The sequence below is a fragment of the Triticum aestivum genome, chromosome 6D (assembly GCF_018294505.1).
Source record: "Triticum aestivum cultivar Chinese Spring chromosome 6D, IWGSC CS RefSeq v2.1, whole genome shotgun sequence".
Classification (NCBI taxonomy): Eukaryota; Viridiplantae; Streptophyta; class Magnoliopsida; order Poales; family Poaceae; genus Triticum; species Triticum aestivum.
In genome coordinates, this window is record NC_057811.1 from 100,221,233 (window position 1) to 100,275,623 (window position 54,391).

At 45.6% G+C, this 54,391-nt stretch overlaps 2 protein-coding genes and 1 non-coding gene across 4 annotated transcripts; all 3 read left to right on the forward strand.

The window, feature by feature from the left end:
* The first annotated feature begins 26,612 nt into the window (after window positions 1-26,612).
* Window positions 26,613-31,815, forward strand: LOC123143834 (endoglucanase 5). Its single transcript, XM_044562842.1, has 4 exons — window positions 26,613-27,543; window positions 27,664-27,867; window positions 28,208-28,462; window positions 30,876-31,815. The coding sequence occupies exons 1-4, from the start codon at window positions 27,124-27,126 to the stop codon at window positions 31,584-31,586; spliced, it is 1,590 nt and encodes a 529-aa protein (XP_044418777.1). The 5' UTR covers window positions 26,613-27,123; the 3' UTR covers window positions 31,587-31,815.
* Window positions 31,816-31,892: 77 nt separating this feature from the next.
* Window positions 31,893-39,550, forward strand: LOC123143833 (probable LRR receptor-like serine/threonine-protein kinase At1g05700). Of its 2 annotated transcripts, XM_044562840.1 has the most exons (13): window positions 31,894-33,253; window positions 33,432-33,987; window positions 34,236-34,720; window positions 35,306-35,444; window positions 35,579-35,650; window positions 36,304-36,375; window positions 36,464-36,544; window positions 37,168-37,328; window positions 37,445-37,665; window positions 37,896-38,022; window positions 38,254-38,319; window positions 38,412-38,598; window positions 38,709-39,550. In XM_044562840.1, exons 1-13 carry the CDS (start codon window positions 33,184-33,186, stop codon window positions 39,187-39,189), a joined length of 2,718 nt encoding a protein of 905 aa, XP_044418775.1. In that variant the 5' UTR covers window positions 31,894-33,183; the 3' UTR covers window positions 39,190-39,550. The 2 variants fall into 2 exon arrangements, with proteins under 2 accessions (XP_044418776.1, XP_044418775.1); XM_044562841.1 differs by lacking the exon at window positions 35,579-35,650 and having other exon boundaries at window positions 31,893-33,253.
* Window positions 39,551-51,039: 11,489 nt separating this feature from the next.
* LOC123146474 (U2 spliceosomal RNA) lies at window positions 51,040-51,233 on the forward strand. The gene has a single exon (XR_006472739.1). It is a non-coding gene; the product is annotated as a U2 spliceosomal RNA (small nuclear RNA).
* The last annotated feature ends 3,158 nt before the right edge of the window (window positions 51,234-54,391 follow it).

A 54,391-nucleotide genomic window follows, 5' to 3' on the forward strand; every position in this document is an offset into this window, starting at 1 on the left:
GAGGGGAACATCGGGGCGGCTCCTTGGAGGTGGAGGACGGGGTGGCTGAACCGGCGGGACGATGAGATCGACGACGGATCCTCATTCGGTACGGTGGATGAGGGACGTCGAGGTGTTGCTGTGGACGACGTCGTCGGGGAAGAGGCTCTGGCTGGGTGGCAGACGGGGCAGGGTGTGGGGTTTCGTCGCTGGTTTTTGCGGCCTCGGTGTACGAATGGGTGGGCGGATGGGATGGCAGTGGGGAACCATGGCTTAGAGACGCGCTTGTCCGAAATGTGGGGTAAGTTACGAAAGTACCCCCACCGATTTGAGGCGGTTCTTTCGGTTCAGGGGTACCACGGGCATTTCACGTGTCGGGATTTCATAGGAGGTGGGAGTTTTCGCGCGCGTTGTAATTTCAGAATAGCAAGGCGCGGATTGAGATGGAGGGAGTGGTCGGAGCACAACGAGACAAAGATATATCTTAAATATTTCGGGCTAACAAGGCGCAGGTTGAAATTTCCGAACAAGCCTAACATGTACTGTACCAAATCAATGCGCACTACAAATGTCATTCAAAACTTTGAATTCATGTTATGTTCAATTAAAATATTTCGCTATGTGTATAATGCATGCAACCTACTACTCAAATGAACGTTTTAGTGCATTCCAAATGTATATACCGCTTCAATATGAACTAAATTTGAATTCATTTCTCTATTTGAATAAGATCTACAGTAATGATTGTTGTGAAGTCAAAGCAATTGAATTCGTTTCTCTGTTTTTAATAAGATCTACAATCATCATTATTGTCAAGTTAAACCATCGTTTGTGTATTATCTTCACAGCACACCACATGATTAGTCTCCAGTTACATATGAACTATGTGTACTATATGAACTCGAACTAGATTTTTTGAATCCACTTTATTTTGATTTCAAATCACATTACATTTCTAGCTCTAGCTAGATCTTCATAATCTAAACCATGTCTCATATGTATAATGTGTTTATCACATTATGTATGGTGCCCCGCCCCCTACGCCTACAAGTATTTAGATGTGAGTTGCAAACACCACACATTACCACAAATTCAAATAAAATGTGAGAATGTTCGATATATAGTATTGTTTAGATTATTCGATATTTAGTTGTAAGCTGCAACGCCACACATTATCACAAATTCAAATAAAATGTGAGATTGTTTGATGTATAGTATGGTTTAGATTGTTCGGCATTTAGCTGTGAGTTGCAAACGCCATGCATTATCACATTATGGTATAACATGTGCACAGCACGTGTATCACCGCTATATTCATGCATGCAATGTTTAAAACACTATGATCTCCTATTCAAATATATGAATCCGCTTTCATAGCAAATTATGATCTTTGTTAGTCTCTTACACCCACACAATCCTCTTACCTTTGTAGCTACCACTAACTTTCTCTCGTGCATGCACACGCCCTCCTCGCCCTCCCCCTCCCTCGGCATTCTATCCACCGGGCATTCATTTTTTTCTTTAGGTCGTTCTCCCAGAGTCTCCACAACTCCTTTCCGACACACACCGATTGATAAACCTCTCCAGCGATGCCTGCCTACAAAATACACACACACCTTCAATCTCCTCCTTTATGTGTCCTTGCCTCGTGTCTCTCATACGGTCAGACACACGTGTAAACTCTCTCCCCTCTTTTCATCGATCTCACAACCGCACACTCCTCCCCCTATCTAGCTAGTAGTTGGGCCTCTCGCACCACCTCCTAGCTCCATTCTCTCTGTCTATCCGTCTCGCTCGGCCTTATTTGCCTCTAACAAATGGACGTACACCGACCGATCTCTCGCTATACATATAGCTAGCTAGGTCCTTATAACTCGTTTTTACCCACACGTCAATCGATCTACCTCATTAGTTGTGTCTCTCCCTTCCTCCGACAAACAACAATTGATCTACCGATCTAGTTAGGTTTACTTACCAAACACATGGTTCCCCTTCATCATCCATGGATGCGTCCCGACAGATCTATCACGCACAGGCACACACAGAAACACATCCCCACTCTTATTGATAACATTGCAGTTCCACCCTCAGTTTGTCTAGTAGGCCTCTCCCACCATCTTCGAGAAGCAACTCCATCACCCATCCAGCACTCTACCCCTCTCCCTCCCTCTCTCTCTCCTCTCTCTCTCTGTCCCATCCTATTTCCCGTCCTTCAGTTATGTATGGATGTCGACCGATCTCCCTCAAGACATAGCTGGGTCTCTCCTTCTCAACACATATACGAGTCGTTCTACCTCTATAGTTAGGCCTCTGCCTACCCCTCCCCCCCACACACACCGATACATCGAGCGCTCTAGTCATGTCTCCCTGCCACACACAAACTTGTCATGTGCCCTCTAACGTTCCGGTAGGCCAGTCGCCCTATATCTTTGACTTGCACACACACACACACAATTTCGATGGTCTCTTCATCGATCTCGCACCCACCCACTTGATCCTCTCTTCGACTCTATCGATAGCTATGACCGCTCCCTCTCTTCTCGTGGATTGCCCGACCCTCTATGTATGGTATGGATAGGACTCCATTTCACGCACATTGCATGCAAAATTTTGTTTGAGATGTCATCGACACATATTCCCACAAATTGTTCACGAAATCAACCCCCCACCCCACCCCCACCCCAAAACAAAAAACACTCACGAACGCGGTTTGTATCTCTCACACACACCCACGTAGGTGGGGGACGTGCACGAAGAGAAGAGGTGCATGCACGGCGCACGTACTCCCGTATCTTTCCCAACCACACCTGCGCGGGTACACGGTGGAGCTCATTTCTGTAAGAAAAATGTAGCCCACGTGGTAATTTGGCACGTGTACTGGTTGTCCACTTGGTGGAGGGAGGATCGTCTACCACGGGTGAACAAACAAATTGCGACTTGACGTGTTATGTTTAAAAAAGAGGCAAACCATGTGGGGCCTACCTTAGAGGCAAGGCTCTATACACTGGAGTACTTTCAATGTGTCCCGTCAACTCGCAGAACGAGGAGAAGCTTGCTTAGTACGCTGTCTCCCCCGCCCACGGGTGCGGTGGCTCGCAGGATGAGGTGAAGCTTGCTCCGCCTTACGCCCGCTCCCTCGCCCATGCGCGCGGTGGCTCGCAGGACGAGGAGAAAAATTTACTACTCCCTCCGTTTACTCCTCGTCCCTACTACCTTGGTTATAGAGATTATATCATATTGTTTGGAATATATATGTCCTTTAGTAGATTTCAATATGAACTACTAGTACATACTCCAAACAGTGATGTATATAGACGTATTTTAGAGTGTAGATTCACTCATTTTGCTCCGTATGTAGCACTCTCCCTCGCCCACGTGGTGGACGTGCAGCAATTCATTCGGTCTCATATAGCCAGAACGATATATACTGCACTACCATTATTGCTTGACTTCCCGAAGAGGCGAAGAGCCAATCGCAAGGTTAATATTTTGAAGATGCCAAGCGCAAGGTTATAGGAGAACGAGTAGTAGGTGCCGCGTCATTTATAAATAAAGTTTTTTTTTCTTCAGTGGCACGTACGCAATATGATATGTTCATATGGAGAGAAAAGGAAACCGCTCCACTATATACATAGTCAGGACGGGCCAGCCTACACGGTTGCTTGCTGGGGTTGCTCTCTTCACACTCTCTCGCACAAAATGACTGTGGCCACATCTCTAACATCCCGGCGGATCACGTCCGCTTGGGGAAGGGGTGGATGCTTAGTGTAGATGCGGTGGCCGTCGCCGACGGCGAAAACCCACTGTCGGCACGTCCCGATCAGGGGTCCCCGCCATTCTCTCTCACAAAGCCGGTGAGGTTGCCTTCGTCCCTTGCTCACTGCCGCGACGTGGGCAGTTGCCGCCTCCCGCCGCCCTCCTCAAGGTTGAGCTACGTCCCTCAGGTACAACTCCCTTTACAGCCGGCTTGCACCACTGCTCCAGCTGCCCACATCACTCCCTGTGGATATTTCTCTACTTCTTTGCCCCGCACATACCTCTACTGGCTTCTACATACTGTATTTGTGATGAGTTTATGTCTCATCAACTAGTCCCAGTAATCTTATTCTAATCACGCTTCTTCAATTTCTTTGCCACAGGGATGCTCATCCCGATTTTGGTGAAACTGCACAAAATGATCCGATGGTCAAAAGGTTGCAAACTTCATTTATTAGGAAGCTCGAACATTGCCAGCAAATTGAAGCCTGGTCAGGGTTCACGGTTCAAGGGCTAGGGATTGCATGGATCTTTTTTTCTTTAGCTGCCTCTGTTCCAAAATAAGTGTCAACTTTAGTAGTAGTACAACTTTGTACTAAAGTTTGCACAAAGTTGAGACACTTATTTTGGAACGGAGGGAGTACATATTTGCTATGATCTGTCAATCATTGAGATGCAATAGCATGCATGTTAGTCTCCTTTGTATTTGATGAAATGTTGCAATGGGCAACCTTGGACGCAAGATACATGTAACAGAAGCTGGAAGCTTCATAGCATTGTACAAATTTATCTCGCTGATAAATTACAGTACGTACTATACTAGTACTTCCTCCGTTCCTAAATATAAGTCTTTGTAGAGATTTCACCATGAACCACATGCAGATGTATATAGATGCATTTTAAGTGTAGATTCATTCATTTTGTTCCGTATGTAGTGGAATCTCTACAAAGACTTATCTACTAGTAATAGCTAGCCCCCACTACTAGGAATTCTCTATCCTCTCCTTGAGCCACATCATCAAAATTGATGTAGCCGCTAGATGAAGTAAATCAGTCCATAATAGCCGTCTGATCTAGACGTTCAGAGGCTCCGCACTAAGCCACATGCAAGCATGCAGAAATACCGTGGCACATGCATGTGAGTGGGTTTTAAATCACATCAACATGTCTGCATGCAAGCATGCACCGGTAGCATGCATGTAAGTGAGCTTTTAAGTCTCATTAACATGTCAAAAAGAAAAATATAATCCCATTATGCAGTAGGAGTTGGCTGATCTTTTTTCCTTACGTGGGATGATCTAAATGATGATGGGAGTTTATTTAGTTTGGCTACCACATTTGTCATGTGGTTATAGAGTTTTTTTAGTTCTATGAAATCGATAATTTTGCGCAGAGAGATATACCGCTGTGCCGCGGCAACGCGCGGGGACTCATCTAGTAATATTTAGGAACGGAGGGAGTACTATGTAAAGAGTTAGGTGTCGCACGGTGATAGTGTGAGGTGGGCCATGTAATCACTGAGCCTGCGTGTTTTCACTGCTCTTGCACGCCTCCGCTGTAAGAATGGAGAAAATTGTAATCTAGTAGTAGTACCTCCTTTCGCCGAAAGTGTGGGACATCCAGCAGTCCTACCACCTCAGTAATAAAGACCAATGAGCCGTCAAATCACATAGACCCGGCAGTAAGTTGGACGGACGAAGCAACCATCACTCTTGCGCCAGTGAGAGGTCGCGTCCGCTCTGCCCGGGCATGAATGCGGCACCGATTCTTTGGAGCGGCGCTGACCGTTTCGGGCGGGAAGCGCGCACGGGCGATGGAGGGGCTTTGGGTGGGCTAGGCTGGTCAGGAGCGGGCGTGGCAGCTGTCCGCATGTCCCTACCGGACACGCCCGGAAACGAGAGGATGCACCGACTCTCGCGGCTAAAATCGTACACTACACAACATCTCTCTGTAGGAGTAGGTCGATCTGTCGCTCTCTCTAACACACACATGCTGTTAAACACACACACGCACACGCACGCACCTTGGTCCCGTTGCACCTTCTAACGTGACTTATTACACCTAGACGAAGGGAGTAGTAAGTATACGAGATACGGTGGCACACTAACTTAAGTCAAATGCAAGTGCCCAAAATTTGTGTGCATGTTATAATAAGGATTCACTTAAAATAGTACGTGAGCGAACAGAGGGATCAATTGGACAGTGTTCCCGAGCAGTAGCGAGATGTGTGAGGTAAGATACACCGCTGGCGCTTTTAATTTTTCTTATTAATTTGTTTGTTTCACCTCTGACTGGTGGGACCCAACGTACTACGTGGAGAGAGGTAAGGTGACTAAGGCTGCATTATTTCTGCACCACTGTGGATAGTCTTACCACCAAAGCCACATGACACGATTATGATTGAAATCCCAATGACTCCCACACACACAAAAAAACACGGCATGCTTGTCACACGAATGCAGGAATGTATAAAAGGTTATTTCCCTCTCGTTGAACATAACGGGAGGGTTGTGTAGCTGGTTAGCCTGTTCGCTCATCAAACTTGAGGTCTCGGGTTCGATAACTACACTTGAGCATAATTTGTGCCAGGAGGATTCTTTGACTGGTCAAAATGTTTTCTAGGGTTTGCACGCTTCACACTCTCTCTCCAGTATATATATACACGCTGGAGCCTCAGCGCTTGTAGTTGCTCTCTTCACACTCTCTCGCCCTCTCCCGCTGGAGCCTCAGCGCTTGTAGTTGCTCTCTTCACACTCTCTCGCCCTCTCCAGATCTAAACAAGACTTCGTTGGCCTCTCTCTCCCCTCACTGCTGCTCAAAGAGCCGGCAGGATCCGTCCGCCGGGAAGGGAAGGAGGCTTAACGCTGTCGCCGTCGGCGAGGGACTACCGGCGCAGCTGTTCACTTTCCACCCAGCGGCGGCGCGGGAGGGCCTCCGACCCCTTCTTCTTCGCCGCCGTCCCGTCGCCCACCGAACCACGCCCCAAGAACCTTAAGGTATAATTTACTTACTCCACATGCATTGCTCTAGCTGCATGTATACCATGAATCTAGGACGTGGTTCAAAGAGGAAAGGAGTGGGGGAAAGTAGTGGGAAAAGTTGTATATAGCATGAATCTAGGACGTGGTTCAAAGAGGAAATGAAGGGGGAAAGTTGTATAGCATGAATCTAGGACGTGGTTCAAAGAGGAAAGGAATGGGGGAAAGTAGTGGGGAAAGTTGTATCGCATAAATCTAGGACGTGGTTCAAAGAGGAAAGGAAGGGGCGAAAGTACTAGTTCAAAAAGGAAAGGAAGGGACAAGGCTGTAGAGTTTGAGCAGGACTAGATTTGCTGCGCTCACATAGGGAAAGGTGTCTAAAGATAACAAAACTGGGACCAACACAAATATGCTCCTTGGTTGTTTGTTCTTTGTTGCAACAGACTGTGCATGACCACAGTACATCGGTAGATGCACATGGTGCTGGTGCGTCCACTGTCCCGTGCAACTCATTAGCTGTTGTTAATCTAAGGCCCTGTTTGGTTAAAAACTCCCTAGTCCCTACCTGCTTGGTTCCAGGGACTAAACATGGACTAGAGGTTATTAAATGACATGCTAAAAGACCATGTTACCCCTAGTAATGAACTAATAGAGACAAGGTGCGATGCGTGGCAGGGGCAACTGTTGGAAAAAGTCCCAAAAAGACTCCCTCGGGGTCTTCTTTCTTTAGTCCCAAATGCCCACTTTTAGTCCCTAAAAGTCCCTCCTGTTTGGTTTAGATGGGACTGACACGGAGTTTTTTTAGTCCCTACACCAAAATGTCCCTGTAAACAAACACCCTCTAATAATGCCGCTGGAAAATTGATGCAATGCCACAGTTAAAAGCAAATTACATGTTTAACGAATTTTATTGTTAATATAATCTCTATGTTAATATTAATCAATGCCACCGTTTGAGAAATGCTACTGTCTTGCTTTCTTTCCCATTTAGATAAGGTAGATGCTTCTTTTTGTTGGCTTCTGTGTCATCCACCGTTATTGACCACTAATTGTTTCCTTTGCACCTCTGTGTAAACAGGGTTATCTACTTCACCTCGTTGCCATTGTGACCTTTTGTTGCACTGCACAAAACACTTTTGTTTTAAGAGTGTTTTGTGCAGTTCAACCAAAATGTCACACCGACAACGTTGCTTGATTGCTTGATCTTAGTGGAACTGCACAAGAGGAGATCTTACTTCCTATCCGTTAAGGCGAATTTGGTTCAGATCTTCTTCTTGTGAGTTGTTTGAATTCCGCATCATGAGAGGTCAGTACTAGCCTTCTTTCACATGATTCTGCAGTGTGCTTTCATATGTTGTGCTACTTGTACGATAATGTTGCTTGATTTTAGTGAACTGCACAAATGGAGACAAGACTTCCAATCTGTATGTGCACCGTAATATCCCATTGAGGTAAGATAAGGATATTTCACAACTGCTGGCCTGTATTTTGCCACTTTCATCAGAAAATTAAGTTTAGTACTATACTTGTGCTCCCTAATTGACATGCCAAATCTTACATTGAAGGCGAAGCTTGTCTGTTATTGAACCAAGTGATGAAGGGGAAGAACAAGCGGAAGAAAAACAAAAATCAACTCCCGGTGCTGTAATGAAGCACTGGAACTGTGATGACACAAGTAATGATATAGTTTTGCATCTTAATTTATTGCTATGGCTGGAACGAGCAATTGTTTTGCCACTGATTTGATGCCACTCTTAATGTAATATGTAATTATCTCTACTTGTGCAAACAGGGATCTTCTTTGAAGATACCATATATTTTAGTGGAACTGCACAAGAAGATGTTGGAAACATTAAACTAATCGAGGAGTATATAGTAAGCATGGCCACCACCGTAGATAGCAACAGATGGTTCCGGAGAAGTGCTTCATCTGTATGCTCTACACAATAAGCCTCCTGACAAAGGTTGGTACTCGCCCACTGATTTCATCCATATGATTGAGCTTTGTCATCTCTATTGGTGTTGTGCTACTGTTTAGATACTGTCATGAAAAAGTGGTATTGTCCTTGAGAAGTGCTTCATCTGTGCTGTTTTAAATATTTCCTTTCCTTTTTTTCGAGCAAACAGGGATGCTAGCATTTAGTAGTCCTCTTGTCTTTGCACAACAGGATCATCTTCCTCTGAAGAAGAATATGGAGTACGTGAAGTGACTAGTTCCGATTATGCCAGGATGAAGAAGCCCTGTCTATCTTCTCATCAGAAGGAGCAGTTGAAGGATGGTTACATTACTCCCCACAAGACCAAACTAACTTCAGCTCAGAAGGACTGACAAATCTCCATTTTTTTGCTGTGATGCGCGAGTACAATGTTGTTCTAGGATTCTTTCTGGTGAGTTCCATTTTTCTAAAAGTGTGCTCTACATGGACCATGTATGTGCCTGTTGAAACTGTCAATTCATAGTACAGTTTGCTTTATACTAATCACTTTTTTGTATTTGTGCAAACAGGGGTGCTCAGCTTGATTTCAATGGGAACTGCACAAAATGTTCATGAATACATCGAATCATTCATTTCCACCACAAGAAAGGAGGTGCCGATAAGTTCAAGGCGTTGCAACATATAAGGGCGAAATCATACAAGCTACGCGCGAATTTGGTTGATTTTGGTGGAACTGCACAAAAAGAACAGCTGGTTTATTTAGCACGAGGTGCCATGTCAATGTCCGAACTGATGGCAAACCCTGCCCATTCCACAATCGTAGGCATTTGATATTTTGGAATGGGACAACCTTGTCAAATTTTGCTCATTGATTTTAGCAAGACATGCGTTTGATATTTTCGAATGGGACGCCCTTTGCTGTCAGCAGCGTCGATCAATTTTTTCTTTATTCTTTAGTTGTGAAGTAAATATTGCCTCTGACATGTGAGTCGCTGAGATGCATAATCATCGATTGTTTTGAATGTTCTCTATGAATTGCCAGGCCTGTGTGTTTGATTGCAATGTACAGAAACGCTAAAAAGCTGCTCAAACTCTTTGTACTCCTTCTGTTCCTTTTTACTTCGCACATTGTGAAAGTGCATACTTTTTTGTATAAGATTGGTCAAAGTAGAGATACTTTGACTGCAGACAAAACTTGTATGCACGACTAGAAAGGACCGGAGGGAGTACATGTGAAACTGCTGCAAACGAGGTGATCACCCTGGGAATAATGCTAGTACGTATTGTTTTGCATGTTCATCCAATGCCAGTGATACAGGAATTCGAACTAATCGAAATAAATTCATTCATACACGGTCGGATTTCATATAAACATGCCGGATTTCATTACATTTCATACATTCTTCAACTAAAAAGGGGTGCGCTGGAGGTATAATTAATTAACCGAAGCTACCCACCTGTGTCCCGCTGAGCCGAACAGAAGCTTCAGTGACTTAACTGCAGGTGCAGTTGCGTAACTGACATGTGGCCTGTTGGGCCCACGTGTCAGTCAGCCAACTGCACCAGCAGTTAAGTAGAAGCAGCGTTCTTCTCCAGCGCAGCTCTCCGACTCCACGTCGCCGCCAAGAAGCTAACCGGCCGTCAATGGTCAACCCGCCTAGCTTGGCTTCAACCGGAGGGTAGCAGCGGTGGCCTTACTTGGACCCGAGCGGCGGCGACCTACCGTGTTCTACTCTTCCTCGTTTTCTGTGTGGCGCGGCCTCGTTGGCAGCGGGGCGGGGCCTCGGCGGAGCCGGCGATGTCCTCTGTCTCGTTGCCGGCGGGCGGCGCCTCAGCGGAGCGGTGGAAATCCTCCCCCACGTTGCCAGCAGGGTGGGGCCTCGGCTGAGCCGGCGATGTCCTCTGCCTCGTTGTTGGCGGGGCGGGGCCTCGGCGGAGCCGGCGGTGTCCTCTGCCTCGTTGTTGGCGCCGCGGGGCCTCGGCGGAGCAGGGCCTCGTCGACGCCAGCGGAGCGGGGACTCGTCGGAGCCGGCATTGTCCTCTGCCTCGTCCTCGGTCTCGCCAAACAGCGCCTCGCCCGCTTCATCGCCCTCTTTGCTAGCCTCTTTGTAGGCGGCCGCAGCCTCCGCCACCCGCATGCGGTACCGCCAGCGCTCGAGGCGGCCCTTGCGGGCGGAGCGGTACGAGTCGAGCAGCGCCTCCTGCTCCGCCCGCTCCGCGGTGATCTGCTCCTCCGCCTGCAGGTGCTCCTGGAGGAGATGGTGGTTGTAGGCGGCGTCGGCCTGCGCCTCCCGGAACTGCTCCTCACGCATCTGCCTCACCCTGTCCATATATTGGGCACGGGCCTCGCCGATGGTCATGGTGCAATGCACCGGCGAGGATGGCGCGGAGGAGGGGGTTGGCGCCGGATCGTCGACTACCATGTTCTCCATTGGGACGTCGTCGTCCTCCGGCTGCCTGCCGGCCAGCCGGTCGGCAGCAATGGCTGCCATCTCCTTGTGGTCCGTCGTCCGCCCGTCCCGAAGAGCGCTGGAGCGCGAGGAAGCCATGGTGGGCAGTAGTGGTGTGGACAGGAGAAAGGGAACGGATGCGGATGACTGCGGCTATGGCCGGCGCAGCAGTTTATATAGCAATGGTGGGCGGGCGGAGGGACGGACGTGTGGCGCCGGAGTAGCCGCCTCGGCAACCGCGTATCATTAATGTGGGCGGCAGATGGACGGACGGACGGCACTTGTGTCGTTTGAAGGCGGAGCAATCGCCTGCACCGGGAAGCGGGGCGGGCGGCGCTGACTGTTTCGGGCGGAAAGCGCGCGCGGGCGAGGAGATGACTTTACTTGGAGAGGATGACAATGGGGACCCACCAGGTCCATAGCCTCACGTACGCAAGTGCCTCCTTATTATATATATATATATATAACTATAATTTATTTTGCTTCCTCCTGGTTTCCTGACATCACGGTCCCACACCATTGTCAACCTATGTAGTAGTCAATAAACGAGAGAATTGCACAAGAAGCGGCCGACAGCTGGGACCAAGCAGCTCGAGCAGTATTTGTGTTTTTGAGGTGTGAGCACTGCAGAGTTTTTCGATGTTTAGCCCAGATATTAATTTTTCTCCTCTGAACAACAACGAAAACATCGCTGCAGGTATTAACTGGGCGGGCTGTGGCCCGTCTAGCCCAGGCCAGATATCCAGCCCAGATATTAATTTTTTTCAAGCTGAAAATGGCTAGCCCAGCTATACTTTTTTTAGGAATACCCAGGCAAGGTCAAGTTGTTATTCTCCGCCCCGCTGGGCTGCAAATCTTTCCTAGGAGGGATGCATTAGGCTTAACAAGAAAATGGGCTTTAAGAAATAATAAATGGGATGTAATTATAAAAACTGGGCAGTAACTATAAAAAAATGCACCAAACACGTGATTACTTTATAAAATATTATTTTTGGATATTGAAAATTTTAATTTCATTAATTGTTGCGAGCGCAATGTTTCGTTGGATTTTTACGTAATATAAATTTATATTGAAATTGTATTTAATCTGACTAGAAATTTCGGGATAAAAATATTTCGGATCCCATCAAAATGTGGGAAATTTTATTGAATTCTGTTTTGAACGGTTGGTTGAAATGGGCTGTACTTTTAACAAACTGTAAATGGGCTGTAGTAAATTCCATTAGAATTCAAAAATGGGCTACACATTCTTACAAATCTCAAATGGGCTATAAGTTCTCTGCCACACACTTCTGGCCTTACTAAGTTGACGCGTCCCCTAAAAAAACAGAGTTGACGCGTATGCAAGGCTTTGTCAACTTATAGTCAACACACGGTTCTAGCAGCAGTGGCCGTTGGATGTCCATCCAACGGATGCCGTGCTTCTTCTTCAATCTCGGATATTCTAGCTTCACCCGCCCAAAAAATGATTCCTCCCCCTGACATCTGGGGCGCACCGTTTCGGAAGCTGACCTGTGGGCCTACTAAGTTGACGTACCAAGGGCTTTGTCAACTTAGTCAATATAAACGATTCTAGCTGCAGTGACCGTACGATGTCCATCCAACGGCCGTCGTGCTTCTTCAACCTCTGGTCTTCTTGCTCCAGCCGCCCAAAGCAGCGCCGGTCGTGCCGCCTGCTCCTGCCTCCCGTGGCCGGCTGTGCTGCCGCGGAGGCCTCACCGCCCCCTACTACTCCCACCGCTGGCCAGGCCATCCCTCCACTCACCCACACCCCCTGTTATTCTGCGGCGACGGCAGCGCAGCCGAACCAGTGAACCCTCGTACTCCTCTCCGCGTGTGCATCCACTGCCGCGTCTTCCCCGGCTCCGCGTCGTCCCCTTCCTAGGCCTCGCCGTCGTCCACCGCCCTGGTGCTCTCAGCGCGGCGTGGTCAACGTGGTCAAGGAACGACTTCCATCGGACGTGGACTGTACGTGGAGAGGCTGACAGTTGGTCCATGGTAGCCGCAAGGAAGTGCCTCCTTATTACGCGCAAAATAGTTATTCCTCCACCTGACAGCGGGGACCCACCGGACGGGCCACCGTATTTCGCAAAAAAATGATTCGCCCCCTGACTGCTTGGACCCACGAGCTACATCTTCGCACGCAAGGAAGTGCGTTCGAAAAAAAACGATTCGCCCCCTGACTGCTGGGACCCACCAGCTACATCTTCGCACGCAAGGAAGTGCGTCCGAAAAAAAACGATTCGCCCCCCGACTGCTGGGACCCACCAGCTACACCTTCGCACGCAAGGAAGTGCGTCCGGGCAAAAAAAACGATTCGCCCCCCTGACTGCTGGGACCCAGCAGCTACACCTTCGCACGCAAGGAAGTGCGTCCGGGCAAAAAAACAAACGATTCGCCCCCCTGACTGCTGGGACCCACCAGCTACATCTTCGCAGGCAAGGAAGTGCCTGACAGTCGGGACCCACCTGGTCGAAGCGTACGTAGCGTTGTCATTCTGGTCGCGAACGTGTACGTACATATTGGTCGATGTAGAGGCGCGCACGTGTCGTAGTAGAGGCGCGCACATGTCGTAGTAGAGGCGCGCACGTAGCATGTACACGTACGTACAGCGGCCAGGGTGCAAGAAAGAAAATACGGCCACATATGTGTACATACGGGCAAGGTCTCGAACGCCTACTCGCGCATACATACGGCCAGGGCTCGTGTACATGGCTGGGTCGGAACGGAGAAACAGCGTCGTCGTCGTGTTCATGGGGAGGCAACGGAATGCGTCGTGTTCATGGGGAGGCAACGGAATGCGTCGTGTTCATGGGGAGGCAACGGAATGCGTCGTGTTCATCGGGAGGCAACGAAACGCGTGGGAGCCAACCGGCTGGGTCGGAACGGAATGCGTGGTCGTGTTCATCGGGAGGGCTTGGACGGAACAGGCAATGGAAACGAGGCCTGGCGTACCGCAAAACGGAGGAAACGGACCTCCTACGTTCGGAACGGGGTCCTGTTGATCAGGAGGGGTGTGGCGTACCGCAAAACGGAGGAAATGGACCTCCTACAGTCGAAACGGGGGTCCTGTTGATCGGGAGGGGTGTGGCGTACCGCAAAATGGACGAAACGGACCTCCTACGGTCGAAACGGGGGTCCTGTTGATCGGGAGGGGTGTGGTGTACCGCAAAACGGACGAAACGGACCTCCTACGGTCGAAACGGAGGTCCTGTTGATCGGGAGGGGTGTAGCGTACTGCAAAACGGACGAAACGGACCTCCTACGGTCGAAACGGGGGTCCTGTTCATCGGGAGGGGTTTGGCGTACCGCAAAACGGGACTCCACGGGATATTGTTCATCTCCACCGTCGACCTCCTCCAGCCTCCACGGGCTACCGTCGACCTCCTCCAGCCTCCACGGGCTCCTGTTCGTCCAGCCTCCACCGTGCGCTACTCCACCGGCTACTGTTCAACCACCCCTCCACCGTCTACTGTTCATCCAGCCCTCCACACCACGGGGTCCTGTTCAACCACCCCTCCATGGGCACCCCTCCACCGTCTAGTGTTCATCCAGCCCTCCACCACACCACGGGGTCCTATTCATCCAGAGGCAACGCCACCGCTCACTGTTCATCCAACCCCCCCCCCCCCCGCAACGCTCACTGTTCATCCAATCGATCGGCTTCAGTTAGCAGCAGTAGCGAAGGAATCGCTCGATCGGGTTCAGTTAACAGCCATCGATCGATCGCTCGGGTTCAGTAACGCGTAGCCTACAGTGCAATCGCTCGGGTTCAGTTAGAGCCCAACGCCTTGCTCGGGTTCAGTTAGAGCCAACGCCTCGCACACACGCGCGTACGTGTATGAGAGAAATGCGCATCGCTCGGCCCCCAACCTCCCACCGTAACCGGGAACTCCCCGAAATTTTCCTCCCCCTCGCTTCTACCACGGTTTTTTTCCGTCATGGACGGCCCAAAGAATGTCATGCAACTGCGTCTCCGGCCCGCCCAGGATGAAAAGCCCATTTTCTGTCATGATTTTTTGTCATAGAAGTAGGAGCCCACCACATCTATGATGATACCGGGTTTTGTCACAATTATCGTCATAGAAGTGTCATATGTATGACAGAAAAAAAAATTTGTTCGGCCCAAAATGTCACGGATGTGTCTTTTTTTGTAGTGTATCAAGGCGGGGCAAACCTCACGGGGCTCTCGTGACGTGAGCCATGACGAACGGCACCAGGCGGGCGCCAGGTAGGCGCCAGCGCGTGCAGCGTCCTTATTTCCTCTTTGGTGCTAAGGAGGCCAGCGCAGGCGAAGAGTACCGAGGCATCAGGCAAAGGTTGCTATATTGGTGCAACGAGACCAAGACCAGGAGGACGGCGAGACGGAGGTCATCGTGGAGCCCAGGACGGTGTCACCACCAAAGCTTTCCGTAGGCGAAGACCTCTTTTGTCAGGATAGCTTGTACTAGTTGTCCCCCTTCAAATTTGCCAGCCGTTTTTGGCTCCCTTCCCACTCGATATTTGGGAAGAGGACCAGGGCCTCTATATATAGGTCTAGCCACCACAGTGGATGAGATGATCTGAGCTTGGCCCAACCCGATCGAGAGCCTAGCCACAAGAACACCTCAACCTCAGGAGGCTGTTCTTCCCTTGTATTGTTCATCATCAGCCCAAGAGGCAACCCACCACCACCACACTGGAGTAGGGTATTACACCACAACGGTGGCCCGAACTAGTATAAATCTCGTGTCTTTCTGTGCTGCGAGTTCGTCGAGTTCGTCCGCGAGATCTTAGCGAGCTAAGGCGTAGATCGATTGGAGGGAAAGACTTCACGCGCACCCCAGTGTTTGAACCTTAAGGGTTTGCCGGAACCCCACATCCGACAAGTGCACCATGCTTTACGGCTTAGAACTGGGACTTAAAAAACGTTTTGAACGCCACGGAGCATATAAGATGTTCCAAGAGCTGAAATTGGTATTTCAGACTCATGCCCGAGTCGAGAGGTATGAGACCTCTGACAAGTACTTTGCCTACAAGATGGAGGAGAATAGCTCAACCAGTGAGCATGTGCTCAGAATGTCTGAGTACTACAATCGCTTGAATCAAGTGGGAGTTAATCTTCCAGATAAGATAGTGATTGACAGAGTTCTCTAGTCACTACCACCAAGTTACTGGAACTTCGTGATGAACTATAATATGCAAAGGATGACGAAAACGATTCCCCGAGCTCTTCGTGATGCTGAAATCGGTGAAGGTAGAAATCAAGAAAAGCATCAAGTGTTGATGGTTGACAAGACCACTGGTTTCAAGTAAAAGGGCAAGGGAAAGAAAGGGAACTTCAAGAAAAATGGCAAGCAAGTTGCCACTCCCATGAAGAAGCCCAAAGCTATACCTAAGCCTGAGACTGAGTGCTTCTACTGCAAAGGGACTGGTCATTGGAAGTGGTACAACCCCAAGTATTTGGCGGATAAGAAGGATGGCAAAGTGAACAAAAGTATATATGATATACATGTTATTTATGTGTATTTTACTAGTGTTCATAGTAACCCCTGGGTATTTGATACTGGTTCAGTTTCTATGATTAGTAACTTGAAACAAGAGTTACAAAATGAACAAAGACTAGTTGAGGGCGAGGTGACGATGTGTGTTGGAAATGATTCCATGGTTGATAAGATCACCATCGCACACTCCCTCTACCTTCGAGATTAGTGTTGGACCAAAATAAATGTTATTTGGTGTTTGCGTGGAGCATGAATATGATTGGATCATGTTTATTGCAATACGGTTATTAATTTAAGTCAAAGAATAATTGTTGTTCTATTTACATGAATAAAATCTTCTATGGTCATACACTTAATATAAATGGTTTATTGAATCTCGATCGTAATGATACACATATTCATAATATTGATGCCAAAAGATGCAAAGTTGATAATGATAGTGCAACATATTTGTGGCACTGCCGTTTAGGTCATATTGGTGTAAAGCGCATGAAGAAACTCCATGCTGATGGGCTTTTGGAATCACTTGATTATGAATCACTTGATGCTTGCGAACCATGCCTCATGGGCAAGATGACTAAGACTCTGTTCTCCGGAACAATTAAGCGAGCAACAGACTTGTTGGAAATAATACATACTGATGTATGCGGTCCGATGAGTGTTGAGGCTCGCGGCGGGTATCGTTATTTTCTAACCTTCATAGATGATTTGAGCAGATATGAGTATATCTACTTGATGAAACATAAGTTTGAAACATTTGAAAAGTTCAAAGAATATCATAGTGAAGTGGAAAATCATCGTAACAAGAAAATAAAGTTTCTACGATCTGATCGTGGAGGCAAATATTTGAGTTACGAGTTTGGTCTTCATTTGAAACAATGTGAAATAGTTTCGCAACTCACGCCACCTGGAACACCACAGCGTAATGGTGTGTTCGAACATCGTAACCGTACTTTATTAGATATGGTGCGATCTATGATGTCTCTTACCGATTTACCATTATTGTTTTGGCGTTATGCATTGCGACAGCTGCATTCATGTTAAATAGGGCACCATCTAACTCCGTTTAGACGACACTGTATGAACTGTGGTTTGGCATGAAACCTAAGTTGTCGTTTCTTAAAATTTGGGGTTGTGATGCTTATGTGAAAAAGCTTCAGCCTGATAAACTCGAACCCAAATCGGAGAAGTGCGTCTTCATAGGATACCCAAAAGAAACTGTTGGGTACACCTTCTATCACATATCTGAAGGCAAGATCTTTGTTGCTAAGAATGGATCCTTTCTAGAGAAGGAGTTTCTCTCGAAAAAAGTGAGTGGGAGGAAAGTAGAACTTGATGAGGTAATTGTACCTTCTCCCGAATTGGAAAGTAGTTCATCACAGAAATTAGTTCCAGTGATGCCTACACCAATTAGTGAGGAAGTCAATGATGATGATCATGAAACTTTAGATCAAGTTACGGCCGAACCTTGTAGGTCAACCAGAGTACGTTCCGCACCAGAATGGTACGGAAATCATGTTCTGGAAGTCATGTTACTAGACCATGATGAACTTACAAACTATGAGGAAGCGATGATGAACCCAGATTCCGCAAAATGGCTTGAGGCCATGAAATCTGAGATAGGATCCATGTATGAGAACTAAGTATGAACTTTGGTTGACTTGCCCGATGATCGGCAAGCCATAGAGAATAAAATGGATCTTCAAGAGGAAGACGGACGCTGATAGTAGTGTTACTATCTACAAAGCTCGAATTGTCGCAAAAATATTTTCGACAAGTTCAAGGTGTTGACTACAATGAGATTTTCTCACTTGTATCGATGCTTAAAAGTCTGTCCGAATCATGTTAGCAATTGCCGCATTTTATGAAATTTGGCAAATGGATGTCAAACCTGCATTCCATAATGGATTTCTTAAAGAAGAGTTGTATATGATGCAACCAAAAGGTTTTGTCGATCCTAAAGGTGCTAACAAAGTGTGCAAGCTCCAGCGATCCATCTATGGACTGGTGCAAGCATCTCGGAGTTGGAATATACGCTTTGATGAGTTGATCAAAGCATATAGTTTTATACAGACTTGCGGTGAAGCATGTATTTACAAGAAAGTGAGTGGGAGCACTATAGCCTTTCTGATAAGTATATGTGAATGAGATATTGTTGATCGGAAATGATGTAGAATTTTTTGGAAAGCATAAAGGAGTGTTTGAAAGGAGTTTTTCAAAGAAAGACCTCGGTGAAGCTGCTTACATATTGGGCATCAAGATCTATAGAGATAGATCAAGATGTTTGATAAGATTTTTCTATGAATACATACCTTGACAAGATTTTTGAAGTAGTTCAAAATGGAACAGTCAAAGAAGGAGTTCTTGCCTATGTTGCAAGGTGTGAAGTTGAGTAAGACTCAAAGCCCGACCAAGGCAGAAGATAGAAAGAGAATGAAAGTCATTCCCTATGCCTCAGCCATAGGTTCTATAAAGTATGCCATGATATGTGCCAGACATATTGTATACCTTGCTATGAGTTTGGCAAGAGAGTACAATAGTGATCTACGACTAGATAACTGGACATTGGTCAAAATTATCCTTAAAGGACTAAGGAAATATTTCTCGGTTATGGAGGTGACAAAAAGTTTGTCGTAAAGAGTTACGTCGATGCAAGCTTTTACACCGATCCAGATGACTCTGCGTCTCAATCTGGATACATATTGAAAGTGGGAGCAATTAGTTAGATTAGCTCCATGCAGAGCATTGTAGACATAGAAAATTTGCAAAATACATACGGCTCTGAATATGACAGACCCATTGACTAAGCTTCTCTCACAAGAAAAACATGATCACACCTTAGTACTCTTTGGGTGTTAATCACATAGCGATGTGAAGTAGATTATTGACTCTAGTAAAACCCTTTGGGTATTAGTCACATGGCGATGTGAACTAATCACATGGTGATGTGAACCATTGATGTTAAATCACATGGCGATGTGAACTAGATTATTGACTCTAGTGCAAGTGGGAGACTGAAGGAAATATGCCCTAGTGGCAATAATAAAGTTATTATTTATTTCCTTATTTCATGATAAATGTTTATTATTCATGCTACAATTGTATTAACCGGAAACTTAGTACATGTGTGAATACATAGACAAAACAAAGTGTCCCTAGTATGCCTCTACTAGACTAGCTCATTAATCAAAGATGGTTAAGTTTCCTGACCATAGACATGTGTTGTCATTTGATGAATAGGGTCACATCATTAGGAGAATGATGTGATGGACAAGACCCATTCGTTAGCTTAGCATTATGATCGTTACAGTTTCATTGCTACTGCTTTCTTCATGACTTATACATGTTCCTCAGACTATGAGATTATGCAACTCCCGAATACCAGAGGAACACCTTGTGTGCTACCAAACGTCACAATGTAACTGGGTGATTATAAAGATGCTCTACAGGTGTCTCCGAAGGTGTTTGTTGGGTTGGCATAGATCAAGATTAGGATTTGTCACTCCGTGTATCAGAGAGGTATCTCTGGGCCCTCTCGGTAATGCACATCACTATAAGCCTTGCAAGCAATGTGACTAATGAGTTAGTTGCGGGGTGATGCATTACGGAACGAGTAAAGAGACTTGCCGGTAACGAGATTGAAGTAGGTATGGTGATACCGATGATCGAATCTCGGGCAAGTAACATCCCGATGACAAAGGGAACAACGTATGTTGTTATGCGGTTTGAGACCGATAAAGATCTTTGTGGAATATGTAGGAGCCAATATGAGCATCCAGGTTTCGCTATTGGTTATTGACCGGAGATGTGTCTTGGTCATGTCTACATAGTTCTTGAACCCGTAGGGTCCGCACGCTTAACGTTGATGACGATTTGTATTATGGGTTATGTGATTTGATGTACCGAAGGTTGTTCGGAGTCCCGGATGAGATCACGGACATGACGAGGAGTCTCGAAATGGTCGAGACGTAAAGATCGATATATTGAAAGGCTATATTCGGACATCGGAAAGATTCCGAGTGATTCGGGTATTTTTCGGAGTACCAGAGAGTTACGGGAATTCGCTGCCATACGGGAAAGGAGAGAAGGGCCTCAAAGGGTGCCCGCGCGCCCCCCCTCTCTTTCCTTCTCCCTCTCCTACTCCTTCTCTCTCTCCCCTCTTGGAAAAGGAAGGGGACTCCAACTAGGATTGGGAATCCTAGTTGGACTCCCCCTATATGCGCGCCCCTCCTAGGCCGGCCTCCTCTTCCTCCCTCCTTTATATACGTGGCCAGGGGGCACCCCAATAGCACAACAGACAATCTCTTAGCCAAGTGCAGTGCCCCCCTCCACAGTTACACACCTCGGTCATATCGTCGTAGCACCTTCAAGATAATGATCCGACATAATATCTTAAGATTGACGAAGCCATCAAATGCATTTTTGTAGTCTATAGGAACGTCTCCTACATCAAATGAACATCGGCGGAAAGAGTCTGAAATAAATCCAAGAAAATGCAAACACCCGTGCTAAGTGTAGAACTATAACCTTGGTGGACTGCTTCAACCACAAGGAACCTAAGAAAGTCTCGTCACCACGTACAAAATAAAACTAAAAAAAGGTCACCTGTGGTACTAGGAATACACGAATATTCTTGAATAAATCAAAAGGTTTTCTTTTCCTCAAATCATGATTTTTTAAGTTTCAAATTTTGGTTTTCGTAACTTCCTTGAATATTCCACTTTCTTCTAAATTTCCATGTTTTCGGTAGTTCTACATATTTTTCTAATGTTTTATTTTTTATTTCCTATCATTTCTTTTAAATATATTTAAAACAATTTTTATATAAAAATAAATTACTCGTTTATTTTTTTTAAAATGAACATTTAATGTGGTCTTTTCCTCAATATTTCTTCAATGTATAACAAGAGTTTTCCAATATACCATCAATTTTCTTAATTTTTTATTTGTTGTTTTTTCTTGATTTTTTTTCATTTGATAACAACATTGATGAGCGTGATGCCCACACGTGTGAAATTGTTGACACATTGCCAAATTTCTCGTGATCATGGTGTGTGGAAGTGCCTCTCTAGGCAATATTGTCTTCTTCGACAAGTGGTGGTGGCACACATGGTGCCTTATTAGTACCGGGTCTCAAGCTCTAGGGTCAAAATCCTTGATCCAGCCTTCAATATAATGGCCGCACCTGGCAATGGCAGTGTTTTTGCATCATTGCTGAAGGCATTGCTTTGGAGATTCTTCAGGTGTACCATTTCGGGTGAAAACCCAAGATCCAACCTTCAGTTGTTGGATTTGGCTGCGGAGGCGCTTGTGCATCGTTCCCTTTCTAATGGTGTTGCTTACGGAGAATCTTTCTTGTAGCCCATGTGTTCTAAAATGACAGTGGTTGATGTTGCTACTTGTTTGCTTGTCACGTGTCATTGTCATGCCAGCTCTCTTTTTTCCTTCTTTTTTATCATTTTGCTTGTGTGCAACCTCAGTGTCTAGATTGGTTCTTGATATTGTATCGTTGCAAAGGCCGGATATAATTGCCATCTTCTTGACATCAATATATTATCCTTTGTCGAAAAAGTCTAGAACAATCTCAACTCTAAAGAGTAGTTTTGACGATCAAGCAACGATGGTCTTGTGCACGTGGAAACCCATTCACCATCTACAAAATTAAAACTAAAAAAGGTCACCCGAGGTACTAGACATTTTACAAATGCAAACGATTTTCTGTTCCTCAACTTATGATTTTCTTAGTTTCAATTTTTAGTTTTTCGGCAACTTCCTTGAATATTGGAAGCAACTATTACACAGGTGGCTGATTTTTTTGGCCATTCAGTCAAATTGCTTTCCACCACCATGCACCACCTGATAAAAATTCAAAGGCTGGCCTTCTTCTTCTTCCTCTAGCCTTCTTCTCCTCCCTACACTCATGCTAAAATAAAATAAAATAAAAAATTTCTTAAGAAGAATAAATTAGTGTATTGGTATTTAACTTTAAAGAAGAAGAAATTAAAACAAATAATGGAAAAATTGCACATAATTTGCAAATAAATTTATAAGTTCAAAAAATAAGCATATATAGTGAAATGTCCACACAAATGATTTATTTCTAAGAAAGAATTAATTAATGGCAGCATTGGTATTACCATTAAAGAAGAAAGAAAATAAATAAACTAGTAATAAAAGATGACAAAAAACGCGCACAATTTATACTGAAATTGCATATATTTTTGTACATAAAAATAAACATATAATTATGCAAATTCCGCACTCTAGTATGATTTATAGACTTATTACGTAATACTTATGTGAATACTTGCACACACACACACACACACACACATGAGTGCACGCGCGCGCGCGCACACACACACACACAACATTCACACATACCCATATAGGAAAAGAAAAAAAATGACTAAAAATGAAATAGAGCAAACACGGTTAGAAAAATGACCACCCCTTTGACGCCTGCTCAACAGCAAACCCGTTGAATATTTCATTTTTCTTCTAAGTTTCCATGTTTCCTCTAATACTTCATATTTTAAATGTTTTATTTGTTATTTCCTATCCTTTTTATTTTAAATATATCAAAAATGGCACTGTACTTGAAATCCGATTTCTTCATCTATACATTTATTTAAAATTGTGGATATTTTAATGTGGATTTTTTCTCAATATTTCTTCAATGTATAACAAAAAATTTCTGATAAACCATCAATTTTTGGATATTTCTTTTGATTCTTTTTCTTGATTTTCTTGTTCATAACAGCATTTGGCAAGTGGGCTGCCCACATGTGTGAAATTGCCAACACGTTGCCGTCAATATGGCTTTGACACTTTAAAGATCAAGAATCGTTGATTTTCAGACTTAAGGGAAAGAACTTTAGCTATAGTGGAGGGACAAAAATGGATTTTTTTTCTCAAGCATCCAGGGTGCTGTCGTAGCCCAAGTGTGTAGCACAGCACTCACCAAACGTGATAGCAAAGTAGGGCATTACACGCAGTTTTTGCAAGATACAACCACTGCATCAGGAGAAATGATTCCTCAATTATTTATCTATAAGCATTCTAGCAAGAAAAAACATATTCATGTAAGCACCTACTAGCAGCACTAACAAATAAATAACGTCCTAGAGCACCCGTAGTACTAGTTTTTCTTATTTGTAGTGAGAACACAATTGTAATTTTCACTTTCGTCATGCTAAAAGAAACTGATCGGTCAAATAAAATTCGAATCACTAGATTTATCATTAAAAATATTTTCAAAGTTAATTTTTTAACTTAAAACAATGGAAAGCAGTTGACAGGGTCTTGCACTGAAAAGTGAGTCAAAATCTCAAAAGGACAAACATATACCCGATTAGTGCATTATTATATCAGTCTTGCTAAGTCTCAATCGAATGAGACTTAATGAAGTCTCAGACGATGCTATATCCGTGAAATCTTACATTAAGATTCACGCAAAATTTTCTTTTTAATTTTTCTTTTTCTTTATTCTATGTTTTTTTTAAAACAAGGCAAAAGATTTGCCATTTCATTGATTAAGGAAGAAGGTTTAGACAACTGAGACCTTTATTTTCTTGCCGCTTTGTGGTCTTTATTCTATGTTATGTTACTTGATTGAGACTTGGTTAAATCTTAGTCGACTGAGACCTAGCCACACCCTTCTTATATACGTATACCATTACATGCGTGTGTACATATATTATATGCTTGTAATGTAATGTAACGCCGGGAACAGGTCATCGGTCGAACGAGGCGCGACGTCGATCGTTGACGTTCAGCTACGCAACACCTGGTGTTTCCGGTGAGCACTCTTTTTCTCCCCACACCCACACGTACCGATTACCGGTACTGTTGCATCGTGGCAGCTTCCAGTGCCTCTCCTCGTCAAAGGTCCAGATTAGCTTCTCCCCCGCGCCTAACAGTTTGCATATTCCAGTATTACTCTTCTTCTAAACGTGGGTCGCCCGAATACTAAACGTGGGCCGCCTGCCCACCAGAACACGGTGGAGCAAGTGTCAATGAAGCTAGTCGCATAATAGTACTGGTACTTTTGAAAGCAAGTCCGTGTCAATGGAGCGGGTTAGCCACAATAGTATTTTCGTTTCTTGATTCCAGCCGAAGCATCGTCCGGCGATGGGCACCGGCCGGCCGCACGCCGACGCGCGCGCTCGCTTGCCGCGGACGGGACCCATCACACGATTTGGTTAACGATGTACCACACCACCTGACGGCGACGCCGCAACGGCCCGGCTCACCTACAACAGAAAGAGCTAGCCACACAAAGTACACACTAGCTTTGCCAGAAATCAAAGAACCTAGTAGGAGTAGTATGTGGCCTCCCTCCATGTACCTTCCTTCCTTCTCATGGGAACAAAAAGCAGCTGGTTTGTCTATTCGTAGGTTGCGTGAAACTCAGTTTGAGGCCAAGAATTCTAGTTGCATTTTGCTAAATTTGCGCACTTGTGTTCCACAAATTTTGTGCTGATTAAGGGGTGTGCAACGATGAGATCACAAGAGTTCTAGACCAACCGCCGAGAAATGAAGAAAAATATTCATTTGCATATCTTTTCCTTACACCGGTCCGGTGGTCGATCAGTTTGGACTTTGGAATGCATTTCCTTGAACATAGTTGCACTGTCCTTGTGATGCGTGCCAATCCCTGTAGAAACCAGAGACAACGAAAAATCGACAACTTATCGACCCAACAACAAATAACGAAAATGATTTTTAGTAATACATAATATGAAGCTTAATGTATCGAAATAGCCATGTTTACCAATTACTCCCTTTTTAAAGAAATATAAGAGTGTTTAGATCACTAAAGTAGTTATCTAAACGCTCTTATATTTTTTTACAGAGGGAGTATTCCAGAAAAAAAACATGTTTGTTAGTTGTGCGGAACATTTTTTAGGGAAGGCTATCATGGTGACACAAATTATGGAACTTAATTAATGCTAATAATTACAGTTACATTTTGCTAAATTTGCTCACTTGCAGTTCCACATTTTTTGTGCTGGGAGGTGTGCGATGATGAGATCGCAACAATTCCAGGCCAACCATCGAGAAATGCCGAAAAAGATTAATTGGTCTATCCTTCCTTACACCGGCCCGGTTAGCACAGTTTGAACTTTGGGACGCATTTCCTTGAATATATTTGCATTGTCCTTGTGACGTGTTTATTAGTTGTGTAAAACTTTTTTAGGGAAAAGCCATCACGGTGGCACAAATTGTGGAACTTAATAAATGCTAATAATTGCAGTTACATTTTGCTAAATTTGGAGACTTGCACCATACTCAGTTTTAGGCTGGTTATAAATGATGTACTACAATTTTAAGTGGCTGGGATTAAATGATTAAGTTTGTCTATCTTTTATTACCGATCCTGTTGTGGACCTGGAGGACGCTCAAAATTTCTCGATCATGTCATGCAGCATTCCAACTAGTAGAAAAAGTACTCCCTCTATTCGAAAATACTTGTGTTGGTTTTAGTTCATTTTGAACTAAAAACACAACAAGTATTTTGGAAAGGAGAGGGAGTATTACTCATTGTGTTAGAAAAGATCATATTCTGACGATGACATTAGGGCATCTCCAATAGGTGGAATATATAGTTTGTACTGTAATTACGCTACTTCTTTCTTCTCTACGCACGGGGCACGGCAGAACCATACTCGATCTGGACCGTAGACCGGGGCGATCGTACGTCGGATGGAACGCGGGAAGCGTTCCCCGTTCCGCCGCGAGGACCGGTGGGCTGGCTGGACCGACCAACCACAGCAGCCGGAGGCGTGGGCCCGCGTGGACCAAGCAGAGCAACCCCAAAAAAACGCAGGAAACGAAAGGAACTCACGCGCGCGCCTGCATGAGTTGAGCAAGAAGAAGAAGAAGAAGAAAAATCCTGAACTGGAGTAGTAGCTCGTACTGACTTCTCTCGGGACGTCGCTGTCCTCCCCCTCCCAAGCCACCGCCATCCATCGCCATGCATGCCAAGCCCCAAAGCCTTCTTCCTCCCTCCCTCCCTCCCTCCCTTTCTTTCAACACAGCCCACCAACCCAACATCGCAATCCATTCCTACTACTTTGTATATCTGCGCGCCCATATATAAACGCAGCATCGGCCATGTACAGCGAAGATATTGTCGAGAAGGGCGAGGGCGAGGAGCAGGAGGTCCGCTGCTAAATCTGGAAGTCGATCATTAGCCATTTATTTACTACTTACTCGGGAGCTAGGCAGGCCGGGGGTCAATTACTCCGTCGGTTATCTCATCTATCAGTTTCCGTCTCGAGCTTAAGTTACCAGGGAGGAGGAGGAGGAGGTTCACTTTTCGGAGGAGGCGCTGACCCATTTCCATTCTTGGAAACCCGTTACTCCGGCGAGCGAGGCCGGCCGCCGGTGGCCATTCTTCGAGCGGGCATCGGTCGAAGGGATCGAGCAAGGTCGATCGCACCGTCGGCGCTTGGCTTGGAGTTTCGTACGGGAGGCCGATCGACCGACCGCGGGTTTCTTTCTTGGCGCGCGCGCGGGGCGGGCGGTCGCTGAGATGAGCGATGTCACCGGCAGGTTCGTGCTGGCCGCGGCCGTCGCGGTGGCGTCGCTGGTGATGGCGGCGGCGGCGCGGCACGACTACGGGGACGCGCTGTCCAAGAGCCTGCTCTACTTCGAGTCGCAGCGGTCGGGCCGGCTGCCGTACAACCAGCGGGTGCGGTGGCGCGGCCACTCGGGGCTCACCGACGGGCTGGAGCAAGGGGTGGACCTCGTGGGAGGCTACTACGACGCCGGCGACCATGTCAAGTTCGGCCTCCCCATGGCCTTCACCGTCACCATGCTCTCCTGGGCCGTCCTCGAGTACGGCGACCAGATCGCCGCCGCCGGCGAGGGCGCCCACGCGCTGCAGTCCATCAAGTGGGGCACCGACTACTTCATCAAGGCGCACACCGCGCCCAACGAGCTCTGGACCCAGGTCAGTCAGTCATCGATCGACGCCGCCATCGCCATGACCGGCCGGCCGCGCAGAATGTGAAGTGTAAACACGTACGTACACACGCTGCATCTTTTCTGACCCGATCGCGCATACGTACAGGTCGGCGACGGCGACTCGGACCACTACTGCTGGCAGCGGCCGGAGGACATGACGACGTCGCGGCGGGCCTACAAGGTGGACGCCGAGCACCCCGGCTCGGAGGTGGCCGCCGAAACCGCCGCCGCCATGGCCGCCGCGTCCATCGTGTTCCGGCGAGCCGGCGACGCGCACTACGCGCACCTCCTCCTCCACCACGCGCAGCAGGTACGCTGTCACGTACTACATACTTGTCACACAAAATTAATTAATCAACGTAAAGCAGAAAATTCAGACTAGATTAGCACCAGCTTAATTTCCCTTTAAGCTTTTGTCAGCGCCCTTTACACAGAATTCACGATTAAAAAATACGACACTCGATCCACTAGCCGCAGCTGGGTCTGGTACGTGACAACGAGCAGCTCAACGTCCATCGTACACACACACGCACACGCTTGACGCTTCGGCTATACCGTAGTATTTTTTACGTATATGTGTCGTCGTATTTACTTATACGTACGCGTATTGCTAACTAATTTGTACGTACGTATGTATATTATACGTGCAGCTGTTCGAGTTCGCGGACAAGTACCGGGGGCGGTACGACGCGAGCGTGCGGGTGGTGAAGAGCTACTACCCGTCGGCGAGCGGGTACAACGACGAGCTGCTGTGGGCGGCGCTGTGGCTGCACCGCGCCACCGGCGGCCGCGAGTACCTCGACTACGCCGTCGCCAACGCCGACGACTTCGGCGGCACCGGCTGGGGCGTCTCCGAGTTCAGCTGGGACATCAAGTACCCCGGCCTCCAGATCCTCGCCTCCAAGGTCAGTACCACTCATCACCATCTCTCTCTGTGTCTCTCCATTGCTGACGCATGCACGCAGCCCATGCATGCATGCACTGCGCCAACCTAGCGACCTTTCCTTCAGCTGGTCAAACTTGTTTACCTTTCCATCGCTGCATGCATCATCAGAATGATTTCCACGCAAAAAATAGGATCATTCCACCGCCGATCGCGGCAGCTGTAAATTAGTCAAAGGTACACGTCAATTACTACTCACTAGTTAGTCCAAATTTTAAAAATTACTATCAGTAGTTAGTTCGCAGAAAATTTAAAAAATTACTAGTAGTAACTAAATAGTAGGGGAAAAAATAGTAGGGTGTTACTATATGGGATCAATATGGTTAATCGACAGGCGTAGCATAACTTTGTTGATTTGGTTGTGCCACCGGTTTTGTATATATTGTTAGCATGAGGAGCAAGCCGCGTGTTTGGTGCACCCTAGCTTTTGCTTAGCTACCCTCTCTCTCTAGCTTGCAAGCATGGCTACCCCTACCTTACCTAGCATGCTTTCCTGGGGTGCTTCCGTTGGAGTTGATGGATGATGCGCCATGCCCAACAACTCCGCCCGCCCGGCTATCTATTCTACTTCTTCTTCTAGGAGAATGCATATACATATCCCTAACGCCTTTCGAATTTCGATAATACAAACACGGTGCGGTACGTTGCAACGTTGGTTTTTGCGTAGAGGTTGATTTTCGTCGAGGGGCGCCCATGTGCAAACCCTAGTTAAGCAAGCATATGAGATGATTGATGATTCTTCTTATCAAAAAAGCTAATCATGCATGGGGAGCAGACGATGCTCAGCCCACCAAGAGGGTCAAGAAAGTTGAGAGATGCCCAAATTTGTTTCATACTATACAAACATGGGGCCGGCCATGAGACTAGGAGAGATCTTTTGATCTACCCCACCTCAACCTGTGCCTTTGTCCTGTGGGTAACCATTTCTAATGCCTTCCTTTCACATGTGCTCCTCCTGGCAGCTGCCATTTATTTATATAAAAACCTTCCAGAAACAGACCGGTTTCCTAATCCTGGATCGTCTGTGAGGCGACGGCTGCACTGTCACTGAGGTCTTGTAGGAATGGACTGCCTTCCTAATCATAGCTCCTTTGACCGCACCTTCTGCTTGGCATATGCTTAGAACGCAAGGCAGCATGCGGCCGGCTCCTCTTGCCATGAGGGTGAAGGCTCATCGATCACATGCCTGCTTCTTTGGTCATCCACAAGCTGTTTTTGTCTTTGGCATGGTCACTTGGGATGTGATGTTTGAAGCAAGCGATTCAACTAATGATGGATACCTACTCTGGCTGGGCAGCTTACTTGCCCAAGTGGAATGGAGGGGCCGAGTGGTCATTTCCTCACTTGTTTAATGAAAAACACATGAGCAGTTGTTACTGATGTGTATAGTCTTTTCAATTGGTGATGGGAGAAAGGAAAGAGTGGAAGCACATGAGACAAAAAATATATTCAACCGACAGTAGTTGCATATATTTTTTGGATTAAGTAGAGTACATGTCTGGGAGAAGCAAAGCGGTTGGATCACAACCAGAGCACTGGTAACTGAGCCCACAAGGATCATGTGGCCCATGCGGCCCATTTTCTTTGATGTTCGGCCGGGTTGGTTTATGACCTGATAAATTCTGCACGGTACTGAAATTAAGTTTCATAAGACTACCCATAATGAGAGTAACATAGGTAGTAACATCACACATATCTAGATAAAATAGATGATGTGGCAAGCAATAAATGAAGAAAGAGAGGCATGTGGTAACATAGCTAGTTACTACTAGGATGAGTAACATCACACATATCAAGGCAAGATGAGTCTATAGTCTAATAAATAAAGTGTTGCATTTTACTCTCCACTATAGAGATGGTAACATAGAATTGTGGTTACTACTCATTGTGGTTAGTCTAACGATGGGTACCATTCGGCCATGGCGTCTGTCAGTTGATGTCTCAAGATTCTGCATTCACATATACCAGACAAACGAGGACAGGTTGACAGCGATCACTGCTCAAGTCAAACCTGCTATTAAGTTTGGCACATAGTTTGACTACCAGCGATCGCTGCTCAAGTCAACCCTGCTAGTATTAAGTTTGGCACATGGTTTGACTACTAGAAGGTGCTCACAGTCTTCCTGATCGACATGCCGCCTCTAGAGCATAGAGGTCCACATTTTTTTAGAAAGGGTCAACGGTTTTCTTTACAAAAGGTCAAAGGTTATTTGCAAATTAGCGGTCAATTAAAAACGAAATTAGCCATGCATGCATCAGCTGTTTAACTGGTATTAACATTTCTCTCTTTGGGCCATCGATCAGCTGCTGCTCACAGTACTTTTTTTTTTTGATCCGTGTGATTAACATTTCTCTCTCTGTGGCCCATCGTTCAGCTGCTGCTGGAGGAGAAGGACCTGAGCTCGGAGTACCGCGCGGTGCTGGAGAAGTACCGTGCCAAGGCCGAGTTCTACGTGTGCTCCAACATGAACAAGAACCCCGGCGGCGCCGCCCGCAACGCGCCCCGCACCCCGGCGGGGCTCATCTTCATCCGGCCCTGGAACAACCTCCAGTACGTGACCAACGCCGTCTTCCTCCTCACCGTCCACTCCGACCTGCTGGCCGCGCTCGGGGAGCCCCTCCGCTGCACCGTCGACGAGGACGCCGACACCTCGGACACGGGCGGCGAGACGGCGGCGGACGTCGTTGTGCGCGCCGAGGAGGTGCTGGCGTTCGCCAAGACCCAGGCGGACTACATCCTGGGCACGAACCCGATGGAGACGAGCTACCTGGTCGGGTACAGCGACAAGTACCCGCGGCGGGTGCACCACCGGGCGGCGTCGACGGCGTCGTTCGCGGACGAGAAGGGGTTCATCGGGTGCGCGCAGGGGTTCGACTCGTGGTACAGCGCGGGGGAGGAGAACCCGCACGACCTCGTCGGCGCCGTCGTCGGCGGGCCCGACGGCGAGGACCGGTTCAACGACCAGCGCGGCGCGTACATGCAGACCGAGGCCTGCACGTACAACACCGCGCCCATGGTCGGCGTCTTCTCCAGGCTCATGGAGCTCGACGCGGAGGAGCGGCTGCGGGAGCAACGAGACCTGTGAAGAAGCGGCTCGTCGCCGGCCGGTGAATATGTTCAGCTGTAGGAATGTTAATTGAATAACTGAGAAAAAAATGTGGAAAAAGAAAGAGTGGGAAAAGGCGATTTGTACATTCTTTTTGTTGATTAATTCGTATAGGTTTTACTTTGTTTCATTCGTGTAGGAATGAAATTTCGATAAAAAAGAGAATAAAACATGACCAGATTGATGGTTGACCTTGAGTTGACCAAGATGGAAGAGAAAGGCGGGAAAGGTTTTTCCATCACTGACACCGGGCCCCGCAGTCCAGTTTCCCTCCGTGGCACCGCGAAATTTCCATGTTGACTCCCCGCCGCCCACCGAGAGGGTGGTGGTGGTGGTAATGCTCGAGAAGCAATGCCCGATGTATGTTCGGCGAAATGTCATCGCCAGAGCTAGCGCTGCCATGGTCGCGCCCCCGTGCGCGTCACTCTGGGGGAACCGACGTCCTTGACGCCGTGCTTCTCCTGCCGGCGCGTGCGTGCCGGGGTCGATTCCGGTCGCCGCGCGCGCAGGGTGCTCGGCGTAATGGCTCCCTCGGCTGCCTGCACTGCATCTCCTTCGGGGCAGTGCAGTGCGTGCCGACATGCCCACTGAGACCGAGGTCAAGGAGTGAAGGAGAGGAGACCGAGAGGGACGACTCCACTATCTGTTCGCTCGCTGCCATCCACTGGCCGAGTAGTTGGCGCGGTGGTGTCTTGACGCGGCCGCACCCGTGGGCTCGTACACGCGACGTCGCCGTCGGGGCCCCGGGGGACGTACGGATTGCGCGTGCCGACCGCGCCTCAGGGTCTCCGAATGCGGCGCGCGCCCTTGTCGTGGCCAGGTACGGTACGTGGTCGCTGTGCAGCTGCGGGGCTCCATCTGAAGCTGTTGGCAGAGCATGAAATCCGGGTGAAAAATCAGGACTTCTCTGCAGTAATGCCAATTGTTAAAAATATTAACTAGTTATAAGCTAATACTAATAAGTAAGCAATGAGGCACCTTATTCTTCCCTAACTTTATCCTTGTGTGCCACTTGTAAGATTCGTTAGGATCATCTTGTTAGTTTAGAGCACAAGCTTTAGCAGTTAAGTTATGCACAAGTCCACGGCCACAAGATCACGACAACAATATCGGTTGGAATGCAATTAGTTCCACACTGTTTCAGGCTGGTTCCATTCCGGAGATTAATACTGAAATGCTTGAGCCATGGGGTTTACTTGACCTTCTGATTTATTATTCTACTGAGATGACCAAGCCACATGGGAGGACAGTCTTTTTCTAATGCAAACAAAGGGATGATAGAGTCAAGTCTAAAAGGCGCAATTATTTCGCAGCTGTATGCTTTCTATTGGTGGAAGTTACCTCATTATCATGACGAAACTGTTTCGAAACAGCCGCACTAGCTCCTGATCTATCATTATGAATAGGACAACCGTAATACCATGTGAAAGCATTTGCTACTCCCATGGATATGCATATATATGCCAGTCTCTCCCCCCTCATCTCTCTCTCCTCTCTCTCTCTCTCTCTCACACACACACACACACACACACACATATAGAAGGCTCTAGTTTGCTCACAAGAGTGAAGAATAAGCATGAAACTATGTGTAGCAGTTCTCCTTTTCTACATGTTCCAGGTGATCCATGGACAGCCTGATTATCAAGGTGTGTTGCCCCTCAATTCTTATTTCTTACTGCTCTTTCAGTTCAGAAAATGCACACTGAGAAGCACCTCTGTTGCTCATAGCCAAAAGTTTATTCAAGGTCGATGATAGAAATCCGTGATGCATAAGTGCATAACCAATGGTGATATAAATCTGTTTGACTTGTATTTTGTTTCCAGGTTTCATAAGCATCGATTGTGGTATCCCACTGAATTCTACCTACCAAGATTCCATTACAAATATAGTATATGTATCAGACTATGGTTTCATCACCACGGGAGAAAACCGCATCATCTCCTCAGATTACATGGAGCCATCACTAGCGAAACGCTATTCCAATCTCCGGTTCTTTCCACACGGTCCAAGGAATTGCTACACCCTGAGATCCTTGGTGATGGGAAACAAGTACCTTGTTCGTGCCTCCTTCTACTATGGAAACTATGATGGCCTGGGCAAACCTCCTGTCTTTGATCTTTACCTGGGGACAAACTACTGGCATGAAGTTAACTACAGTGATGCAGGAGCATTCAACTGGATGGACATCATACTTGTGGTTCCTACTGATTACTTGCAAGTTTGTTTGGTGAACAAAGGTATGGGTAATCCGTTTATTTCTGGGCTGGATTTGAGGCCACTGAACACCACCCTCTACCCAGAGGTAAATGCAAGTCAATCGCTCGTGCTGGTTAATTCTAATCGGTTCCACATGGGGCCCACAGACAATTCAATAATCAGGTTAGTTTCGACTTAGAATTGTTGTTATCAAATTTTAACATAAATCCGCATTAGCACCATCTTGATCAACAGAAGTAAAATTTTGGTCGCTGAATATCCTGCGGAAAAATATATTTATAAATGACTGTAGACTATAACCGCTGCTTTTAGCCTTATACTGCATCAGTTTTATCTGCAAGGTGTATTTTTTGACAGAGAGATGGTTGTTTTGACTCTAGTTAATTCATATACTTCATTGGTCTAAACAGGTACCCCTCGGATCCCCTAGATCGCATCTGGACGACATATAATGCAATTCCGAACTGTACTAAGATATCTGCAACATCTCCAATGCATAATAACCTCAGGGATGTCTACGATGTGCCACCATCTGTTATGCAAAATGCAGCAACTGTTAATAGCTCAAGAATTGATTTCTCATGGAATCCATCTGATCCATCGGCGAACATAAACTCCAAATACTTCTTTATTTTCTACTTTGCTGAGCTGCAGCATGTACCGAGCAAAGCGGTGCGGCAGTTTGATATCATTGTCAATAACAAGACATGGAACAGTCGACCTTACACCCCAACGTTCCTATTCGCCAATTATTTTTCCGGTGTTGTGCAAGGGATGGAAAATTATAGTGTCTCACTTGTTGCTACAAAAAATGCAACACTTCCACCTATCCTCAATGCCATGGAGATGTACTTGGTGAAACCGATAACTGCGGTTGCAACTGATCCTGAAGACGGTATGGATTTAGTGATGCAGTATTAGTACGGACTAGAGAGGGTCCCCCTTTTCGAAAGAAAAAAACGGACTAGAGAGGGTATAACCAGCTACAGTTACTATGTTAAGGGTCCTGTCTAATTTGCAATAGACCAAAGTCCACTTTCCAACTCTGAACCTTGACAATTCACTTTTCAACCCTGAATTCTAAAACCGTTCGATTGACAACCTCGGGTAGTCTCACTAGTGATTTAGTGTGACGTGCATGCCACATGTCCACCACATTACTGCCATGCCGTTGCCATGCCACTAAGTTCCGTCTATTGATCTGTTTCTACCATTTTTTTCTTCTGTTTTTAGCATATTTTTTTGTGGAGGTTTTTTTATCCAAATGGTGGAGCTTGTTTTAGATTGTTTGTTGTTATTGTGGTGTCTGTTTGTTCATGGCTGTGGTGTAAGTTCAAGACTGTGACGTAGACTTTTTTCTTAGCAGTAGAGAGGGTTGGATTAGACTGTCCTTTATCACATTTGAGGTGTATTAGCATCTTAAAGCTTGCCTGCTTGTCTGTTCGTTTAATTAACCATCTTCCTTGTTCTTGCAAAGCAGCTAGAGCTATGATGGCGATCCAAGACAATTTTGGTGTGGTAAAAAACTGGATGGGTGATCCATGTACTCCGAAAACTTTCATATGGAGAGGATTAAACTGCTCATATCCACCAGCAAATCCGTCTGAAATAATGGGACTGTAAGTTTCATAACTATGTTTGGATGAAATAAAGAAAAACCCATTCTCATACGCTGAATAATTTGACATTTATAAGAAACGTTTAGGACAAATGAACAAGAGAAGCTAACTGTTCTGGGTTTACTTTTTGGCAGAAACTTGTCTTCCTTTGGGTTAGTTGGTGCCATCTCTACTAATTTTAGAGATCTCAAAGCACTCCAGTATCTGTAGGTTCTTACTTCTCATAATCATTTCTTACTGTGGAATTTTAACATGCTACTGCCTTTTTTTATACTACTCAAAGTAAACCCACATGGATATTCTCCCCACCTGCTTTGTCTGGTATGTGTAGGAACTAGTAGTGTACTTTTTAGTAAAACACGAAGGTTTGTATAAGCTAAATTATATGCACATAATTCGCAGACATTTGAAAATTACCAAAAAGGGAATGCTTGTACTGATATTCTTAAGATGATTAGCTTGTTTACACATGGAGAGCATTACCTGAAACAATTTACACAGTAGTACAGAGAAACTCTCTTGAACTTCCGGGTGGATAACAGTACATTTCTTAAATTGTCTGTGTCTCCATGTTTTCAGGAAAAAGAAAGAACTGTCTGTATCTCCATATAGGAACTCTGGTTACATGATATGTGCTTCCTCGTTTTTCTACACCGTTCACCAAAAATATACTGTCAGAAAACTAATGATATAGTTTGGGAGACAAACGTAACTTTCTTCATCACATGCAGTGACTAGATGCATACTTTTGCCTTTTGTATTCAGTCATGCAGTGAAGCTGAAAATAACACTTCCGAAAACGTTGTATTTCCCGCTTTCCTTATTAGCTGTAATTCACAAGTTCTGTTACTCCTTCCAGGGATTTGTCACACAACAAATTATCTGGTCCTATTCCAAATTTTATCGGGGAACTTTCATCACTAATGTTTCTGTAAGTTTTATTACTTATCTGTTCGTTATTGAATCTGGGCACAACTTTTTCCTGGCAATGGTTCATATACCATGTTTTTCCTTTATAGGGATTTGTCCAGCAATGATCTGAGTGGACCAATTCCCTACAGCCTTTTACAAAGGTCCCAAAATGGATCCCTATCACTAAGGTATGTTCAACTGCCAAAATTTAACTAACTTTGAATATATTTTTCAAAGAAAAAAATACACACTAATATGTAAATCAGTAAATGCTCATCTTTTTGGGATGATGTGAGTAATATTTTTAAAAAATGATGATTTAATATCATACTAACTGCTTTAACTTGTATGCTTTGCTATTTGGGCCATTTGTTTTTCAATTTCTTTGACTGCTCATTCAGTAAGGTGTATTACTTCTGGTTAGCTGGAAAGATAAGTTACATCATCATCACTTATCAACTGTAATAGATAATTCAATAAGGACCGGTAACTCTAGTGAATAGAATAATATGCTAACGGTTGGAAAGAATCTTATATATCAGTTTACTTTGTCCCAGTGCATTTCATGGGTAGTTTCATTTCTTCAAGAGCATTCATTACGAAAGCACCTTTAAAAATAGTGTCAGTATTACATTTTACTAGCTAACTATTAGGTCTGATTGATCAGTGTATTTATAGAGAAGTAGTGGTTCCTTCCAGCATTTATAGTTGGTCATCTCTCTTTATTTGGAACACCATGGAAGCACATTATAATTTAACTATCGTGTATATTTATAATTCTTTTTCTAAAAAGTATATTTATAATTGCCAGGGTCGGTGGCAATCCAAATCTTTGTGGCAATGGTACTTCCTGCAGAACAGTTCGAAAGAAGATCAATGGGACACTTCTCGCTGCAATAGTTGTACCAATAGTTATTGCCATCACACTATTTGTTATATTATTTTTGCTGCGCCAAGCACTCAAAGGAAAAGGTAACACAGTCAGATGGAAATAATGGCTTCTGTTTTGTGCATTACACAATTTTGTATTTCATTTATTTTGCCTTTTGTTATAAAAATAAAATAAAATGCTTGCCATTACGTTGAAGCTAAGCGAAAGGCTACTGGTCATGAAGATGGATCAGCATTACTTGGGAGCCGAGAGTTCTCTTACAAAGAACTGAAGCATATTACAAATAACTTTAGCCAAGAGATTGGAAAGGGTGGGTTTGGACCTGTCTTCCTTGGTTATTTGGAGAACGGAAACCCAGTTGCTGTGAAAGTGCGTTCTGAGTCATCTTCCCAAGGGGGTAAAGAGTTTCTGGCTGAGGTAAAAACTGTGAATGTTCTATGTGTCACAATTAAACTATTCATGTGTAATCCTTTCATCTGCCTGTCCCCCAGATTTCTTCGTGTAGTCATCTGTGTACGAATTTTGATGAATGAATTCTTTAAGATTTTTTTTGTGTGGGTAGTTTTACAAAACTACACTTATTAATCATTCTCATCATGAGTTCTACTTAAATTATCTGAATGACAGTGCTGCATGCTATATTGCAGGCTCAACACTTGACCAGGATTCATCACAAGAACTTAGTTTCTTTGGTTGGCTACTGCAAGGACAGAAATCATCTGGCTCTTGTTTACGAGTACATGCCCGAAGGGAGCCTGCAGGATCATCTGAGAGGTTCATCTTGGCCATTCAAATGTGGATTCTTATATTGGCTAATCAAAGTTTTAGGCGCACTAAACCAGCTATATATGTGCTGTTTCCTGAAAATCGGATTACAGAAACATTACATTTCATTCAAACGAGAACTGCATATACCTTCAATTATCCGTGATTACTAACCGAGTCCATGAAGTTTTCCAGAATCTTCTTTAAGCTAACTATGTTAATCTCTGTTGACATGCGAAGCCACTTCTACTAGTAAACCACTCACTTGGAAGCAGCGTCTTCAGATCGCCCTTGATGCTGCACAAGGTTCGGACATAGCTGCCATCTACTAGGTCCTGTGATTTCATTTGCACATGACTATTAACAAAAAAGTAGGGATAATTATTATTTTATGGCAGGTCTTGAGTATCTGCACATCGCCTGTAAGCCAGCATTGATTCACAGAGATGTGAAGAGCAGGAACATCCTCCTGACCACAGATCTTGGGGCTAAGATTGCTGATTTTGGCCTGACCAAGGCTTTCAGCGACTCCAAAACACATATAACTACTGAGCCAGCTGGTACCATTGGGTACTTAGATCCTGAGTACGTCATGCACAGCATCAATATCTTCTCCTGTATACTCTACTTCAACATTGCCTGAAGTGTTGTTACTTTGTCATAATTAAGGACCCCTTCGTCTACCAATTGTTCAGGTACTTCCGCAGTTATCACATCAGCGAGAAAAGCGACATGTACAGCTTCGGCGTCGTCCTCCTGGAGCTCATCACGGGCCATGCTCCGGTCATACCGATTAGCGACAGCATGAGCATCCACATCGGCGAGTGGGTGCACGAGAGCCTCGACCATGGAAACATCGAGAGCATTGTGGATGCAAAGATGGGAGGGGACTATGACATCAACTCTGTATGGAAAGCTGCTGACTTGGCGCTGCATTGCAAGCAAGAGGTCTCCCGGGAGCGGCCGACTATGGCGGAGGTGGTGGCACAACTTAAGGAGTGCTTGGAGCTCGAGAATCGCTGCAGCGAGAGGAGAGGAAGCTTGTCTTCGAATGATGATAATTTGACCTGTCCTGGAGAGGGAAGTGCACTTGAGGTAGAAGAAGAAGAAGAAGAAATACAACAACAACAACACGGTGGGGGGATACAAGCGGCTGCTGGCCCTGCAATGAGATGATAGTTTTGATGAACTCATACATAAATGCTGGAGGTTGGAGCCATCTTCTTTACCTTTCGGATAAACCTTCCTCTTGCATTTCTTTGTGAAGTTCCCAAATTTCTGGCAATGCCTAGATGGAGTCTACCTGTTCTAGTCCAGATAAAAAATTTGTGATGAAAGAAGCTCGAGTGGATCACCGGAGAATTAACGTTCGGGTTTGGACAGCATGCGAGTGATACGTTTCTCAGTGTTTAGTGTTTAGATTGGACTTTTTTGTTGGCATCTTCGTCTTAGTTTGTGCGTGTTTTTGTTGTTTCTCTCCTCTTGGCAACATTAAACTTTGATCTCTTTATAATAAACAATATATTTATGCTGGCTATATGCATCTTACCGAAAAAGGCTTTCGCCCCGCTTTATAAATAAAGCAAACCGCCAAGAGCACATACAAGGACTAGTTCAGAACACACACACCCAAGTCTCACAATAATAAATCCAGAGGTACTGCTGAGGGCACAACTCAACAAGCCCAAAACACACACGAAATAAGAGACAAGGCTCAGCCGGGGCCAAGGCCGGAGAGCAACAGACGACTAATCAGGCTCTGGTGGAGGCGGCGGTGGGGGCGGCGACAGGCGGACGACCATCAAGCGGAGGTCGGCGATGAAGGCGGAGATGGCGTCCCGGTCCCGAGGACGGCTAAGCGGCCGCCAGAGCTGCAAGTAACCAGACAGTTTGAAGAGGGCGTTAGTAGATCGTCGAAGAAGGGAGGGCTGAATCACAAGCTTATCGCGAATCGTCCAGAGCGTCCACGCGAGGACCCCAATCTCAAGCCACCTAATGTGGCGAGAGGACAGCGGGGAGGCCTGTAGTTCGGCGAAGAGGTCGGGGAAGTTGGAGTGGCACCAATCCCCACCAACCGCCTCTCTAAAGCAGCTCCACACGAACTGAGCAGACACGCAGGAGAAGAATATGTGGTTCGACTCTTCGGGGGTATCACAAAGTGGGCAAAGGCCAGAGCCCGGGCCATTGCGCCTGCGGACCTCAACTCCAGACGGGAGCCGACCGCGGATGCTATATGCATCTTAGGATCCAGAGGCTGGGGGCAAATAAAGCTTCCATCGTCTAAAAAAAATCAATCATGTATTGGATGGTTGGTTCCCCAAAGGTGACACTTCTTTCTGATATTATTTTGACAAACATTTCTGATAATGTGATGATCGATGATGCCACGGCAGGAATTTCTTGATGCTCTTTCTTTTAACCTGGAATTTCTTGATTCTTAGGATGCTGATGCAAGATGGCAACGTGTGAAAACCTTGAAAAGAAAATTGATGGCTGGCATTCCACACATGTGGCAGCCCGTCCATTAAATATTGTTCTGAAACAATAAAATCTAGGAAAATAAAAAAAAATAAAAAAAAGGAACTGATGATTTATTGGAAAAATCTTGCTATACATTGTAGAAATATCTAGGACAAGAACGCATTGAAATGTTCACTAAAACAATAAAATATAGATGAAGAAGAGAATTTAGGATAAAATCTCACATTTTTAATATACTTAAATAAAACATAGGTAATATAACAAATAAGACATAAAAATGTGGTAAAAATGGGAATTTAAAAAATCTAATATCCAAGGGAGTTATTACTAATCTAAAAGTTTAAACTGAAAAAACCACAAATTGAGGAAAAGAAAGCTTTTGAGTTTTTATGGAGAGTACTCTCGCATAGTTTGCATTTCCAAAATGTCTAGTACCTCGAGTGGCCTTTTCGGAATGTTTATGCTTTTCTCCGTTTAATTTAATTTCCCCTTATTTTTCATATGTATTGTTTTTGTATGTGGTGACTGGGCTGCCACGTGCACGAGACCATGGCTACTTGATTGGCAAAACCACTCTCTAGAGTTAAGAATATTCTAGACTTGAGAGCATAATCTGTGGCATCTCTATCACCCTATGTGGTACTGGAATCAAGAGACCAGATTGAAGACTTGTTCATAATCGAGGGACTAATTAAGAATATAAGTTCCCCCAGCTTTTATAAAGAATAGTGACATGAGAATAATTCCTTTTTCAAGAATCTGTAGTGCGTGATTGGTTGTCTTGTTTGAACTTGATGACCCAAATGGAGGGGGTATAGCGCATTGCTTTACGCCACTTGAGCTAGCAAAGTCCGTTCAAACTCTAGTGCTCCCTTCCCTTGTATGTCTGGCTGCGTTGGAGAGAAGAATATGTAATGATTCGAACTTCTTCAGGATGCTCCCTCGCTAAGTATGTGATTGTGGTTCGGTAACTAGCGTGCATAAAGCATTCCAGCATTTTTTTTATCAAAGCATTTTAGCATTGATCAAGTGCAATACATGGGGGGACAAAACATATTTCCCCACAGAGGGACCGATCGACATGGAGCTCCATGCCATGGATCACATCACATCGATCCACGGACACGGAGAGTGAGACGCCGGAGCCACATTCCATTTTGGCAAACAAGCCAAGCAGCTGATTGGTATATCATCGTCATAATCAACGACCCCTCGATCGACTGATCGTGCGCGTGCACAATATCTGTCTAGCGTGAGCAGCATAGGCTGATTTAGCTAGCTGCACAGCCCACCGTTAGGGGACACGCACCCTCATCAAGATTCCATATATCGTACGAACTAGCCACCTATAATAAGGTTCAATAAGGTAGTACGTACCTAGTTTCCTCGGAGTAGCTAGCTGGTCAGTGTTTCGCAAAAAAAAAAAGAAAAAAAAAACTAGCTGGTCAGTGCATTGCACACACGGGCGTCATCCGGTCGTCACACGACACGCCCGCGCGTCAGCAATCGAGTTAGTTAACGAACTCGACTGGTCAATTCAGGTCCCCCATCCATGCACAACGAAACGTCAAAAAATTTGGCACGTACCACATACACACATACTACGTGTGCATCGCGTTCAAACAGGCTAGAGTTTCAACGCCGAACACTTGAATTGACAAAGCAAGCAACAGGCAGGAAGAGACATCAGCAGGTCAAGATCGTTCCTGCAATTATTGTCGCCTAACAACGGGGTCTCGAAGCAAAGCGTCTGATTGATTGAGTTGGCTTGAATTCCATGGCAACAAAGCAGGAGCACTACGCTTTTTTGCCTATTATATATGTGAATGCCTACAGCCGCCTCTTCCTCCTCCTAAAAAAAGCAGCTAGGGTTTCCGCCTCTCGCCGGCTCCGACGCAGGTCCGCATCGTCTTCGGTGGTCCTAGGGCCATGGAGGTGCGGTGGATCTTGCCAAGGGCCGGCGAGAGGGCTTCGTTTTTAGTCGTTTCTTTCTATTTTGTTAGGGTTTGTGTTCTGCTCAGGAAGACGAAACGGTGGCGGCTTTCTGAAGATGGAATAAAGGTCTCCCCGCCTAGCCCCCGTTTCAGTGGTGCGTCTAGCATCGTTGGTGGGCGTATGGAGGTGTTTCTCCGGCGGATCTATCTTTGGTGGATTTGCTCGGATCTCGTTGGTGTTCGTCTACGTTCGTGTGTCTTCGGATTGGATCCTTCCGATCTATGTTATTCTTCATCTGCGGCGATTGCTATTCTGGTGCGCTGGTCCTATGGGGCCTTAGCACGACGACTTCCCGACTGTCTACTACAATAAGTTGTGCCCGACTCTGACGATGGAGGGGCGATGACGGTGGCGCGCCTTCGGCTCGCTTCAGTGCTTGTAGTCGTCGCTAGGTGGTCTACGGATCTGGATGTAATTTTTATTATTTTTAGTATTCGTTGTCCTGCCATGATTGAAGATGAATAGATTGGAAGATTTCTCGCAAAAAAAAGCAGGAGCACTACTACTACTTACTACTTGGCTCTGTTTGGAACTTTGTACGTGTACATAGATAGGAGAAGTTTCTTGTATGAAAGCGTATGCTATGGTTGATCCATCACACTGTCCCAAAAAGAAGGGAAAGGAAGCATGTAAGTTCCCCCTCCCGTCCCCCGTGCCGCTCCCGCGAGCGGCCCGGGCGGAACCCTAGATCGCCGCCGCCGCTCCCCTTTCTCGCCTTCCTTCTCCCTCGCCGCCGCAAGGGGACGCCGCTGGGCAAAGCCCGCGCGTGCGTCGGCGGCGTTGAGGCTCCTGGGCGGCGCGGGACGGCCGGCGCTCGGCTCGGCGGCAGGTTGGGCCGCCGGCGGATTTGGGCGGGGCTCCCCTGCTTGGTGGCGCTGCGGCGCTGGCGGCGGCGTGGTCTGCGCGGGGCGGCGAGCGCGCGGGCTCCTCCTCATCCCGATCTGATGGCGCCGCGGTGGCGCCGGCGCTCGGGCGTGCGGCGGGGTCCGCGAGGGTGATCGGCGCGCGACGTCTTCCTCCCCGATCTGATGGCTCCATGGTGGCGCTAGTGCTCGGGCGGCGGTTGGCTTCGGCAAGCGGTGGCGAGCGCTGGGCTCTCGGCGGCTCCGTCTCTGACCCGGACGACGCGGGGGATGGCGGCGGCCCGGCGTGGCCGGCGATCTAGATGCGGTGGTGCCGGCGGCTCACTGATCTGCCGGTACTCCAGGGTCTGCCTGGTGGTGCTGGTGGTGACGGCGGCCCGTGCACGAGAGTTGGATCCCTTCGAACTGATCTGGGTGAAAACTTGCCTTCGGCTTCTGCTAAGGCCGGCGGTGGCGGCGCTATCTGCGTCGTTCCCTTCTTGAAGGCATCACAGTGGAGAAGTTCAAGGCCACTCTCTGCTACCTCCGGGAAAAACCCCAGATCGGATGATCGGATGACGGCGGCGCTCTGGGGTCGTTCCTCCCTTGGGGGCGTCATTCTTGGAGGTACACACATGATCGAGGGACCAGAGGACGGATTCTTTGGTTGAGCGGTGCTTCATCCTACACACTGATGGCGACGGATCTTGACGGCGTGGCGCAGTGCAGATTCGGAGTTCACTTTGGGAGGATGGACTCGCGCAGGAAGACGACGCTGTCGGGCGTCGTGGTGGCGTCGATGGCAGAGAGACCTGGCACGGTACATGCAACAGTTTAGCTCTGAAGATGGATTGGTGGCAGGTGGCTGTGGCGGCCTCATACCCGGCAGGCGTCCTGGTTGAGGAGTGCGCCGGACTGGTAGGTGCCCCATACCCGGCAGGCGTCCTGGTTGAGACCTCAGGTCTTAGATGTTTAGGTTTAGCTGCGATGTCTGTTTGGTATTAGGCCCAGACTATCTGCACCCCTTCATCAATTGGATAGGTGTAGCGACAGTTGTTGCTTAGACGGTGGCTTTAGTCTTGCTGTTGTATGGCTTTATAAGGTCTTGTGAGAATAATTAATAAAGTGACTGTATGTATCACCCAGATGCAGAGGCCGGAGGTCATCCTCCTTTTCTAAAAAAAAGTATGTATGATTGTATGTATGGTCACACGGACAGACGGGTGAGTGCGTGCATATTCAAACCCCAAAGTTTTGGGTTGTTATGAGAAAAGGGAGGACACACAGGTTGAACACGCATCACCACCTTTCTGGCTACTTAATCAGTTAGTTAGTTTACTCCACTTAGTTTACTGGGGTGTTGGATGATTGTGTTGTGTGCATGATTAATTGCATCGTTCTTCCTTCTTCCAACTTGACTTTGCTTGTGATTAAGAAAGGAATTAAAGAGGGAATTGAAAGGGTTGATTTACCTAGCTGCCGGAAAATGCCTAACTACCTTGATTTTCCGGACCAACCGGTCGGCATCTCTGCATCTGCTGATAGGAGCACTAATGTATACTACTACAACACCATACCATACCATTCGTTTCTTGTCAACAGTTTTAGGGAAAAGCTTTGCTAGGATATCTGCATCTGCATCAACTGGTGAACTTTGCTAGGATATTTTTTGTCAACAGTTTTAGAGAAAAGGTTTTGTCAACATCAACGAAATTTTTCTAATGAGGAGATTATAAATAATGCAAACCAATCAGGAGTTTCGCTAGGGAGTAATGATAGTGAAATTTTCAACTCGGTTAATGATCTCCTAGATTTGGAAGCGGAACGCGCTTTATAAACAATTCGAAACCTAGCAGCGGTAAAACCCATGAATTATGCAGAGATTGATGCGTTGGGGGTCAGAGTGCTCGATATTTTTTGTGCGGATCTTGTAACATCCACTCCTGTTCTGAGGAAGAGGATGTAACTCTAGAGAATGCAGTTGCTAGATCCGCTGAGCCCGGTTATGAGGACCGGACGGAGGACCAAAGTAAACCCAAACGCAAGTGGAAGCGGAAGATTTATCCCGTTTCAGCGGTTCGTAGGAGTGCTAGGATTCGGACTACCAAAAAAATTCATGATGAAATATGAAAGGAATCTTTTGGAATAGCAGAGGTCTGAAAGACTTGGCTAAAAGAAGGTTTCTTGCTGAGGCGTCTCTTGAGCATAGATTAGATTTTATTGCTCTCTCGGAAACTGGTAGAGATAATTTTGCGCCCCAGTTTCTCAACACTTTATCGGGCGGTGTCGATTTTGATTGGCATTGCCTTCCTCCACGAGGAAGATTGGGTGGGATCTTGCTTGGAGTGAGATGCGAGTCGCTGGAAGTCCGAAGTGTAGTGATGGATGACTTCGCGGTTAGGTTACGTGTCAGGTCCAAAGCTGATGGGTTTAACTGGGCTCTGGTGGTGGTTTATGGGGCCGCGCAGCCCGAGCTTAAACCGGAGTTTTTAGCGGACCTTGTTCAAATTTGCGGATCCGAGCAGCTCCCAATTTTAGTTGGGGGTGACTTCAACATCATTAGGAGGAGAGAGGAAAAGAATAATAATAATTTTGACGGCAGATGGTCGTTTATGTTCAATACCATTATTGAAAGCTTGGATCTGAGAGAGATAGAGCTTTCCGGTAGAAAGTTTACTTGGGCTAATGCTTTGCCAAACCCGACGTATGAGAAGCTTGATCGAGTCCTCGCGAGTGTCGAGTGGGAACAGAAGTTTCCTCTCGTAACGGTTTAGGCTCTCTCGCGCGGAATCTCAGATCACACACCTTTATTCGTGGACTCAGGTGAGCCAAACCACGTGGGAAACAAAAACACCTTTTCTTTCGAGCTGGCATGGTTTGAACGAGAAGGATTCTTGGATCTGATTGCCAGGGAATGGGCTAAGGATGCAGGAGGTACGACGTCTGTTGAGCGTTGGCAGAATAAGATTAGGCATTTGAGAAGTTTCCTACGGGGATTGGCTAAGCGATTTATAAGGTTGAAAAGGAAAGGCTCCTTTCTCTTATTCAGTCCCTAGATTTAAAAGCCGAATCCACGATCTTGCAAGCCGCAGAGCTTCAGGATAAACTTGATGCGGAGATGAGGTTGAAAGAACTTCTCTGCGAAGAAGAATTGAAGTGGGCGTTGCGGGCTAAGGTCCGCAAAGTTGTCCAGGGGGACGCGAACACTCAATTTTTTCACTTGATTGCTAATGGCAAGCATAGAAAGAAGGGAATCTTTTAGCTTGAACAAGATGAAGGAAATATTTTAGGACAGGACAACCTAAAACTTTACATAACCGAGTATTATAAGCAGTTATTTGGACCTCCAGAGGATAGTTGTGTGTCCCTCGATGAGTCCAGGATTGAGGATGTGCCTCAACTAACTGCTAATGATAGTGATATTTTGGTTGCCCCGTTCTCGGAGAAGGAGGTGTTTGATGCTATAGCGCAGATGAAAAACAATAAGGCTCCCGGGCCAGATGGTTTCCCGGCGGAGTTCTACAAAAAGTGTTGGCATATTATTAAGGGGGATTTGCTACCGATGTTCCAAGATCTATTCTCTGGACAGCTTCAGTTATTTCACTTAAATTTTGGAACAATAACACTGCTTCCTAAGAAAACGGATGCTGTGAGAATCGAGCAGTTCAGGCCGATATGCCTTCTCAATGTTAGTTTCAAAATATTCACCAAGGTTGGGACTAATCGGCTCACAGAGATTGCACATTCTGTGGTGCAGCATTCCCAAACTGCTTTCATGCCGGACAGAAACATCCTAGAGGGGGTGGTGGTCCTTCATGAAACGCTCCATGAAATTCACTCGAAAAAACTAGATGGAGTTATTTTTAAGGTGGATTTCGAGAAAGCGTACGATAAAGTCAAATGACCATTCCTCCAACAGGCATTGCGTATGAAAGGATTTGATGAAGCCTGGCGGCGCCAGATTGAATCGTATACGCAAAAAGGGAGTGTTGGAATTAAAGTGAATGAAGAAATAGGTCATTATTTCCAGACACATAAGGGCCTGAGACAAGGGGATCCGATGTCTCCTATCCTGTTCAACATTGTAGTTGATATGTTGGCAATTATGATAGGAAGGGCTAAGGAGGCTGGTCAAGTGGGTTGTCTGGTACCTCATCTCGTTGACGGAGGTGTGTCCATCCTTCAGTACGCCGATGATACAATCATTTTCATGGAGCATGACTTGGCCAAAGCGAGAAATATGAAGCTGGTGTAATGCTTATTTGAACAATTGACCGGGTTAAAGATTAACTTTCAAAAAAGCGAGTTGTTCTGCTTTGGTAGAGCCAATGATGAACAAGAGGCTTATAGGCAATTGTTTGGGTGCGATTTGGGGGCTTTACCTTTCACATACTTAGGAATACCAATCCACCATCGTAAGCTGACAAACAGAGAATGGAAGTGCATCGAGGACTGATTTGAAAAGAAACTGAGTTGCTGGAAGGGCAAGCTCATGTCATACGGAGGCCGATTAATTCTGATAAATTCGGTTCTCATGAGTATGCCTATGTTTCTTTTGTCGTTCTTCGAAGTCCCAGTTGGAGTTAGGAAAAGACTGGACTTTTATCGATCACGATTCTTTTGGCAGGGTGATGAACTAAAAGAAAATACCGTCTAGCCAAATGGGATATCATCTGTAGACCGAAAGACCAAGGGGGTCTTGGTATTGAGAATCTTGAAGTTAAGAACAGATGTCTTCTCAGCAAGTGGCTGTGGAAGTTATCAAGTGGGACTGATGCCACTTGGGCGCAAATCCTCCGTAGCAAGTATCTTCAAACCAAAACTTTGTCTCAGGTGACAGTAAGGCCGACTGACTCACCTTTTTGGAAAGGGCTTATGAAAGTCAAACTATCCCTGTTTAATAGGACAAAGTTTATTATTGGTAACGGTGCTAGTATGCGATTCTGGGAGGATACTTGGCTCGGAGAGACACCCTTAGCCATTCAATACCCGTCTTTGTATCGTATTGTTCAACGACGTGAGGTGTTTGTTGCAACGGTACTTTAATCTATCCCCCTTAATGTTCAATTCAGAAGGGCGCTAGTGGGGAATCGTTGGGAAAAATGGCTCCTTCTAGTAAGTAGACTGATGGAGGTTCAGCTTTCTCAACAACCCAATGAATTACGCTGGAAGCTTACTAGGTCTGGAGTATTTACAGTTAAATCAATGTATGTTGATGTTATCAATTCAAGCTCGATTCCTAGTTCCAAACATGTTTGGGCTGTCAAAGTCCCTTTGAAAATCAAAGTGTTTATGTGGTTTGTCCATAAACAAGTTATTTTAACCAAGGACAACTTGACAAAGCGTAATTGGACAGGACCTACTAGGTGTAGTTTCTGTGATCGGGATGAGACGATCAAACACCTTTTTCTTGATTGCCCGCTAGCCAAAGTTTTATGGCGGACGGTTCATATTGCTTTTAATATTACTCCACCGAGTTTTGTCAACACGTTATTTGAAATGTGGCTTAACGGGATAGAGCCCGAATTAGCGAGACATATTCGCGTAGGAGTCCGTGCCTTGTTGTGGGCACTCTGGAATTGCAGAAATGATTTGGTTTTTAACATGACAACACGCATTCATTTTTGCAGGTTATTTTTCGAGCCACGGCGTTGATCCGTTCATGGTCGCTACTCACTCCGACGGAGGCCAGGGAGCGTTACTGGATCTATCTGCTGGGAGATGGTAGCTCGGGATATCTTCAACCGGTTTGGATGGCGGTCATGTAATAGGATAGGCAATTAGTTTACCTATCTCTCTTTTGCCAGCCGGTTGTGGCGTCCTTTATTTGGCTAGTTTGGCTTCTAGCCCTTTTAGCTCTGTGTGAGCTCTTTTTTATTTTCATTTGGAGACTTTAAGATCTTGTTGTAACCTATTTATTTGTTCAATAAGATGGCCGTATGCATCGTTCTGATGCAGAGGCGGGGGAATCCCCCTTTTCAAAAAAAAAACAGCAACGAAACTTATACAGGCTACAAATCAGCATGGCTGCAATCTGTGTTAGGTAATGTAATCACATCGAATCACATGTTTATATATAATTACGTTAACTAAACAACGACTTGATTTACTTTGTTCTTCCGCGTCAAGTGGTTTTCCTTTCAGCCGGCCTGCCATGCCACCCAAAGTTCGTTGATTGAGAGCTCGAGAAGACCATACGAGTAGTCTTTTTCTTGTCAGCAAAGTAGTACTACTCCTAACAACTCTAGTTGCAAGGTGAGTATCTTGGCTTAGCTTGGAAGATGTGCCGCTGCATCCTACCAAAATGTATCCAAACAGATTCTGAAGGAGACGCTCAGGGGCAAGCAGTTTCCTTATATCTGAATATCTTTTTTGTTCTTTCTTTCTTTTTGTGGCTCTTTTAGATCAGAAGTTTTTTCTTTGTGAGATCATTTAGATCGAGAAGGATGGTGGAGAAGACGGGATTGCAACAATCAGCGCCGACAGCAATCCTGCATGCGAAACCATGGTGCTGGGCCGTTTTAAAACCCAGGAGCTGCTACGTTCTGTTGGGCCTGGGAGCCCAAACAATACGGTCTCACAAGCAGGCCGGCTGCTGAAAGCTCAGCCCAAAATCATGGTTACGCTACATCAAAATATTCGAGAGCAACAAGTTAACGAGAGCTTCTTTCGGGAGGCTCACAACAATCAGCGCCATTTGGTGCGCTCTCAGCCGCCCGCCACGTCTCGCGCTCTAGGTGCTTCCTCTGGATTTTTTTTCCGCACACTTTTTCGGCTTTTTAAACGGTTTTTTTTGACGTTTCGGTTTTCCACGGGTCTTCCTTACCTTTTGGAACAAAAAAAAATTCAACATTTTTTACGCCAAAAACGTGTTTTTTTGTGAGAGTTACGGTTTTGCTCCCGCGAGAGGCACGGTTTTGCTTTCACGAGAGTCACGGCCATGCCTCTCGGAAACGGAAAAATACGTGTTTTCTGTTTTTTTTCTTCCGCGAGAGGCACGATTTTGCTTTCGAGAGAGGCACGATTGTGCTTCCGCGAGAGGCACGGCCTTGCCTCTCGGAAACGAAAAAAACGTGTTTTCTGTTTTTTTTCCCTTCCGAGAAAGGCACGGTTTTGCTTCCGCGAGAGGCACGGTTGTCCTTTCACGAGAGGCACGGCCGTGCCTCTTGGAAACGGAAAAAACGCGTTTTTTTCTTTCGCGAGAGGCACAGTTTTGCTTTTGTGAGAGGCATGGTTGTGCTTTCGCCACAGGCATGACCGTACCTCCTCGGAAACGAAAAAAAATGTGTTTTCTCTTCTTTTTTTCCTTCCACGAGAGGCACGGTTGTGATTTCGCGAGAGGCACGGGCGCGTGCCTCTTTCGGAAAGGGAAAAACCCCGTGCTCCTGGTTCGGTTTTTTCGTCCGGTTACCTATCAACATGGGATCAAGTTTTGAAGATCTAGACGCGAGGAATCCAGTGGTGAAAACGGTTCGAGATTTGGACGCATAGTTTAAGAGATAAAACTTTTTGAATAAACGAATCTACGAAAAAAGGAAAAACTCCCAGGTTGCGACAAGTGGCGCACATGCAGCGCGTCACTTGTCGCAACCTGGAAAGGTGGAAGTGATCTTTTCAACAAGTACTCCTTAACTAGTGATTTCAAAAATATTCCTGTTGGGTTTATTTAGTGCCACCTCGTCTATGGAGCGTGGAAGAGGCGACAAGGAAAGCTATAAAACAAGTGGCTAAGATCAAGTCTAGTATCCGTTCTTATCAATTAAATATCTGATATGTGGGTCATATGCCCATAACGGTATTATATTTGTTTTTTTTGAAAATGTTTCATCACAATGGCTTGCCGTTGGGGCGCTTGCGTGTCACCTAAGTGTTGCACTATTCCCTAGGCTTGGCGCGCCCCAACCAAATTAAGTTTGAACTTTTTCTTTGAATTTGTATCCATAAATTTTTAATCAAGGTTGTTATTTTTTTTACATTGGAATCTCAATACATGACTTTGTTTCTTTTTACACATATGTCGTTGCAACTGGAGATATAATAATGTGCATTTAAAGTCAGGAAGAATTATATGCGCAAGCAAAATCCTGTGTGCACACAAAAAAGAAATATTTAGCTTCTCGGTTTTGGAGTGTGTGAAGGAATCAACCTGCTATTTTTTCAGTCATTGACCGAGGGCATTTAAGAGTTTTGTTACATCATCGTATGCCAGAGAAGGCTCATGAGTTATTTAATCTACTTTTTCTTTCAATCCTTTCAATCGAGGTGATTTTAAGGTATAAAATTTCTGAACATTCTAGGAAACATGAACAAATTTTTAAATCCTGAATAGTTCTTTGAAAATTATGTACACTTTTGGAAAAACGCGAACAAAATATGAAAGGGAACATCTTATAAAATTCACAAACTTTTTCTGAAAACACCAACCTTTTTATAAAGACATGAACAGTATTTGAATTTATGAACAATTTTTTAAAATGGGAACATGTATTGAAAATTCATAAGATTTTTAGAAATGTGTATCTTTTATACACAAATATTATTTTTAATTGTGAAAATTTCACTAAAACAGGAATATTTTTGGAATCTAGAGCATTTATTGAAATGCCATTTTCTTTTTAGAAATCTCGAATAATTTTGAAAAACAGTAAATGGTTTGGGAAAATTTGAAAACTTATTGTAAGTTTCGACTATTTTTCAAAATAGCAACAAAATTTTGAAATTGAACATTTTCCAAAATCTGTTTTCTTTAATTCTGAACGTTTATTGAGAATTTTTAATTTACGAAATAAATTCTAAAAGTAAAATAAACTTGTAAGCTAAAGAGAGAGAGAGAGAAAGGAGAATAAAAATAGAAGTAAAACACATAAATAAAGAAAAATGGGCCAACCCATTATAGGTTGTCCAGTGCGAAACTCCGACTATATATCGCCCTGTGCGGAAAATAGAATTCTCTCAGCTGCGTGGGCAGAAAAATAAGGGGTTTGCATCGCTGGGCCACAACGCACGGCCCATGTACGAAAATTCTTTTTCTAGCAGACAAACACATAAGAATTTAGTAGCACCTCGGATAGAAAAAAATTATTTTTGATGGTGAACGGATGAAAAAATTGGCGAAACGCACCTTGCTTTATTAGTAGGTATAGATATAGATATAGATTTTAGATGGATAAAATTGGCTCTCTCGTATGTTGCCTTGCATATGAGTTGTCATGTAAGGGTATCTTCAGCGCGGATCACCAAATAAACAACCATACTCCATCCCTTATGGTTTAAAGGGCCTACCTCAAAAATCAGAAAAGTTCAATTTGCAAGGCTCATTGTCTTGGGAACATGCAAATATAGCTATGTCCATATTCTTTTAATGCCAAGTTTATGTTTTCAATGTAGAATCAACCAATGTATGAAGGGCTGAGAGAGCCATGCATGTAGTATTAATATGTTGTCTAGCACTTAACTAGGTCTTCCTTGGTTGATGTGTGATTTGGAAGATGCGTCCAATACCGAAAAGGAAGGAGAGAGAAGGAGGGGAGAGGGGGAAATGGTTTTTTGGTGAGGCTGAGATGACGTTCCCCGCGGACGCTTGAACTCTCCCAACCCCCCCCCCCCCCCACCCACCCACCCCCGCCCCTAGTTCGAGGACAACATGTAGGATTTTAAAGGCTCGGAGTGGTCTGAGCGGATTTGGTGAGCTGTGTTGGATGAATAAAAGTGCCAGGACATTTTGCGTGTAGGTGATCCGCGTTGGACTTTCCCTAAGCTCCGGCTGATCTCGGGGCCAAGAATACTCCTAATATCATGTATTGTTGTTGTGGGAATGAAGTATGTCTACTAGAGGGGAGGTGAAAGGGAGTTTTAAAATTTCTTTTGGAAACTTCAAAACTCTCGGAACCCAACAGCGGATCGAATAAAAACAGAGTACAATGAGCGAAGACAAAGTAGCTAACAAAAAATAAGAGCATGCATAGAAAGGAATCACATGATTGAAGCACATGTAAATACGTGGAGTGGAGGTGACCAGTGATGCTCGATGACGACAAGGTATTTGATAGACCAGTTTGCCCTTCTGCAAAAGGACTACGTCTGGTTGGAGGGGTTGTGATTCAACACAGAAGATAAACTCTCTTCGCCCTATTCTCCTCGACAATTGGTTTGTCAACCAATGCCGATCAATCGTGGTAGATACTTGAGGTGATCTCCGAACATTTACAAACTTCTTCAAGAACCACAATCACTATTGGTCTCTGAAGAAATTGACACCTGACCATCTAGAGATTTTGCAGCTCTCAAGAGTACTAGATGGAGCATAGTGGACTTAGATTCGAGTGATGCTAAACCGCTATCTATTTTTTCGGCTCCGGGTTTTTTTTCTCGGTGGATTTTAAACTCAAATCACTCAGGAGAGAGGGTTGCTCACACAAACTTCTCGGGATCAAACGGAGCAACCAATGGACAATGTTGGTGTGGGATGGCTATTTATAGCCACAGCCTTCCCTGATGGGAAATTACCATTTTGAACACGTGGTCCAGCCAATGGCCAATCGACACGTTCACAACGGTCGAATTTTGGAAGCAACGGTAACATTACTTGAGGAAAAAGTAATGCTAACTCCTAGGTCTGAATCGAATCTCTCGCAGTAAGGAAGAACGACGTCTCTGGCTGGCGAGTATTCATTCGGAACACAAAGAGATTTCTCTCTCAACTCACATAGGATTGGGTTTAGCATCAAATAATCAAGGTTTCAAACACTATACCCCTCTTAATAGTACGGTGGTCATATGGCTTGATAAAGAGAAAGAAGAACAACGAAATAAATGCTACAATCAATTTCTAAAACGGAGTCTCGAAGCAAAGCGTCTGATTGATTGAATTGGCTTGAATTCCATGGCAACAAAGCAGGAGCACTACTAGTAGTACTTCTACTACTCCTCTGTTTGGGACTTTGCACGTACGTGCACGTAGGAGAAGTTTCTAGTACAGTATAAGCGTATGGTATGGTCGATCACACTGTCCCAAAAAGAAGAGAAAAAGGAAAGTGTATGCGTGTATGGTCACCTAGACA

Coding starts and splice junctions, on each gene's coding strand:
- LOC123143833 (XM_044562840.1), top strand. CDS start 33,184: ATGAAACTATGTGTAGCAGTTCTCCTTTTCTACATGTTCCAGGTGATC. Junction 36,376..36,463: donor CTTTCATCACTAATGTTTCT/GTAAGTTTTATT, acceptor TTTCCTTTATAG/GGATTTGTCCAGCAATGATC. Junction 38,599..38,708: donor ATTGGGTACTTAGATCCTGA/GTACGTCATGCA, acceptor CCAATTGTTCAG/GTACTTCCGCAGTTATCACA.
- LOC123143834 (XM_044562842.1), top strand. CDS start 27,124: ATGAGCGATGTCACCGGCAGGTTCGTGCTGGCCGCGGCCGTCGCGGTG. Junction 27,544..27,663: donor CCAACGAGCTCTGGACCCAG/GTCAGTCAGTCA, acceptor GCATACGTACAG/GTCGGCGACGGCGACTCGGA. Junction 27,868..28,207: donor TCCTCCACCACGCGCAGCAG/GTACGCTGTCAC, acceptor TTATACGTGCAG/CTGTTCGAGTTCGCGGACAA.